Source organism: Thunnus thynnus, chromosome 17, assembly GCF_963924715.1.
Source record: "Thunnus thynnus chromosome 17, fThuThy2.1, whole genome shotgun sequence".
Lineage (NCBI taxonomy): Eukaryota > Metazoa > Chordata > Actinopteri > Scombriformes > Scombridae > Thunnus > Thunnus thynnus.
This window is the reverse complement of record NC_089533.1, coordinates 13,559,490-13,615,478: the sequence shown is the minus strand read 5'-3', so window position 1 is coordinate 13,615,478 and position 55,989 is coordinate 13,559,490. Positions and strand designations below refer to the sequence as shown.

The window sequence follows — 55,989 nt, the reverse complement described above, 5'->3', positions numbered from 1 at the left end:
TGGCAAGGAGAGAGATGAAATGAAGTTGAAAGTTTATTGTTTAAAGGGGATATTTCCATGATTAGGGTTTTTGAATTTTCCATCTCTTTACCTAAGAGATTGCAGAGGCCCGTGTGAGTGTTTCTGTGTATGTAAGACAGCAGGAGGGAGACTTCTTGCGGGCGTGTGTCTGTGTGTTAATCTACAAGGCACATGCACACTTTCTCCTGTTCCAATCAAGGGGAAAGAGTGTGTAGTGCGGTAACATGCTAATAATTTAGTCTGTTATGTTGTGGTTTAAATCATGAGATTCCTTCAGTTAAAAGCCAAGCGTAAGTAAACAAGCTCACACATGTGGCCACAATATTGCCGTTCCTCTGTCCAGAGATGTTTTCTCTGTGAGAAAAGGGGGTGTTATCCATCCTTTTCATTCAGCGTTTCTCGCTGATGTATGACAGAAACCACGAGAGTCTCGAGGTTTTGTCCATATAAAAGGAAATTTAGGTCAAAAAAGTGCCTTGAAAACATTCCTGTTAAACTGTTGCAAGTTCACTCATCATAATGAGTTTTTTTTTCCTCTCTTCTAGTGTTTTTTTTTAATCATGCAAAAGATGAAAATAAGATTGTTAAAAGGTTAACTGTGTTTCATTCCTTTGAACGGTTTATAATCATACTTTGGAAAACACTTTTTTAGCCACGTGTCCACTTAATTTTTAGTTTGTGAATTGTGAAATATTGCCCAATCTTTAGAGTTTAAAGAGAATAAAATATAAATTCTGACATGTGTGAATTAATCCATTCAATTTTATGCAAGCTTACATCTTTATATCTTACTTTATAACCTGCTGTCTTTTGCTACACTGAATTCAAGTCTGTAGCTCATCCTGCTCTCTTACTCAAAATGAGTTCCAAGTCCTTTGCAAATCTGTGATGTCTCTTATTTCCCTGTTTGTCTCAAGAGACAGACAGGCGGGTTAGTTTGGGCTGGTCCGCCTTCTGAACAACAGCATCTCCAGTCTGCGCCGCTCTGCACAGAAGAAGCATCTTGTTTTTCAACTGGTGGTTTTCTTAAGCCACAATGTTTGATGTGGGCTTCCCTTAATCACACAACATGCTCTCTAAACATGAACTACATTCATTTTCGCTCCACGACTTCTGGACTCTCCCCCCCTCCCCGGGTTTGTCATTGCTTTTGTTGAGTTATTGTGCAACAGTGTAGTGAGACAAGAGGAAGACAGTGACCTTGATCTCAATGAAGTGATTTTGATCTGTCCAATCCAGCAATTAGGCTACTGAGGGAAGAGTGAACCTCTAATCCTGGATGGGTCACATGTGTTCTTTGTAGTCCTAATGTCTCTCTTCCTCCTCTATCCACATCACTATCTGATGGGAAACAGAGTAAGTATTAAACCAATGCCTCAGATGGAAGCCTACCATTACGATGGAGATGCTGTGCTCTTTGAGGCTGAGGACTTTTAATTATAAGCTGTGGGCCCGATGTAGTTGTGTTTCCTCCATCTTGCTGAATAGAGGGTTTGCTCGGCGCTGGCTGGAGACCTGGTGCCAGGCTCTGGAGTCAGCATGTCACTGCCGGGTACTTTGTGGGTACGAGACAAGGCATGTCGCCACGCCGAGCGTGACTCTACAGGACTCCCATATGGGGGCAGAGATGAAAGGCTTTTATCTCCCGTTACCCCCCTCCCTCCCTCTGTCCCCTTCCCCTCGGAGCTTTGACTGGCAGGGCAGTAGGTGGAGGATAGAACTAGAATAACCAGACTGGTTGTTAACATATCAGCCCTTGTTGAAGCTTCAAGGGCATCCAATGAGATCAAAGCAAAGCATTCAGTCCAAAAGCATGACATTGTCTTGCATAACAATCCATCTAGCCTCCAATTCATCTGTCACTGAATGAGGAAGTGGTCATGAACAGCAATGGAAGGCTTTCACTGTCCCCTAATGGGCTTTGATGATCCAGTACAAAGAAAGTGTCATAATGGTCTCATACAAAGTCTAATGTCGGCTTTTTCATTTGTTTATTGTTGTCATTAAACCGAGAATGACCCAACCCACACCTTTGTGTATTCAGTAAATGATGATGAATGTCTGACAAACCACTGCTGCCTAGCAAGTTAGGGTGTGTTTCTTTCTTTTTTCTTTCTTCCTTCCTTTCTTTCTTTTTTCTTTCTTTCTGTGTTTTTGTCTTCCGTTCTCTTCCCCCTCTCCCTGTTTCTTTATTTCCTCCTGTACACAGTAGCTCTTTTTCCTCCCTCTCCGGGGTGCTGTTGTGAATATCTCCCATCCCCTCCAGGACTTCTTTATTTTTCAGTTTTGTTTTGTTTTTCAGGCACTCTGCATTTACACCCAGCAGCCCTTTGATGTTGTTGCCTGGGTGCTGGTGGACAAAAGAGCCTCCATCAGCTGGACTTAAGGATGGGGTGGCAGGGGTTAGGAGGAGGGGGGGGGGGGGGGGGGGGGGGGGGGGAGAGAAAGGGATGAATAAAGAATCAAAGTAACTGGAGTGGGGTTTGGAGGCGGAGGACTCCATGTGAAACTGTGAACCATGTACCCCTCTTAAATATGGGCCAGGAGTTCACAGTTGTCATTACTTTTCTTTTTGGCTCTGTTCTCCATTTTGTTACATGTCATTGTCTCCATATGTCTATTTGTGGCCATGCTTGTTCATGCCTTTGTTACCACTGTATATTCTCATTCTTCAAGTCAAGCAACAGGCCAGAAAGGTCCATATTTTACCCTTTGCAGTCAGGTGATGTGAAAGACCACCAGCTGCTGTTGGGCCCAGTAAAGGTTTCTTCTTCATCTGTGTGCCTGTCACAGCTGCTCAGCTTTTCAGTGTCACAATGCCACGCTGCTCTGTGGCACCGCAGTTACAACCTCTTCTTCTCTGTGTTTTCTGCCCGCCTAGCCATGCACAGCAAGGGCTACTGATGCCACTGCTACCCCTCACACTCCTACAGTGGGGGAGAGACAGTCTGTGCTCCCTCAGCCCATCAAATCCCCGCAGGACCACTCTGGTCCACTGGAGGTGAATTCAAGGAGCAGCCTTTGGTGGTGCCGACACAGCAGCCCTCTTTCACTGAGGGCCTCATTAAACCTGACAACATCCCCTCAGCCTGGGCTTTATTGTTCAGCCAGCTTAATGCTAAATGGCAATTAAAGGCATCACCAAGGTGCAGGTATTAATGCCTTTGAGGAGCACAAAGGCTTTGCGAGATAAAAATGACAGCTACACAGTAATTGAAAGTTTTCTTTGCCATTGGAGGATAGATACACTCCGTATAAGCTAGGTCACCCAACCTAACCTCCATTCAGAAGTTTAATGTGCAAAACAACAGCGTGAAACACTTGAGACTATTAAGGGATGTTTGGAATTCTCTTCAATTAACAAAGAGCCTCAACATTTCAACATTTATGTCTTGGACAGTTTTGTTGTTTGCAAGGTGGAAAATTCAGGTAATGTGGTCAAACTGATCGCAGCAGTTTCGATGCCAGGTTGTTTTCCACTATAATTAGCAGATCAAAGCATAACGTGTCTCTGTCACTTGTTTAACTCACTCCACATATACAGTCATCAGTCTGTTTAGATCCAGTACCCGCCAGGCTCGCTCCACTATAGATTACTTGCGGGCATACATCTTCACTTTTTATTTATTTGCTTATGTGCAGTCATGAAACAAGCAGAGGGTAAAGAGCATGGGCTCCACATGCCGGAGGGGCTCTGCTATGTAAACCACCAGACTTGGGTTGGCAAATGGATCCAATTGGGAATGGTCATAGCACAGATGAATGAAAACTGTGTAAACAGTCTGTGAACCATCAATATGTACTTCAGCGAGGTGGAGGGATGCAACTGTAACATCTGTCCCAGCAGTCCCACTGGAGAGTGATTAGGCCATATTTATAGGCGGCACAGGAAACAGTCCCACAGCTTATCTTATTGTGGACAGGTTTAACACAGCTGGTTTGAGAGGACAATAAGAGATTTCAAGGAAAGACAAGGCTCTGGCTGCCTGTGCAGTATTTAGTAGCCGTATAGTGTGTTGTCAAAGCGTACTCCTCTGTGAATCCTGTCCAGCAGATTTTATCGCCAGTTTTTTGATTCAGAGAAAGTGCGGAAATTGAAGACAGTTCGCTAAGATTTCACTCACTCTCTCAAGACTTCAAACACACAGTGAAATAACAAAAGGAAGTCTGGCAATCAAACATGGCTATGTTTGTCTATCTCTATCATTACCACATTTTGAGGTTTTTCCATTTCAAAAATCATGTCTGTAGCCATATAAGATGGACTTAAGTAGTTTACTCAGCTGTAGATGAACAAGCTCTGCTTCCCCTCTCAGCGTCAGAGATGCAGTGAAGAATAAAATTGCTCTGATGGCTGTGTTTTTACATTGTTGCTGAGTATCTGACCTTCCTTTTCATATTGTCACAATATTTCTTCAACTAAGAAAGGTGAAGGAAGGAGATAGGGCCGCTGTCAGCAAATACAAGGTTTCATAACTTCAAAAGTATAGTGCATGTCATGTCCTGTGCATTCTGTGCTTTCTCCACCTGGGTCAGCAGTTCAACACACATGGACACACATTCATAAAATAGCCTGTGTGTAAACTTTTTCCATGACCCCAGTGGGATGAAATTTGTACCTGCAATTGGGCCCGAAAAGCCTCTATTTGACATTTTGTATAATTTGTCTGTTCCTCATTGTAGCAGTTTTAACTTACAATACATACTTTCAATTTTGCTAAAATGGAGGGAAAAAGGGAAACACCATTATTAAAGAATGTATTTACAACCTATATTTTTTAAACAAGCTTCTTTATTTTTTATATATTTTGGTTTTGCTACGATATTCAATCATACAATTTTCAGCACTTTTTCGATGTTCAATTAATTGATTAGTCTGGTAAGATCAACCTATTAAATTTTAATACTCCATTCATCATTTAGAAAGTAAAAGTACTAGACATTTACTTCCCAAAGTTACTTCAGAACAGGCTCCTTTTCTCTGTTTTATATGATTGTGAATATTTTTAGGGTTTTTTTCTGGGGCTTGGGTTATAGCTATATGTGATGGGCTTTTCTGCAATTGTGGTGAGTAAATAATTAATTGAAAAAAAAAACAATGGATCCATTTCCAATTAAAGTAATTGTTAGTAGCATAGAAGTTTAACTTGCATCACACAGATGAGTGTATAAAGGCGTTCTTTCTATCAGTTTTGCACAGTGGTTTCTTTTGTAGTTGATACATTTCATGTCATCAACTGTGTCTCTGTTGAATGCTTTCCCTATTGGAAAGGTCTTAATCCAACCCAGAAAATAGAAACCAGCAGCTCACTTTAGAGACCTTAATCAAAAACACATTTCAGTAGAATTGTCACTCCTACCACTGCTACGCATTTCACTTCAGTTTTTATTTAATATGTAAGTGTCAAATGGCATGGGGCAGTGTGGTTAGATAAATCAAATGTTGTTAATATGGAACATAGATCCTGTTGTTTAAACTGAAATGCCACATTAAATTTCTTCGCCATAAAGTTGTGTTCCTCTGTCAGGGAGCAATTGTAAATCCTCAATCCCACACATCTCCATCTCCACAGCTCAGTGATCTGGGTTCCTGTGCCAGGGGTGGTAGCTCCCTGGTGCTATTAGTTAGCAGGATCTGTGCTGGGTCGGGGGAGGGAAGTGGAAGAGGGCTGGGGGACACCTGGCCTTTTCTCTTTGGGTGCTCAGACATGTCACGGCTGTGCCCCTTGACAGAATCAGGATGCAGGATATTGCTCTCCTATTGATGTGCGTCCTGGAGCTCCTCAGTCCGTGTAGTGTATCAATGCAAAATCCACCAGCGCCACTGAGGTATCTGGTCGCAGTAGATGGCCTTATTTCCAGTCCATCGATCATTCTGATGCTCTTAGATGATGGGTTTTGTATCATTTATTACCCTAACAAGACTCATTTAGAGTGTGGTGACAAATACATGGCTCTTTTGGCCACTTCTCTCTTTTGTGGGATAATATCACCATATTAAGGCTGACTGAAAACTCTTCACATAGAGAGACAGTCAAAGGAAAAAAGTGAGAGAAAGTGAAAAAGAAAGGAGATTGACTGTTTTGCCAACAGTACACCATAAAAGCCTGTGTACTGGAAGTGAAACTCAAGAGTCTCTCTCTTTTCTTTGTCTGCTACATCTCTCTCTCGGTCTCTGACTCAGTGTGTTGTTCATCGCAGGGTGATTGAGTGGTTTTAGAACATGCCAGTGCTTTGTTTTACGTACAGAAAAGTAAGAGCACCGGCGGTTCCTTTGAAGACCTTTCAAATTTATTGTTGTTTTTCCAGGAGAGGCGTTTTTTAAATTACAGCTCATTGTGAGTGGATCTGCTCCTTTGCTGTTTTTGGAAAGGGTTTACATTTTATGTCTGGAAAAGAGTATTTCCCTCTCCTCTTTGTCAGATGAAGGTAGAACAACTTTGGCGCAGAGTGGTGCAATGTACTGTACCTGCCATCAAAGGTCAGAGGTCATTTTACGTTAGTGGTCTCTCTTCTATATTCTTATTTATTAGAAGTTGTCACTAAGATCAAAAATCAATCCATGTGATTTGCAGACATGTTTCAGACCACAGATCTGTTCTCATTTATGTTGTGAGCCGACTGTCCCCTGCAGCAGTAACCATTCATCATCCAAGATCCAGTTGTGTGATGTGAAACCGTGTATTAACTCCGTCCTCCTCTTGCTCCTCCAGGCCAGCATGTTTCCAGCAGCTCTGGTTTATTTCCAGTCTGATGTCAAGACAGGCTGGTAAATCACCTCTCCTAGTCGCCCTTCTTTCATGCCAGAGAAACAAAAAGAGCCTGAATTGCTTCTTCTATTTCTCTTGCGCTCAAAGAAGAAAAGAGACACCTCATGGTGGAGCACCCTGCTGCGTTTCCTATTGACCCTGAAGTTTCACCTTCCCTCCAGCACTACTTTCTCTTGAACTGTATGACACATGTGCAGAAACAGGTGCACCTTCAAAGTCTGAAGGTGAGCAGAAGCATCAGCGCAATCTGTGTTTTATATTTTGAAATGAAACATTCATGTCAAAGATCAAATAAATTATTGAGGGTGGACCTTGAAATCTCAAAGGTTGTGGATACAGGATTTGTTCAATGTAAATCACTGTCTAATAAATTGTTATAGTGAACTTAGCCGGTCCAGATCCTACATATTTCAAGCAGATTTACTACAAGAACCACCTTATCTGACAATCATGTTTACTATCCCCCTCAGCCAGTGGATCAGCTTTGGGGACTGAAGGCAGGTAAGGTTATGTAGTCATTCATCAGTGCAAGTCAATTATATATGTATGTGTATATAATGTATGCCACCATAAAAAATCTATTGCTGTTCTTTTAACGTTATCTATCACTAGATGGAAATTTAAGGGATTGCCAATGTTGTTATAATTCATCCTGAGGAGATATGAATGACTAGTTCTCGAGATATTTCACTTAAAACCACAAGTATGAAACTCATGGTGGTGCTAGAGGAAAAGTTACCAAAGTCAACAGAATTCATCATCTGGGAACCATGAATGTCTGTATCAAAGTTTGTGCCAATCCATCCAATAGATGGAGATATTTCTCAGGATAAATTAAATCTTTGACCTGTGGTATTAGAGGGGCTCACCAAAGTCAGTAGGAAACATCCTCTGTGGATCATGAGTGTCTGTACAAAATCCACCCAATAGTTGTTGAAATATTTAAGTCTGAATCAAAGAGGTGGACTAATCCACCAAAAGATAGACATTGCCATCTATCAAGCTATGCCACTAGCATGGCTGATAAAGATAAACCAAAATCAAAGAGGATATGTTTAAACAGCCTTGGTTCCGCTCTCATTTAACTCGGCATTGCCTCAGTAATTACTGCAGCTGTGTGACCAAGTACAAGTGGAGTGATAAGACCCTTACCTGTACCGGAGAGTGAGGCAATCTCTTTGCTTTGAACCTGTAACACAAGGGATTACCGTTCAGGTTTGCACAACACAGCCGACAGGAAGCTGTTAAAGACAAGGACCAACACTGCATCGTGACCTCTGACCTCTACATCCTGACCTCTCCTGCAATCTGACATGAGCCCTTGTCTACATGAAAGCTGTCCTGTTGACTCACTAGGGCTAATTTAGAGTTCCGGTGCCCCCAACCACTGTGAGGACAGACAGTCAACATGTTGGCCTTTGGACTTGTGAAGGGAACTTTAGACAGGCTTGTTTGACCCAATACAAATAATGGGAACATAAACTTAACTCCTGACTGTTTCCACTGGGTTCCTTCAGGCTTGGGAAGCTAGTGCATACTGCACTTTTGCATTTTGGTAGATGATGCTATCTAAATCTAAAGCTCTCATATCAGCCCGGTGGTCTGATGTCCTTCAGTGTGCAAAGTTGACATTAAAATCAAGAAATAGTTATCTCCATTCACCACTTTTGTCCCCAATATGTAGGGTGTGATTGCAGTGAATATTAGCCTAAGCGCTGAGGTCTTCAAATGTCTGCCGATGAAGTCCTTTAACAAGTCTAACAAAGGGCAACTTCACACTGTGCCACCTGCCACCAGCTAAAGAGATTTCGGTCATTACTTGCTCCTTTTTAAATATCTTCAAACATCAGCCCTTTCATCATACCGAGTGTGTGACCTTCAGGTTCACAGCTTCTCTAAGCGTGACTGACAGATCTTGTGAGGGTCAGTGCTGCAGTATTTTTATATCACTGCTTTTGATGGGACCTAAAAATAGAGTGCTCTGCTGACCTCCGGTCCTGTCAGGTCTCAGTCCACCCCCCCCGACACACACTCACTCTTTTGACGTCACTTCAACCAAACTGCTTCTTTATTTTTAGACCCTCCCAAAATTAATTGAATGGTCTTGTTTCGTTGAGTTTGTGCAGTGTTATGTAAGGGGATTACTCGGTTGTTATTGCCTATGCCCTGACCATGTAGGCCACCACACAGAGGAGGGAGGAGGAGACGGAGAGTAGAGGGAACTTGGGGTGGAAGAGGAGGGTAATGTAGTTAAGGTAGTAGTACAAGGCTCCAGAAATAACCCAGCTCTGGGCCTAATTGTACATCTCTCTTGGTCCCTTTTCCCTCTTCAGCTGCATGCCAAGGTCTTTGACCTTATCATCCACCTCACTGGTTCCGGAAGAATCCTTTCCGCCCCCTATGGCTACCAAAGCCCCAGCCAATACACAGAGCACAGCAGCAGACCATCTCCAGCCTCCGACTAACAGCCAAGCGCCACAACCAGTTAGGAGTGATCCCAGCAGAGCACCCAAGTGGCTCAAACTGCCAGGTATGTTCTAATCATCCCCGGCGTGGGCCCCGTGGCTCCTTAACAAAGCTTAGCCTGAGGACCCCAGGCCCCTCAGAGAGGCCCGGGGCCTCCAGGAAACCCGCATGTCACAGCAGTATATACAGTCAACAGAGATGCTGCCTCTGTATTTGCATTCTCTCCACACACGCAAGCTTTCCCCCCTGAAACGCATGCGCACCAAACGCCCGCGATCATGTTTTGTTTGTGTTTTTTTGACAGCGCTGTAAATGTTTGTAACTTTTCATGTGTGTGTGACTTGCGTGTGAAGTATCTAAGAGGAATGCAGTTGCTCTGTGTCCCCTGCAGCATTCCTCCATGGTTAGACAGCTCCGTGCCCATGAGGGGGCCACAAGGGCCTCTTGTCTCCTGAGCACTAATGCATCACAGCCCCAGATCAAGCACAACATGCATGCAAGCACATACATGCACACAAACATCCGAGAATAAACGCACGCCATCACATATTTATTATATAAGCACTTGCAAACATGTGTAATTGAAGTGATTAGTGTAAAATGGTGCTTATAGCAAAGAACACCTGTAGCTTCTTTGTTGATTATTTCCTGTTTTGCAAAAATTAAGCTGAATGTGCTTTTTTCAAGTTGTCTTTTTTATAAAAATTTTATACTATCAATTGAATGTCTTAACCAGATTATAAAAAGTACAAGGCCAGTCAGTATAAAATTGGACAAAGACTTAGAGGCATACTAATGGAAATTATATATATGGTACAGTAAATGTTTTTTTATGCACACATTATTGGTAAAAGTGAATGTTTCATGGCATGTATGCCAGTAAACTAATGTAGCACATACATTTCAGACTTTGCCTGCTTGGATGTTTTTACAGCCATCCCTGAAAGGCCAGCAGTCAGGGAAATAACTGTTCTGGGTGTATTATGATCACTTGTCATATATGGGAACCTAGTTTGGGCCTGAGAAGAAAGGAGCTTCGAGATGACAGAAAGTTGGAGAGATGGAACAAGCTGTGTCATTTGAACAGAAAAAAAAACAACCAGACTAGTGAGTGGGGAATTAAGGAGTGAAATCTGACATAATCCTAACATACCCTCACAGGGACTCCCAAAACTGATGCAGACGACTCCACCCCAGACATTCTCTCTCTCTCTCTCTCTGTAAACCCACAAAGGACAGGTACTTCCAGATCTCAAAAATGGACAGTGTATCATTTCACTTTTTCATGATGGTATGTTTTAAAACAAATCAGTGGAGATACAAACTGTCAGAAGAGCATTAAGCTTTGTCATCCCCAACACAACCACACTGGTAAAAGGAGCCAAATTTAACTCCATGTACATAGAGAAGCTAAAAAATCAGCCTGGCAGTCACTGGTTTTTCTATAAAATCTGTATTGATATTGATGACTACAATCAGGCAGATAACTCCAAGCAATAATGAAGGCTGTATCCCATGTGCAGCACTGTCCAAAGACCAGCCAGAAGGCTGGAGACAGATCAGTCTCTGTCTCCTGGGAAAAGCTTATCACTCCGGAGCTTCTCCAAAGCGTCTGGACTGGCTGTCGACACTCCCTGCCTTTAATGTATGATCAAGAAAAGCTTTAACTCATTACTCTCTTCAACGCCCCTCCCCATTCTTGTCCTAACTGCTTTCGTATGTTTAATAATACTGCCTTCAGATGTAATTTGTTCCACTAAGATGCATAAGGAGAAAAGTTGTACAGTAGTGCACTACTTCACCAGTACAGACTTTCCAACAACTCTTATTGTGGGAATTAAAAAAATATGAGGGCTTCAAGAGAATAATTGTTTTTTATTACATTTGCAAGAATTGACAGTTGGGAAAGAACCATTTCACTTCAAGTAAACCTTTTACAATGTGTATATCACAGTCATGTGTAAATATTGAGGATGTATAACACTTTTTTTAACAGGATCATGAAAAAGGAGTCTGTTGAATGTTGCTTGCAGCTTTTCATCTGAATGAGCAGGTATTCAAAGTGGTGGTTCTGCAGTGTACAGTACTTCTCAAAACCAGAGGGCAAGACTTGCTGCTATTAATGTCAGTAATTATTAACCCAACAAATTATTTACGTGACATAAAATAATTTAATGCTCTATTGGTCCTCATGGCATCATTAAACTAAACATCACTTAACCAAACACACCTTCTCCTGCAGGCCTGCTGTTGGAAGTTTCTCCTGGGAAACACAAATCCAGTCTAGGCCCTACTAAAAAGGTGCTAGGTCAAATTCCAGGTGCTGTGTCCTTGAGCACCTATCAGAGACTGGACTCTTGACTTTACCCCAAGTTGTTTCCAGCTGTATTTGAGCAGCATTTGTAAGCGCAGTGAGTCACCCAAGAGCCACACAAATAAATTGTGTGAGGTGTTGTACAGCTATGCTGACTCATAGTAAAGTCACGTTGGTCAAATACACCACTGGTGGAAAACCATCAGAGGCACTTGGGTTAGAAAACCCCACATTACCCACTCTCTCGCAGTCCCAACTTCCCCCTCTGCTGTGATGAAAGGAGAGAAAGCACCTCTACTACTCGCCTCTTTTGTTTATTTACCTTCAGAATTACACCCTGCTCTTCTTGGACCATGTTCCAATGTGTTTTGTTATGTTTCCTTTCAAACAGAGTATCTATGCGTGTGGTCTCTGGCCATGTTTGGCTAACACATGCACACATTCGTGCACACACACTCCCATTCAACTTTCCCCCTGTGCAAGAGGTCCCCTTTGCCCTTCCCCCCACCTCTAACTAAACATCGCAGGACAGCAAAAGGGAACTTCAAAGTGGCCGGAGGGGGTACTTCTTTTTTTCCTGGCACTTGTCATCATCTAAGGGACTGGCTGCTCCCCTTATTACTCTAATTGCTTCCAACTGCTCCAGGAGGCTTTGATGAAGGGCGCCATGGAGCATGCTGGAAGCACCTGTTGTTGCACAGAGGAGCACAGGTGGGCCTTATTGGTGGTGGCATGGAGGCTTCTTTCTACTTAAAAATCACACAACTCAAATATATACATAGGGAGAATCTTAATGTAATCTCAGATTTGAGTGATTATGAAATTATATACAGAAAATATAAACATCAGTAAAAACTAAACGTGTAGTTGTTGTTGAAACTGAAGTTGTGGGGTTGAAGTAGGAACATGCATGTAGCACTCTGGCTCCATCTTGTGGCATCAGTGTGCTAGAAGTCCAGCAGCTGCAATGGAAAGGAGATGAAAGACAGAGAGATTCATATTGGAAATGGAACTTTTTGTCAAAATGGATTTAAATTGTGATATATAGCGACGAGCTACTTAATTTCATACTGATTGGTTGGAATTGAGCCAGAGTCACATTCACCAAGAACTAAAATTATGGCTTAAATTATAGAATAGTGATTTAAACACTAAATCATCAAAACCTTATAGACAATACAAAAAATATTGTCTCACATACAAATATTTGTTCTTATGGTCGGTTGTAATACAGGCAGCAGGTGAGATAATGTAAATAACAAATAGAGATCTAAATCTGAATGAATCCAGCAAATACAGATCAGTCATGCATTATATAATTTGCGGCCCTTAAATAATGATTAAAACCCTAGTTCTATCTCTGTTGAGCTACACACCAGCTGAGGTAGAATCTTTTCAAAGTGCTCGATGTCTACTTGGTCACAGTCCTCAGATTCAGCCTGTTTCTGTGATCTTACAGCCGCTTCTGGAAACGAGACAGACACATTAAGTCTATCATTAAGTAATTCAGTAATGGTGTATTACACTGTACACAACCGCAGCCATCAGATATCCTTACCTTGGACAAATATTTTTAGCATCTCTGCCATGAGCAGCACAGCATCACCACTTACTGTAACACAGTGAGATTTGTTGAGCCATAGAACAACAACAACAACAAAAAACAAGGTAACACTTTATAATACAGTCCGCGTTTTACGGTGTAACTTCCCATCACTTACCATGTAATTTCCCGGAACTTACGGTGTAACTTCATCGTATTAATGCGTATATATAAAATACTTTCCGGTTCTTACTGGTACTTAAATGTAGGTACAGCGGAAGAAAACAAAACAACGAGAAACAAGGGAGTAACAATTGGGGTTTTAAAGTGTAACTTCCCAACATTTACCATGTAACTTGTGTCCCAGGCCTTGAAACCATGGATCATGTGGACAGAACAACGATGGCTCTGACAAGCATCATTGCCGAGGTACAGTATGTGCACTGTATGTGAAAATGTTATATTTGTATTTGTGGTGCCATCATGCTTTTTATTTTAAACTGTTATTCACTACTACAAATTAGGCCTACGTAATATCAGAATAACTTGTAACTATCATTTTTAATTGTGAGTGTGGATTGGGGTGGTGGGGTTAGTGTAATGAATGCTGTTATGTAACAATTGTGTGCATGTGTGTTTTAGACTTCACTATACTGTAATACACTTCAATAATTGCGATTACAGGTGGATATAGCTTCAGGAGGGGAAAACTTTGGTGTCTCTACCCACACTGAAGGGACAACCCTAAAAGATTTCACATTGCAGTTTAAAGGATTTGTGGATTCCTGCCCTGAACTGGGAGTGATGAACTCCTCCCACTAAAGTGGCGATGTAGAACATAAGAACAAAGTACCTGAAAATTGTTTTTTGTTGTTGTTGTTGTTGGTATGTTGCATTTACAATTTAAACATAGTTTCCTGTTTTGTTCTTGTTGGTTTTTTTTTACTAAAATTAATAATTTTATAACTACATTTTGATAGATTAGTTAAGATAGATTAGTTAAGTTATTTTGTTGTTGTTTTTGTTGTAAGTTTTATATATGGTTTTATATATATTTTTTGTTAAGTTTTATATAGTACAATTTATATAGAATATTTATATTGTATAATAGTAGTTTATATAGTTAAGAAGTTATAAATGAAACATTTTCTATTTAATCATGTTCATTAATGTTTACTCATTGTCTGTTCAAAATGTTGGTCTGGTGTGTTGTTAATGACACGTTGCATGTTGTTAGATTGTGACATGAAAGGTAACAGAACCAAACAGCTTAGTAAGGACGGGAGAACATAATACAGCCTGCTCCCTGTTGTTACCATGTACTTATAGGGTAACTAGCCTGTACCTACAGAGTAAGGACTGGGGAACAGCATGTATGTTGTGGTTTATGTGTAATAAAAGAATAAAATCATTTTTCTTAACTTCCTGCGTGCTTTATTATTGTGTAATTACAGATATACTATGTATATTATTACATTACTGTATTGTTATTTTTTCATCCTCGGATGAAAATACAAGCCTTTCATAGCTGTGCACTGGAGAGAGGTAAGTTTGCCTGTTATGAGCTGCTGCAGTGCTGGACCAACATGGCTGCTAGGAGCTAATTTTCAAAAGTATAGACCCATTTCTCGATTTGTTCTATTCAAATTCATACAATGAAGTGGAAGACATAAGCATAATAAATCTCTTGAGTGTGGGTGAAGCTTGCCTGTCAAACACACATGCATAGAAAAATGATTGTCATAACTGCCATAAGCAAAAACATTTGATTTTAGTACACATATACACATGTAACGTACTGATTCATACGAGGAAGTTACACCATAAGTTCTGGGAAGTTTCATGGTAAATGTAGGGAAGTTACACTTTAAAACCCCAATTGTTACTCCCTTGTTTCTCGTTGTTTTGTTTTCTTCCGCTGTACCTACATTTAAGTACCAGTAAGAACCGGAAAGTATTTTAGGCAATATGTACGCATTCATACGAGGAAGTTACACCGTAAGTTCCAGGAAATTACATGGTAAGTGATGGGAAGTTACACCGTAAAACGCTGGCTGTATTATAAAGTGTTACCAAAAACAGTTTTGGGAAAGTTACTTTTATCAAAATATTTCTCCAACTCACGTTTGGTTTTATCCTCCTTAAAGAAACTTGATAAGAGTTTGTGTACTGTGTCCTGTAAGTGAGGTAAATACACCAGAACATTTAGTGAAGAGTGCACTGACAGTTTTTTTATATATACATACAGCTGCAAAACAAACAAACAAACAAACCGCATACCAAACTGCCTTTGAAAAAATGTCAATTTAAAGCATTTTAGTGTATCGGCGAGAACACTAAGAAAATACTGATACTGAGCCCTTTCTCATGAGTCATCATGAACATCTTTTCCATTCGGCGTACATTTAGTTACCGTAAATCCACTAAATTAAATTTTAACAAGATGTAAAGTTTTAGTCCGACATGCTGATTAGGAACAATTTGCATCCTGTGTCAGCAGGGTCGACGTGAATGCTTACTGGCAGTGAGCGACTGCAATTTGACGAAGAAGCAGAGGCAATATTGGTTTTTATTTAGCCACGCGGAAAACCAAATAAGTGTAAACAAATAAAAAAGATAGCGATATGCTTGCTCATACCTTCTTAAATATAATTTCTGCGTCCGTCTCCGCCATGTTTTCTGACGCTGTGAGAGAAACTTGGCGCTCTGCGTAGGGATTGGCTATTGATCTCTGACGTCAGGCGTACCGTCGTCTGTAGACGGTAGACGGTAAAAACAGTGTAGTTAGATATGCAATGCCTTGATTCATTAGGACCTCTTTCAATTCAAAAGCAACTAAAACTGTGTATTTCATATATATATAATACACAGTTTTAGTTGCATCATATCTATAATGTATGCCTTTTTTTTTATAGATAGATAGATAGATATAGATGAAGTAATCAAGTTAGTCGTGGTACATTTTCAATGTGACTCTAGCAAGAGGAAATAGTAGGGATAATATAAGATAGCCATTAGTCTATAAATAACAACATAAAGACAAAAAAGGGAGGTGTGGTGATAAGTAGAATAAGTAGAATATGATAAGCACAAGTATATTTATAGTCCATCAGTCTATATGTTTATGTCCTACTGGTTGTCTCTTTCATTGTGGCAGGAAGTGACATATTTAGCAGCCAGCACTGTGCATTCTGTCTTTTCCAAAAGAATGAGTGGTAATTTATCCCTTTCTGTCAGTATTTGGAATTCGGGGCAACTTCTGTCAAATTTTGAAAAGAATTCCTCCCTAATATTTCTGTAGTCTTGACATTCTGTTAGAAAGTGTAATTCTGTCTCTACAGCTCCCTCATCACAATGACAGCACAGCCTATCCTCTCTGGGCAGCCAGGTCTGTGTCTGCCCTTCTCTATTGCCAGACTACAGTCACTCAGTCTGTACATTGTCTTTCTCAGGTTCTTATCAGTTACTGTGGTTAGGTAGTCTGCCACAGTACACTGTCTGTTTAGGGCCAAATATCTGTCTAGTTTGTGTTGTAGGTCATGGCTTTTTCTTCTCTTGCACATGTGCCACCTGCAACAGTGGTTCACCAGCCTGCACTTGGATCCCAAGAGGCACTGCTTCCACAGCATATGTTAACAGGGACACCGCTGTGTCGAGTGACGTCCTACATAGCAGTGTTCACAGATGCATCCCTGATGGGGTTGGGGGCACATGTCTGGGGAGAGTGATAGGTGGTGTGTGACCTTCAGGGCAAACCAACACACCAACCTCCTTGAACTTCAGGCAGTGCTCTTGGTTCTCAAACACTTCCTAACCCTGGTTCAGGGAAGACACATGTTGGTGAGAGCAGACAACTGCATCACGGTTGCCTACATCAACACGCAGGGCCAAGTCCAGTCCGCAGCCCTGTTGAAGATGGCAGAGAACCTGTTGGTGTGGGCCTCAGAACACCTCCTGTCGATGCAGCTGAAATATCAGCTTGTCTAGTTAGGTGATAAAGGTAAACAAATACCAGAGACACAGTATTTTTCTTGTAGTCCAAGTGAATTTAACAAATCACTAAAGTGTATGCATATGGGATCCTCAAGCTCTGCAGCAAGAGGAGCACCTTGAACAGCTCACACAAACACTTACACTATACTTTCAGCCTCCGACCAATACAACCGTGAACACAAGCACCTTGTGCGTAGTCATACTTCTCTGTCTGCAAACACATGTTTCCTGTAAGAAAATCAATAACAGTTCCATATATGGTGTCATGCCTGTCTTGTGCAACTCCCAGTTTTTGCATTTAGTTCCCTTTTCCAACTATCACTTCTTAGAATCGGGGTCAACCATGTATCACACACTTAGATAACGTTAATTAAGATAACCTTTTCTTTTTCTTCTTTCGCTACAAACTAGACATTAATTTGCCTACACAAACAAGGTGCGTGACATCTTGGCAAGATTTCTTACTTAAAAAACAGAACAATGTGGTTACAACATATAAAGGTCAATAGACAGGGTCAAGAGTGCATCATGTTCTTTAAAGACAAAACTGATCAGGTGATCACACTTCTACACAGGATTAATGATCATCAAAGTATTAATACAACAATATAGTAATTTCTCCAAAAGTACACTTCTAACTACCATTTTTTCCTCCACACTCCTGTCTCTGAGAGCCCTTCACATTCCAGGTCCAGAGAACAGAGTCGCCAACTTCATGTAAAGAGGTGGCCCTCCGGTGGACAAGTGGGTGCTCCACCCCAAGGTGGCACAGCAGATTTGGAACTGGCTCGGGAGAGTGGAAGTGGACCTGTTCATCAGTCATTAGTGAGAGTGCAGTTCAGCCCACTTATATGTGATTTCTGATAGCCAGCAAAATAACAGACTACAGGACGTGACAAGATAATTGAGAGTGCCTGTAATTCTTGTGCATCATGGCGTTTTATGACATTTATGGCAAGTTCAGCATCTACTGTATGTACACAATTATTATATTCACTCATATTTGAGGCAGTTAAATATAGACTGACAGATTACTTGCCTCTGTCTTTGCCAGTCATAAAGCCTAGAATAGGTCTTTCATAACTTTTATATCAGCTCTAAGATTTTTATATTTTAGAAATGTGCAAAAGAAATGTATCTCTCTTAATGTTTCCATAATTAAACTTTCAAACAAATTTACTCTTTGTTTAGATTTTTGCTTTCATGTAAAGTTTTTATTTTCACACATTTTTTTCAGTTGGATTTCTAAGATGGGCATTTGCTGTCATCATACCTGCATACCTATCATCATACCTGCATACATGCAGTGCCCGTTCAAAACATGCCTGTTCGTAACAAGCGGATTTCTCAATACCTAGAGAGAGTTGTGCCCATCCCCTAAATGCCTCTCATGCAGACTATTGGTAGATGCTACAATTTACCAATGCTCACAGAAACACCTGTGATGCAGGCTATCTGTGGACACTACAATTTACTCATGTTCCCTCAATACCTCATACGTAGGCTTTCAGTAGATGCTACAATTTACCAGTGCTCCCTAACACCTCACATGCAGAATATCTGGAGACTACAATTTTGAGTTGAGCTGAAGTTGATCAGATGAACTGTTGTGCCCGTTCAAAATGTGCCTGAGACGTCCTGCACTGTCTTGAACATACATACAAAGTTCCTGCGTGTAAGGAACGGGAATAGAGCTTAACTCTAAACTTTTTCAATTCATTCTCTATGGTAGTTCTCATCACTACAGGTGTAATCCCACCTCCAATCACAATGTGGGTTGCAATGGCAGAGTGGCACTGTCTGTATTTCTGTTCATTGACTCCATGGGCAGAAGAAGAAGCAAATCAATGTTGTAGAAACAACATTGTTTATGGGGTATTTTTTATATATTTCTGAACGTGCCTGAGACATCAAGCACTAAGTCTTGCACATACATGCCAAGTTTCGTTCACAGTAATGTTACACAGTTCAATAGTAGAGCTCAAGTCTCTTAAACGTTTTCAAGTCATTATCATTACATATGTAATCCCACCTCCGACCACAATGCGTGTTGCAATGGCAGACTGGCGCTGTCTGTATGTCCAATCGTTGACTCCACGGGCAGAAGAAGAAGCAAATCAACATTATTTATGAGGTATTTTCTCGAGAACCACTCATCCAAACCAATTCACACATGGACATTGCACTTCCTCGTTTCCTCAGCAATCCACCTGCCAGGTATTAAGTAGATCAGATGAATGGTTCTCAAGATACACAAAGGACAAACCCACATATGTACAGACAAACAGACAGAGATCCCTTGCTTTAGAGATTATGCTGGTGAAATCATAGCTGCTTACATTTTTGCTGAGGTTTTAAACAGACAGCTTCCAGCAAATTCTTTAAGAAATAGAAAGTGTGAAATGTTTCTTCATAGGATGTGCTTAACTGTAAGTGGCCACTTCTGTTTCTTCATGAGTACAATAAACCAGATAGCTTTAAACATGTTGGACAGAAATCACCTAGCAGCCTAAATTAGCATGATTTGTGCTTAGTACATTTCTAAAGCTCTTTCTATACTCAAGAAGTGTCTCGTAAACACTCACTGACAGTGCTCTGACACAGCCTTTCTTAGAATTCACACCACCACATTAACTGAAAATGTATTTATTTTTATATTGAACATCAGTTATAGTTCCTGACCCAGCCCAGGCGCTTTAAGAAGACGTGGAAAAACTCCCCAAAATCCTGAGCCTGTATGGAAATTGGAGAGCTCTCCTCTACACAGACGGCTGGGTGGCTGGACGGCTACAGGATCCATTTTTGTTGTTGCTGTGTTTTTTCCAGTTTCCTCTCTAGTGTTAATGTTCCATTTCCAAGGACGCAGCAGGGCACACAGCAGACAGTGATGGAGGTCAGGTGGGCTCCAATGCATCCCAGCAGGAAGAGAAACAGTCACCAGGATTTCATGCAATAAACAGACATCACAGAGTATTGTTCAATGCTAACTGTTTCCTGGAATGAATGAATGGAGATTGTGTGTGGTGCTGTACTGACTTTGAGAATATGGGGTGATGGGAGGAACGCACCTGAAGATCTTTTATTGAAGAGGAGGCCTTAGGTGGGTGGAGGGCTGGGTTATTGGAGGGCAGGGCAACACTGTAGCTCCTGCAGAGTGGCACGCTTCGTTGGATCTCTGGCCAGACACATGTGCAACAAAGTCTTGCAGTCTAAAAAGTAAGAGTGAAAGCAGGAGATCAAGGTTTAAGGGGGCAGTTACAGTACTCTGTGAGGGGAAAAAAACATATTTGTTTTCCAGAACATGATACTGTTGGGTAAAAAACTGTGTCTTACCTTGGGACAGCGCACTGTTGATTTTAATGTGGTTATTGATGAAGTCTGTAGTTGAAAAATGCTCTCTTCCATCCAGCAACGAATAGAACAGTGCGCCCAGCTGCCAAACCGTGGTGGGACGGGCCCAGTATATGTGACAGTCAAACCACTGTGGAGGGGCATATGCAGGGGTACCTAGCACATGTAGCAACAGAGAAATAGAGGACGACAAAGACAGAAAGTGAGAGAGAATGAGAAGGGGGCTAAGCTTTCTTTAAAATGAAAGTCTTATTCTAAAAATTGGCTGATGGATATCATACCACAGAAGGAATAGTAAGACCTCTCCGTTGAAAAGCTGCCACAGCCAAAATCAATAAGCCGGAGTCTTGGGGCACCAGTTGAAGACCACTGAATCAGGGTGTTTTCTAACTTGATGTCCCGGTGAAAGACACCCTTGGTGTGCACATCAATGGCTGCGTCCACCAGCTGCTTCAGGATCATCTGAGATAGAGAGAGGAATAGACATACAGTAGTTGAGATTGGCTGTAAGGTAGTATTTTCTCCAGATTCTTGGCAGGGTGGAAAAGTGTCTAAAATAACATTATGGGGCAAAAACTTTCAGAATAGTTCCTCAAACTTTAAACACCGCTGAACTGTCAGTCTCAGTTGTCTTTCAGAAGAACTGAATTGAGAACTGATGAACTAGCTGTGAGTCCATGTGGCCTTTGTTTATAAACCATGATCTTCCAGTAACAATTATTAGCAGATTTGCTGGCAGGAAAGAAGTAAATCCATGTGAAGTTAAACCATAGACAATAGGAAGTTGTTGACAGTGACCTTTGTGAGAAGCCAGAGAGTCTAAAATGCCTCCTCTGTGGAATATAAACAGTTCCACAAAACAGCAATGGTTTGTAGACATGAGTTAATATTACAAATACCTCTTTTGAATAAAATGTGTGAACTTTGTGTTGGCAACTGAGCTAGTTAGCGTGGAGAGCTATTGTAACCATGATTGAGACTGACTAGCACTAGCATGTTCCTGGCTGCCAACTACAGTAGTTTACCAACTAGCCCTGTAAGTAGTCTCTACATCACTACTCTAGCACTGCCTATTCACAAGGACGTGTGGATGTGCAGTTTAAATCACACCAAATGTGATAAATGTAACTTTTCAGTTGTGGTTTGAACCAAATTAGTCAAGCTTTAAACTGCAGCCTAAAATGCTCTACTGAAAAATACAAATGAAATTCAATCAAGTGTGGCAGTTTTAGCCAGAGTGCCCTTCTCATCAGGTAAGCTCTGCCCTAAAGGATGCCAAGAACTGCTTTTCTACACACGAACACAGAAGCATCCTCCACATAGCCTCAGTACCTTGGCCTCATGTTCCGGCAGGGAGCCTCCACTGATTTTAAGGTACTTTTGGAGGTCCAGGGAGAAGGCTGGTCTCTCCAAGACCAGGATTAACTCATTTTCCAGAGTGTACCAGTCCAGAAGGGATATTGCAGCGGACTGTCCAACTGATCCTGGTAGACCTGCAGTCTTGAGCATGAAGGCCACCTCGAGAATGATGTCAAATACCTTCCCATTGCACACCTAAAGAATACAAATGTATACATGTTGAGTGGTAAATGAGGTTCAGTTGAGGTAATCCAGGCAGCATTTAGTTACTTATGAAATGTATTTGCAAATGCAAATTGATTACATATGAACGTGACTTTTAGGAGAAAAGGTTGAAATATAATCAGCTGCAGAACTGATAGCTTGTCTGTGCATGCGTTTTTCTCATCCACATTAGAGCGGTGAAAGAAATGTTTGACCTCAGATCAAATCACTCACCACTCGTTTGCGCCTCACAATATTTGTTGGAATGTGCTTGATCGCCACCTGCAAGACAGAAATACAAGTCCTTTGGTTGGCGCTTTCGGAGGCTGCAGTGAATGGTATAATGTGTGTTTGAGCCTGTGTTTGCAAGACTTACTGGTAAACAGTCTTCTTTACGGAAGCCGGCATACACTGAGCCAAAGCCTCCCGAACCAATTGGGGCATCCTGGAGATACTTGTCCTCAAATTCAGCTACACACAAACACACACAGGGAGATTTGTTTTACTTCTCATATCTTCACTTCAAACCCTTCTCCTAACCAATCCTGATTTTATTCTTTACCATAACCCTGAATACACAGGCCAGGCTAAAAGTAATCTCTTGTAGAAGGTGCAGACAGAGTGACTTCACTTAGTTTACACAGCAGCAGCAGCACACAAACTAAACTTTCTCTAACTCTCTTTCCCACTATCAGCCCACCTCTACTTGAGTTTCCGGAGGAGGCCATCTCAAAGATTTTTTCCTCTTGCGATGAGGAGTCTTCAAAGATATGACTGATGTCATCATACCTCCCGTTGTCTATCGCTTTCTCACAGGATTCACTAAAACTGGATCCAGTAGTGCTGGATCCAGTATTGCTGGATCCAGTAGCGCTGGATCCAGTAGAGCTGGATTCCATAGCACTGGATTCACTAGAACTAGACCCAGTAGCGCCAGATCCAGCAGAGCCGGGTTCATTAGCGCTCGATTCAGTGGGGCTGGACACAGTGATGCTGTTGCTGTCGCTACACCTCATCTTTTTTTCAGATGTCCCTGCGTCAACACTGGCCTTTCTTTTGCCCCACTGTTTTGTGAAATTCTCCACGGACCCTTCACTAGGCCTCATTTTTTTGCTGGGCATCTTTCCATCGTCACCAGCCCTCCTCTTTCTCACATTGACATCGTCCTGCACCGTGTTGCAGGGTTCAGTGGAAGGAGTGATGTTGCAACCCTTGATCTTTTTCATGGGTGCTCCTGCAACATCACTGTCCTTTCGTCCTCTCTTCTTCACATTGAGATCCTTCTCCATGTTGCTCTCTACAAATGAGAAAAACTCTGTGAACAACTTCCTGTACTGCACATGCTTCATATACATGATGACTCATTATGGTTGTGTACTTTGACATAAGAAACATATTATGAACTTGCACCTAGCTAAAGTGATGGAGGTGAATAATCATATCAGTACTGAACAAGAGGTGATGATAATAAGGGGAAGAGCAAAGTAAGTAAGCAAATACAAGACTTCATCCTCTCTCAGACATGCACCTTAATGTGTGGGCAAGTTTTACTGTCAGTCTCGTATTTGAATAAGCCCCTGCGTCACTTTTCCATCAAAATCTAGATTAGACTTAGCATTATTTTTAATTCACATAAATGTAAAAACTGCAGCAGCACAAAGTGAGAGGGATATTGATATTATTTTTTGTGACAAATTTAATGAAATCCATTTAGTAAACCACAAAATACAGAGCATTTTAAGTTAGCCTACCAAAATGTGTTTTCCCTCCTTTGTACATAAAAAGGGGTTAAACCTAAGCCATAACAATCATCAGACTGTCAGTCATTTTAAACATAGTTTGGTTGGTGAGGTGATGATAATGGTTGATGAGAAAATATGTTACAATAGGAGATCTACGGGTAGTTTGATTCGACTAGTGAGAAGCAGGGACTGTGTACCTCTATAAAAAAAAAATAAAAAAATTTAAAACCCATCTCTTTACATCATTATTTTCTGAACAGCAGTGTGTTATAAACCCTCCACTGAAGCTGGACCTAAATGTTGGATCATTACATGACAGAATTACCTTGTACATAGAATATTGTTTGGACCAAGTTTTTATTTGATAGTTATATCATTATATTCAGGTCAGTAAAGTAACTACAAGTTTTGAATTTCTATCAAGCTACAGCACAGATGTACATTACAAATAAGTTTTCAGCATTTGAAAAACACTCAACAACAGGACTCTTACCTACAACTCAAAGCACTAAATCAGAATTGGTACCCACACCTGATAAACCATATGGATTATCTCATGTCAGTAGAGATTGCAAGTTTTTTGCCACAACTTCACACTTACCTCGACCTTTTTCATAAGTTGGAGTCATCAAGTCTTGTGTAGACACTGAAGACATGACGTTGAAGTTTCGAACAAGATTAATTTAAGGATACAAGCACCTGCTTGCTGCACTTATCAGAGTGTGTCTATGTTCTCAGTATGAAAACAGAAATGGATTCAGAATGGAATGATGCCATGACTGTGACATCACACTGCTGAAGAATCTTAAGTAACAAGATATGCAAATAGCAGGCAAAAGTTCCATATTTTTATTTGAATTCAGGTGATTATTTTCATCCTGTGTGGAGTTTGTTTCCCCCCCTACCACAGTAGCTACAGTCCCAATTTGCCACTGATCTTCATATTTAGAATAAAGTTTTTGCGTAAGAAAACAAAATAATAATCACTTTGAGAGCAAATCCCTACATCTTAATGAAATGGGCTGTTAATTTGTCTTTTCTTGCCCTACTAACACATGTAATGTGTGTGTATTTAACATTATCAACTCACAGCTTGTAAGTAAACTTTAAAATGTTTTTAAAAGTGAATTTCTAAAATTTAAGCTAAATAAATTGTGAGTCAATTATAGATTTTGTTTCCATCAACTCCCTTTATGTGAATACGAACAAACGATGTGACAAGATTACACACTTAATCATCTGATACATCATAACATGTAACTGCTGCTTCCCAGCTAGGATGGATTAATGTTTTTAATGAATGAATGTGACCCTTCTGACCTATGTATACACTGTGGTTGTTTTTATCAACCACTATGGTGATACAGAGGAGGGCCTTGATCCACGGGCATTGCTATTGCGTACACCACTGACGCCCATGTTGTATTAAGTCTTTATTTTCGGGGCATTCTGGTAGAGTGGAGGCCTTTAAGGTTAAGCTTTGTGTACGATACAAAAAGTAACTTCTCCACCTCACCCAACTGTAAAACCTTTTTGCAGTATTACAGCCTTTTTCCAAATTTCTGAGGTATGCGCATGAAACCATGAAAATAGAAACATACCTATTTTCTTAATGTATTGTTCTGATAAAAGCCAGATATTTCAGTGACCTCTTGACCTTTACCCCATACAGTCAAGTCAGCAAGAGGGGCCGCAATCACCTCTCTTTAGTATATATAACAAACTGGGATAACAGATTTTAATTAGGAAGAAATACAAAATGAAAGGAATTCAAACATGAAAATGAATAATTTATTATCCAGGAGTTCACATTATAGACACTACCACTGACTAGGTGTTGACCTAGTCTTGTTTTCCTGACATCCTTCATGCCCTGAGGCCACCGTCTGCGTCCGCTCCTGCATACTGTCATGGAAATTTTTTGCATCATTCACTCAAGAACACACAAAGACTCAAAACAGAGCATTCAACATTGTTAATTGTTGAAGCAGTTGTAAACTCTGTACAATACATTATACAATCAGTTACTCTTATGTCATTTATATTTGTGGAGAGAAACCTTCCTTTGGCTCCATGGCACACACTGAAGCCAAATACAAAAACACAATTATCTTGTATTTTTGGAGAGAAAGCATGTTGTTCAGGCGGCCCTTTCTCTAAAGCATAATCAAGACAGCTTTATATCTCTCCAGAAGCAAGGTTAAAAACAATCAGGTCCCTAAATGGACATTTCCACAAACTGTTATGCCTTCTTACAAACAAGTACAGTCATACAGATGATGTCAGAGTTCAAGTTTAGCTCAGTCTAGGTACCTCATGATCCACACAGTTTCTAAGCCAGTAGGCCTATGTTGAAGATATCTGTAACTAACCCCAAAGGTCAGTGAACAACCCTCAGATAGAAATAAGTTCAAGAGTTCAGCTTGTCTAGGAATAGGATTTCTTCACAAACATTTCACAATAACACAGTGACATTACTGTCTTATTGAATTGACAACAAACAACACTGTCATCTAAAGGTTTGTCAGATCAACACATTAAAGAGACGTAGAAATATAAATAACTATGATTTGTTTTACCACTGGCTCAGACAAAAGTACAACAACATAAACTAACTGTTGAACAGAGTAGCTTGCCTACACAGAAGGTTGATATGTTAGAGCAGGTACTGACTGACAGACTAACATTTACCCCTTAATTTGAAAACATTTGTAAAATATATACAAGAAATACATCAAATGATAACCATTGTTTAGATCTCTCTCTCACAATACAGATATACAGATAGACTGCCAGACCAAAACACCACTACATTTCTAAAAGAATTCAGCTTCTTCCTATGCTCCTGGGTTTGTCCACTACAATGTACACATCAATTTGGAATTTTTAACTCAAAGAAAAAAGTTGCAGAGCTGCAATTTATTTATTCATCCATATCATCATCCAACCATTGAGCATCTTCGAGTATGTAGCCCAGACCCATTGAACGGCGTGGTTGAGGCAAAGCAGTGACTGCCGCGTTCTTCTCATCTGAATCCTCCACAATCTGAAAGAAAGCAGACACATTTTTAAAGTCAGCTGATGAAGGCAGCAAACGCTCACTTTTTAAACCAAATACTGCCATCAGCATTATTCCCATGATACAACTTTGCACTGACAGACCGAGAGACATACCGGTGAATACTCACTTTTGGACCAACAACTCGTTTCACCTCCACTTCGGAGCCTCCAAGAAAGTGAGGACCAGCCCAGTCTGCTCTGTCTGCTTCTTCCTCAGTAGAAAACCTCACATATGCTAGTGTCTTATTATTCCCTGAGTTCGGGTTCTTCTTAATCTAGAATCCAATCCAACAGACAAGGGGAATTCTTTAATTAGGTCTCCTAAATATTGATAATGTATACAGAAATACATTAACAAAGGCACTTATATTTTAAGCAGTAATTATTTTCGGACTTTACCTTACACGCTGTGATGGTTCCCCATTCTCTGAAGTAAGCCTGTACATATCCTTCATTTAAGTAAGGGTTCAGATCTTTTATAACCAATCCATGGTCCTATAAACAGTAGAAAATTATAAGATTAATGGCATATTATAGTTCAAAGTCAAAAAGATTAAATAAGTGATGCACCCTGTAAATATAATGTAGGAAAGAGAGAAATTGTTTACCAGTTCATAATGTTCAGCCAAACTAGCCATGTATTTCTTTGGAAGACTGATGTACATTCTTCTCTGAGGAGCTGTGTTCACTTCCATCTTATCTGGAGGAAAAGAGATGAGTTTGTAGATTTATAAACACTGTGCAGTGGGAAAGTATTATAATGTGGGAATGTTGTACCAAGGATTTGCAAACAAAATAAGTCAAATGATTTAATTGCTTCACATGAATGTAAAATTAGAAACACGATAATATGAAATCTTTCTTAGCAGATGAGGTGTGATGTCAAGAAAGCTGTTACTTACCAGAGGTCATTACTGAGATGCTCATCGACCGGCTCTTCCAAGTAGAGACTGACTCAAAATGCAAATGAAGGTGTTGTGGAGAGGCTTCATATAGTGTCCCTCTAAGTCACAATGACGAAATCTCCTCCTTCCTATCACGTTTTTCTCGTGAAGTTCACAGAAACAAGTTTGAGTGACTGGTGAAAGAGTTGCTTAATGTCAAAATATGCTATTCAGGATTGTTGACATTGTTGAGCACTTGCTAATGGAACTGCTCCAGACTAAGTTTACACTTGTCCTGCATGTGAAGCAGCAACAAGTATATCTTGTTTTCAGTTGTGATTTTAAATTTAAAAGTTCAACTGATTCAAGGGGTCATATGAGTCTCACAAGAGTTCCAACATCCAAGTACTCTCCCTATTTTTCATAATATGTGGAAAATATTGAATATACTGCACTTATCTTTGCAAGTTACTGCACATATAGCAAACTGCCAGAGGTTGACACAACATGCAATAGGACACTACCATCCGCATTTTGACCTCTAAATCTCTTTTAAAAATATTATTAGCTAAATAATAATTTGTCACAAAAACATTCAAACTACACAAAGAGACATAGATAAAGTAGATGTAATAGATTTTTTTCTCCCTGCATAGATTTTACATAATGTCACATGGAATGTCTTCTTAAGAAATTCAATGTTCTTTGGAGTGTAACTGAAAACAAATCAGCCTCAGCCATATATATATATATATATATATATATATATATATATATATATATATATATATATATATAAAAATTACAAAATCTCAGTAAAGCACTGCAAAATTAATTCTTACATGTTTAGAGAAGAGAGAAAGATTCCTTTTTCAGTGATAGACACATTCACAAAAAAATTTATTTTATCTTTCAATACAACACATTCAAGATCCTTATACATAAACTTACACATTTGCTTTTACATTCAACATAGATTCCAAAAAATAACTGCAAAATTTAAAAAAAACTAACATCCTGACATACAATAAGAGCTCTATGTATAAATAAGGATAAATGACTCCATTATGGCGCTAAGAGTCCAGTGATTTAGTTTTGTGTTCATCCAGCACATTAAGGACTCACAAACATCATAGAATGTATTTGAACACTTTTTTTTTTTTTTTTTTTTTTAAACTGTAACTGTTTTTTCTTCCACTTTCATTCTCTTTGTACCTTGTGCATGACATTCCTGATGGTGCTGATAGCTATCTTGGCATTGATGATTATATCAACACTAAGATATGTGTTGTTGATGAGATGATATCTTGCCATTTCTTCAGTGTGTTGCTGTTAAAAGCAGGAAAACATTTTATATGGAAGACAGTGCTCACGCAAATGCAGATCATTAAGTGAACTCATGAAAACGGTGAGGAAAAATAAAGATGATATGTTGTACATGATATGTTATACAATGAGGATATACAGCACTCAGACTACGCACCTTATTGGTGAGGAGAAACCGGACTATGTTCATTTATGTCTTGCAGTTTGGTGATGAGGAACTTTTTGTCCTTACCCTCCTGTATACAAGAAATAAAAAAATCACTATCCACATACTGTACACATACCAGTGATTAGAAAAAAAAAAAAAGTTTGATTATGCATACATTTTCAATTTGCTTCTCTAACAGACTGATGATTCTCCTTTGGCCATCGACAACTTGAGAGTGAATGTATATCACCATTCTGAAAAATAAAAAAGCATGAGGGATCAATTCAAATTTAAAGCGCCTAAACAACATTCACACAGGTAGCTCACAACTCCAAAAGATTTAAATGAGGTAAACAATTTGTTAATAAAATAACTGCCAAAATACATTCTACATCTTAGATACAATGATATAATGGTGACTCTTAATGGCAAGCTCTTGATAAGGAGAAGCTGATTGTGAAATATTGTGAAAATTAGGCAGGTTGTTTAAAAATTTTGGGTGATCATGTCACCACTCACAGAAAAACTCCACTGGCGAGGAATAACAAAAGTGGGTTATCCACTAGATATCTGTAAATCCAGTTGAGCCACGTCAGGACTGGATGAGCGTTCTGCATCTGTTCGGCCCACACCCCCACCGACTCAAACATGGTATTATTCCTGAAAGGGCCACAATCTGATGAGGGTTTAATCCTATGGACGACAAACAGATGGAGTGCAGTCTGTAAGAATTTGTGACACCTTTTCTGCTGTTCAGGCTCCAAGCTCCAGCACATTGGATTTCAGAATGGAAAAAAAAGGCTGATGTTGGCAAACATTATATATTTTTCATAGTGTCAACAAATCCCATAAAAGAAGTCAGACTTGCAATATTTTCCGACTTCCCTGCCCTATTTATGGCACTCAGGCTCATTTGTTTCTAGTGAAGACATCTTTAAAGGAATAGTTTGACATTTCGGGAGATACACTTATTTGTTTTCTTATGAGAGTTAGTTTAGAGGATTGACACTGCTCACGTCTGTATAGTAAATATGAAGCTACTGTGCACAGACTGTTAGCTTAGAACAAAAACTGGAAACTGGGGGAAACAGCTGGACTAGCTCTGTCCAAAAGCTACAGAATCCTCCTAACAGCATCTCTAAAGCTTACAATTACATCTCATTTGTTTAATCCGGCTCTGAAATATATATAATTTCATTTTTAAAGAGACAAAGTAATTTTCTTAAACAACTTGGCACTGCTGTTTGAAGAAAATATTATTCTAAGAGGAACAGATACTGCATTTGTTGAGGAATACTTTCAGCTGTGTACAGAGCCCAGGAGGGGCCACTGAGGTAAAAAAAAAAAAAAAAAAAACCTAATTCATGCTCTCAATTTAATACTGGTAATTCATTCACACAGATTACTTAAAGTCCCCCTTCACTCAAAAATATGTATGTGCAGAGTTCGACACCAGAGGGCTTTTTTCACATTCATCTGCTCAAAGTAGAATGTTTCTCTGTGCTCATTAAAGATCTGATTTTTAGGGGTGTCTCCATGAGCATGATTTGTGATATCACAACTCATTTGGAGCCTATCATGATCCAGTATGCAACTTACACAAGTGTGATGGGGAAACTTGAAGCTTCCAGTGCACATACACTGAGAATTGGTGTTACACTAAAGAAAGAGACATCTTGTGTCCAGAAGTTAAACTTCTGAAATGAAACATATTTGAATATTCATAGATTCTGCAATTTTTAATGACTTGGCATGAGTAGATGCCATTTTAAGCATTTTAACATGGTAGTTATACTTTTTTTTGTGGAAAAACTATATCAGACACGCACTATTGTCTCAATACAAGTCTGGAGGGGGTCTTAAATTATTGCTCTCGATTTATCTATTTTGCCTGTTCCCCTCTTGTAGAGGGCACCAAATGCTTTCAGTTAGCTTGGAGTTTGAAGAAAGCAATGAAGAAGACGTTTCCCTTTAAGGCATGTCACTTGCACACCTCTTCATTGCTTTTTTCAAACTTCTGGCTGACTGAATGCATTTGGTACCCTCTACAAGAGGAGAACAAGCAAAATAGATAAATCAAGAGCACTAATTAAGTAATCCGTGGGCACAAATTATTAAATCGAAGGCCCAAATTATTGAAACAAGAGCACAAATTAGTTTTTTTTTTTCCTCCATGGCCCCTCCTAGGCTCCATAGCTGTGGATTGATACAGATATGTGAATATTTACAGCACCAAAACGGTGGGCTACAACTCCTACACCCTTCACAATATTGATGCAAACACCCTCAAATTAAACTGAATTTGACACTTTTAACCTCACAGTCATTGTTGTAATTTAAATTCTACATTCTAGGTTACAAAATGGTAAATATGCTTGGAATGCAACGAGAGACTGTCAGCATGTTTTTAGAAGTCTATTCATGTGTCTTGGGATGTGGATGCCTTTTGGTGTAGAAAATGCTTGTGAGCATCAGTCAGTCAGAGTCAAGTCAGTCAGCAAGAGAGAGGCTGTTTGTTCCACTCACTTCCAAATTGTATATGTGACAACCGTGGCAGCACCAAGAAATGAGGGGAAGAACAAAAGAGAGATGAATAATGTTGTCATTTGACTGGCCCTCCAGGGCTTACTTGAGGCCTGACAGTTGAGCAACAGACTGTCCTGAGGAAGAAACCAGAGAAAGAACATTCAGTTTGTCATGCAATCCAGACACACTTTATGAAAGTAGAAGTTGAAAAGTAGTGGAAACATCTGCTGTACCAACCTTCCTCATGTAAAACAGCACAAACAGTTTTATGATCTGGATGGCAGGAAGCAATGGTGCGAACAGAACCCCAATCCTAGGAAAAACAGAAAACCATTAATGTTTAATTCACTTTTTTTTGTGTGTGTGTGTGTGTGTTAACTAAGTGATGGTATTCAAAGATGTGATGTAATGCTGTGTAATTACCAAGTGAGGGTCTGCCCATATATGAGCTCCAGCACATTACGAGCAATGTCAAACACTGGCTTCCTGTTCCTTTTCAACACGTGCTTGGAAAAGAGCCTGAATGGAAGATGCCACGTCGGTATTCAGTATTGTGGCTTAACAGTCAGTTTTATCAACAGTAAACAGCAGAATCAAGTTACATGATCTGACAACTTGCCTCCACAGGAACTCTCCCAAAAAAGTGTAAAGCACCGTGAAGATGAAGTCCATCAGAAGCAAGCGATATAGCTCTCGCCCCACAAAGCTCTCCCAACACTGTGGACAACATAAGCACAATAAGTGGACTTAGGGTTGTGTCACATCCCCAATAAGGTTAGATAAATAGGTCACATCCAAACATCCAGTTACTTATTCTGTCCTAAAGGTATTATTTTAGTAATGATGGACATTACACAATGTCAGTGTCGTGCCACCACTAATTATGACTTTCAAATATGTGGATGCTTGTAACCTGTAGGCCATGATTTTCTGGTTCCACCGCAATTCTCCCGAGCCAGTGGTAACACAGCACTCCAATTACACTGACTTTCAACAACAGGTTCCTGAGAAAATAAGGAGGAAATTTTCCATTTTATGACAACAGCTCTAACAAGAAGATAAAACCAATATTTCAAAAAAAAAAAAAAAAAGGAAATAAATTATGTGGAATTGCACAGCTTTCCAACTTAAAGTCCATTTTCACTCCAAAATGTGTTTTGCTTATTGTCACTTAATTGGATAATTTAAAAATTTTTGGTGAAAAAGACCATTGTTAATAAAAAGGAGATTATTTTTATGTCTTAAAGTGTGTCTAGAGGGGATCTTCAACAAATCCACTGGCAATTTTATAGGTAATGATTATAAAACATTACAAATCTTGTCACACAACATTAAGACTTAACAGAATTAAGCTGGTGAAAGATAATTTGTGCTGAAAGCACAATATAAAGTGGGAGATTTTCAAACATTATAAATGGGAATGTGTTTCAATCAGACCGTTCTGGGTCAAGGTTTTGGAAACCGTGGGTAAACTCCTGATTTATGTTTAGAGGACAGATCTAAAATGCCATATATATCAAAACTGTGCATTTGCTTTAGTTATTATGCATTAACATCTTATGAGTCTGTGCTGTTGGGATCTTTTTTGGAATATGTCTCATTTCATTGTTGACTGGGTCTTCCACTTTTGTATGTGCTCCTTATTTTTATTTGTTTATTTTCATATGTCCACTGAAATGAAGTGAAAATCTACTTGTTGCCATGTACCAAACTTTTCTTAAAAACAAAATCTATAAAAATTAAAATGCCTACATAATAACTGAGGAAAACATTTACATGGTACATATACAAGAAAACATAGTTTTTAGTGCAGTTTAAAAGTTCACAGAATGTTTTCGGTATTAGCGTGAAGTTATATATCAGTAAATAACAAAGTTTTATTCTAAAATATGCCCTTAGTCTAATACCACGAGTCATCTATGAATTCCCAGACCTTTTGTTCGATAATGGTTTAGAAATGACTGAAGCTGAACTATTACTGATAAAATATGACAAAATGTTGTTGTTTTGTTTTTTGTAGTTCTTTTTGTAGTTTTGTAGTTCTAAATTAAGTGGAATTACACAGCTTTGCAATTTAAAGTCCACTTTCACTTCAAAATGTGTTTTGCTTATTATCATTTTGCATGTTTGAACTTCATCATGTTTTTTGTACTTCTTCTTCCTCACCTGAAGATGGAGACATAGACACGAACACTGGGTGAGTCATATTTCTCTAGCCAAGCACATAGGTTGAAGAGTCCAGGGAGTAACAGGTTAATGGCCGACACTACTGCAGACACTGGCAGCAGTTCAGTTTCTGTGGAAGACGTGTCAGTCGGCTGTAATGCAAAATTATTAATATTATTAGTCTCACCAGCAGGTCTAAATGTCTGCTGTGAAAAAAGTTGAAGACTCTACAGCAGAAGAACCTTATGTACGTTGTGTCTAAAAGCTCTTATTGATAATGTTATTTAATTTAAATACATCTTGGCACCATTTGTTACTAGTTTTCCCAGCAGTGTTACCAGTTGAAAAAAAATTAAGTGTCAGGAGAGTGGTATGAAACACTGAAAGGGTGTTTCAGATTCTCACACATAGTGATTCTTTTGAGCTGACAAGCAAATGTAAAACTTCTGCCAGGAAATGAAAAAGGAGAAGTAAACAAACTCAGGGGGAAGGTACTTCTTCCGAGTTATTTTCGTGGTATGCTTGAGAAAAGTAAATAGCTGCTTAAATACGTATGAAATCTACCATGTGTGGTTGCACAACAGTTGTTGCACATTTTTCTCTAACCTTTTTTTTTTCTGACAGATGATAGACTGTCAGGGTGCCCAGGGCGATGCTGGCCAGACAGGCAACCCATGCTGACAGATGCACAAAGATGCGGCAGAGTCGCTCCATGTTGCTCTCTTCATCTTCTCCACTCATCATCTCTGAGAGCAGCTCCTGTTGCAAGAGCAGTATTTGTAATCTTGCACAAGAAGCATTTAAATGACCTACACAATAAGTTGAAACACAACACAAATGTGCATATTGTTTGTCGACCCTGTCAAGGCTGACATCTGCTATCACCTGCTGTATATTTGGAATATACATTTAAATCCTTCCTTGATAAGAAAATGGCCTTCATTAGTCTTAATGTGCATTTGAGGACCATGTTTTATTGTGTGAAAAGGCATCATTAAAAACTTCCTGTGTAAACACCACTGCACAAGAACTGAGATAGTGTGACAATGTAACCAAGCATGTAGCATATTGAGGTTAATGTGTGAAACATCTATGGTATATTATTATCTGCTTTAAAATACATTTGTCTACACCCTCACATGGATGCTAATGTTTCACATATCAGTGAGTCTAATTGAATACTTAAATGGTTGCGTACTTTGAGCTGAGTACTGATTTTCTCACACTGCAGTCTAACAGATGTCTTCTTGCTGACTTTAAAGTCCCAGGAGCAGAACACCTTGACCGCCAGATTCCCATTAGACTTGAGGACATGAAAACTTCTCCCAAAGGACTTGGATATGCTGCAAGAGAATAAAAAAGTTACAAAACACATAGCATATGGACTAAAATAGCATGAATGCATATAAAAAAATGAATTTATTGTCTGACCTGTGCACCAGGATGATGCAGATAATGAAGAAGGCGATGGTGATGGTAAAGAAATAGGCTGCAGGTATGATTGTGCTGTTGGTGTTGCTGTAGTAGCCGTAAAACATCAGACTCTGAGAGAAGTAACCCTGACAGGAGAGCAGATGGAGGGGAGATCTTGTTCAAGAAAGTGCCACAGACAGAAGGACAAGAAGTACACATCGACCACATCTCACCTTGCCTGTGAGAAGCTCAAGACCAGTGAAATTGTTGTAACGGCGGTCATTTAGAGGAGGGTTGATGGCTTGAGGGAACACCAGAAATAGGCCGGTGATGAAGAAGAGGAGGAGGTTAAACAGCATGAGGGTTCGGAGAAACAGGAAGTAGGAGAGCACTCCGGTTCCAAAACGCCCACTCAGTCGCTTCATGGGCGAGTGCCACAATCGGAGGGACGCAAGGATGGGGAGGCAGTTGTAGACGCATTGGCGCCAAGTCTGAGGGAAGCGAAACATGTGACTGATGACACAGCAAACACTGATGACACAGCAAACACTGATATACACTTTTTCCTGTTTGTACTTACCCTTGAAATGTACATTCTGAAACTGCTGTAGTATGGAATCTTTCTGGTGATGAATGAACTTTCAGCTACATCATTGAGAGCGAGTTGCCTAATAAAACAAGAGGTGAGGTAGTTTAAACACCTTGCAGAGATGGTGAGAGCACATCAGGTTCATCATCGCTATAAGTTACCAAAATTTCGATAGCTTTTATTCTGAGGTCATTTCTTGTTGTCAGTGCCATGTGTACCTGAGCTCCTTCTTGTCTGCGAGGCTAAGTGGCATGGCTCGCAGCTTACGCATGCTATCAGCCACTGAGAGACCTTGAAGCCTGGATAGCAACTGCTCCTTCTCGTTTTCTGTAAAACCACATTCTAGAAATTGACTCATTGACGCTCAGTGTAGAGAGAAGAACAGGAAGACTCACTTGAACAACAGTAATAATTGTCTAATGTTTGGAGCTATTTTACCTTCACCACTTATTTCTTCCACATCTGTAAGGACAAAGTCATCCTGGATTGGTCTGGAGTGGTGGGAAGTATCCTGGGATGTGGTCTGGTGTCTGTGTAGCTGAGAGGAGCGTGTTGCACACCTGGAAGTGCCTGTAGTGCTAGTTTGCCCTGTCAACAGACAGTCAAGCTTATTTTATTCTCTGGACATTTGTCTTATTTTTAACAGCCACAGAAAGATTGTATCGCCTGGTGACAACTTTTTCGAAAGTAGCGAGAAACATTTCATCTCACCAACAGTGCGACTGGGCATTGAAGAAAGGATCTTTACTGTGGCAGCTGACCATCGGTACCTCTGCAGAGGGTTGATCTCCTCTCCGTCATCTGTCATGTGGCTGGCTGTTGGCCAGCTGTCTGAAAGATGATGAATTGAAAGTAAATCTTGTGCATTTGTAGATAATTGGAATTAGACACCTCACTGTAAATGATGAGAAGACTTTGTTTCCAGTAAAGGGGCAGCCGTGTAATTGTACCTGTGCATTCCCTAAACACTTCCATCTGTAGGGTTTCAGACCACCTCTGGGTGCTGGCTGCTGGTTCTCTGACCATCTCGCAGAGAGACAACTGGCCTGGTTCACCATCATTCAGGTTCCTGCAGGAGAGTAACCAATACAGTAAACCATGACCAAGACTCCCAAAAGCTTTAGCCCTTACAACTCTGCACCATCTGGAAAGCAGTATGTATGAAGAGAACTTGTGTCTCAACTTTATTTATTTTAATCATTGCTGTCCATGGTAGGTTAAATTCCAGAGCTTTTTCTTTTCACAGAATTATTCTACATTTCCCACAGCGATTTGGATCCTTGAGAATCTCTAAATGTTCTCCATTTCCAAATACCAAAGTGCAAGAAGTTGCAAAAACTACACTAATACATGTAGAGCTGCAATCATTAGTCGATTAATCAATTAGTTGCCAACTATTAAATCAATTGCCAACTATTTTGATTATTGACTAATCCTTTGCAGTCATTCTTTATGAAAAAAATGTGAATATTTTCTGGTTCTTATGATAGTAAACTGAATATCTTTAAGTTGTGGACCATTGATCAGGACAAAAGACGACATTTGAGCTTGTGTTTTGGGAAACATTTTTCACCATTTTCTGACATTTTATAGACCAAACAACTAATTGATTAATTGAGAAAATTATTCGATAATGAAAAATAATCATTGGTTGCAGCACTAAAACACATGTAAAGATAGATTAATCTCAAATCACTGAAAATTGCAGCTACAAACGCACTGGTCCTTCCGCACACTAGCTGTAGGCAAGGGGGATTTTCAGTGTTCACAAGACGATGCATGTAAATTGTAAAAAGAATATCATAGAAAAATACAATTTTGTTTATTGGTAACACAATATAGCAATAGCATTTGCCTTCCAATGTCATGGTAAACAACTACAATATGTTGTAAAGACAAAATTACAATAAAATTCACCAGGACACCCAGCAGACAGATACACAGCACATGACAGGCAGGCACAGGTAGAACCAAAAGTAAAGCATCTCTTAAAGAAAACAACCAATAGAAAATTGAAATAATAACTTACTCATAGTCTGATTCAGTCTGGCAAATGTTGACATCGAAGCTCACACTGTGTGCCATGTTCCTTAATGATCTCTGAGTACTGCAAACACAAATCTCCAAGAGGATCAGTCTTCATTAGCCACATAGTGGGCCACTCTCAGTGGGTCATTTCTGACTTTGAACACTGACTTCTTTTATTCATCCTTCTACAATATGAAGCCGCTGCTCAATGAAACTCTGACAAAATGATGTTTTTCTTCCTGTGAAATTCACCCTCTGACCTGTATCACAGTGCTTCTGGGAAAGCAACAACTTCCTCACCAATGAACTATGTGACAGAAATAAAACAGGCAATGCAAATGAAAGACAAAGAGATTGACAAACTATGAAAAGACACCATACACACTTCCTGTCTCTCTCTCTCTCTCTCTCTCTCTTTCTCTCTGTCTGTCTGTCTCTCTCTCTCTCTCTCTCTCTCTGTCTATCTCAACACAGCTGTGCCTTATTTGTAATTAGCACAAAGTAATATCTGCCTGCATCTCAACTGAGCTTGCAATTATTTAAGCATCTCTGACATGCCTGGTAGACCCATTTGGTACTATGAGTAAATAAATAAATAAATAAATAAATAATACATCATGTATATTTTTCCAAAAAATATGTAAATAATTGAGCAGCTGCTGTTTCAATCTATTCAGTCATTTTTAACCAAACATAAAAGTCATATATATTGTGTCTGCAAGTTGGAGTTATAGTGTCCACTGCCCTCCATGGTCACAGTGAGAAACTGCAACACTGCATTAAATTTGTCAAAACAGTGTATAAAACTAGCATCAGTGTTGGATCAATTTGCTGAACCAGATCTCACCTGTCTCCTACAGCAAAGTCTTAACAAACAATAACTAACAAATTCTGTCAGTGCACACACAAGACATCACAACAACAAAAAAAACCCTAGATCCTGGGGAAATAAACCAAAACATGACAAATATAACTGTACTCTGGGAGTCACTAAAAGAATTTGAATATGCAGAGATTGAAAATAACCCGAAAAGAAACTCCCTGGTTACACTTATTATGCTATATGGAATAAACAAATATGGATTTGATCAAACGCCTACAGCTTGAATTCTGTATGTATAATCATGGGTGTTCACTCCCCTCCAGTGGTCACAGTGAGGAACTGCAAAATTAAATTTACAAACTTGCGTCAATGCAGATATACTAGCATACTTAAACTTCCAGTAAATACTTTTAGAATAGCGACCAAACAAAAGCAATTGGAAAGCGTATTGTTAATGACACAGTGTGAGACTACATCTTCACATTCTTTATTGGGAACAATACAGATGGGGGGGATTGTATTGTTTTTAATGTATAAAATACTTTGTGTTACAATGTATTTGTATGAAAAGTGCTATGCAAATAAAGTCTGATTTATACTCATTATTATTATTATTATTAGTAGTAGTAGTAGTAGTAGTAGTAGTAGTAGTAGTAGTAGTAGTAGTAGTAGTAGTATTCTTTGGATGTATCATTAAAGGACAGGTTCACAATTGTTAAAGTATGTCTTAAAACAACAGTCAGGTGCCCAAACAAACACTGAAACAGGTTTTTCTTGCTGTAAACATTCCTCCTGTTCATACTGATCATTAGAAGAACCCTCATAATGCACTTATGACTCAAGTGATGGGGGCTCTCTTCTATGCAAAAAATGTATTTAAAAGTTTATCTGAAGTTAATATAAAACTTCAGTCGTCCAAATGAGTCAAATCTAGTCAATATCTTTTAACATTAGTCTTTTTAGTGCCAAAGTTCCTCTTTTTGTCGGTATACTTCCACTGCAGCTTAACAAGGAAATACTGTATGAGGAAACACAAAGAGGGAATTTGATGCTAAAAAAGACTGTAAATGTGGCAAATATCCACTTGATATGACTAACTCAGACTGCTGAAGCCTCATATAAGCTTCAGATAAACTTCTGAAAGCATTTCTGTACAAAACAACTGTGTGTACACCATCACTTACATTGAAAGCACATTTGAAGGGGATCTTTTAATAGCCAGTATGAACAGCAGGAATGATTGCAGCGAGGAAAACCTCTTTCAGTGTTCATATGGGCACCTGACTGTTGCTTTAAGACAGACCGGAAAAAATGTGAACGTGTCCTTTAACTGGGAAGCCGCAGTTTACTAGGAGCTCCTGAACGCATCACGGTGGGGGCGGTGTTTGAAAAGTTTTCAGGAAGTTTTAAGACAAACCGAAACTGTGTCAACTCTGACAGGAAGAGTTATACAGCTCGTTTTTTAACTGTTTTGACTGTGTTGAAACAAAAAGAAAAAAATGCAGAGCAGTGCTTACGGGGCCTCGTTGGCCGGCGGTGCTTTTGACTTAGAGAACTTTGTAAAACAGCCTCAAACCATTTTGCGCTGCCTGAGTTGGGTGAGTGACTCCACGGAAACGTTAACGTTAGCATCACTGTTAGCCAGCTGTCACAACACCGACTTTATGTGAACAGATGTGAGCTGCCAGGCTCGACACACATCAGCCAGTGATACGTCCTACTAGCTTAATGAACTGCCAGCATCGGACATAAACTGCGGTTTAGCTTGAAATCTGTGACAAATATTTAATCAAGCGCCAATAAGATGCATTTTCTTGAGCACTTGTTGACATAAGCTAATGTTAGCTAGCGTGGCCAGTGCTGTGTCACCGCAGTAACTGCCAGTTTCCCCACCTGATGATAGACGATATGTTTGGCTTTAACTTTATTTGTGTTGGTTAGTCTGGTGTTAAAACTGGACCAGGACCTTTTAAAACTCAGAGAGGACGCTGTTCTGTTTTTCTGAAGTGTTTGAACTGTTAGAAACGATCGGGAATTTAACCTTTTCTGGTTTGACAGTCGTTCTAAAATGCATGTAGGTCAGTTAGATTAAGTTGTTGTGTTGTAAACGTTCTTGCAAAGTGAATTATATAGTAATAATAATGACAATATGCTTCATTTATGTAGCACTTTTCAAAAAACACTTTCTTTGAAATAGGACAAAAACTCAAAACTAAGTTAAAACATTAAACCTATATATATTTTAAGTGATTTAATAGAAATTACAGTTTGCATCTTTGATCTCCTCTGGCAAGTCTTTTCAAAATCTAGGAGCCCTGACAGCAAAATGTCTGTCACCTTTATTTGTGTTTGAGATATTAAAAAAAACAAGAATAGAAGCATCTGAGTTAGGCACCAAAAGGTCAGAAATGGAAGTCTAGGTCCCTCAGGGATTGAAAAGAAATTAGTATGATTAGCCTATGTAATTAAGTTGAGATAATCAGTGCAGAGATGCCAGTATCAGTGAAATGTGAATGTAAAGCTGCTTTTAACTATTTTTTTCATTATTGATTAATCTGTCAAATATTATCTTGATTAATCATATGGTCCATGAAATGTCAAAAAACCAATAACCAAAAACAAGGACATTACAAGTCTTTAGGAGCCCAAGTTACCGTTTTATGTCTTGTTTTATCTGACGAGCTTTAGAGAGTAAAGGCAAATCTGCACATCTGAGTAGCTGGAACCAGACAATATTTGCCTTTTTTTTTTTCTTGTGCAAACTGTAACAATCATTTAAATAGTTTCAGCTCCGCTGTAGTGTGAAAAGTGGATCAGAAACAAGGATCCTTCACAAAAAGATGTTGCTGTATTTTACAGTGTTAAAACAAATCAGGAATTGAAACTTTTCTAACGTCATCTGTCAGGTTCCACTTGTCTGAACTGGTTTGAGAGATGTTTTAATATGAATTCAAATTTTTATTTTTTTTTTAAATAGTGAAAGCTTTCCTCTAATGTGAATCATGTGATAAGAATCACGCTGCCTCACAGCTGCTCGACTTAAAACATGCACATACACCCCCCCCCCCCTTTTTTTTTTCCTTTCATGCAGCTATTTTCCATCGTGGTCTTTGCAACCATCACAGCAGAGGGCTACATTAACCCGACAACCACGAAAGAGGCCAAGTGCATGTTCAACGAAAATGACAGCGCCTGCAACTACGGGGTGGGAATCGGTGTCCTGGCCTTCTTGGCTTGTGTTATCTTCCTCATGCTGGACGCCTACTTCCCACAGATCAGCAACGCCAAGGATAGAAAATACATTGTTATAGGAGATTTGGTCTTCTCAGGTGAGAGTCAGGTTTCACTGTAGTCTTTTCATACTAAAATAACAGAGATGTGCCCAAAAACAGGAAGTGTAACCTAGTTGAGGTTAAAGCTGCCATCATATTTCATGTTAATCCTGACTGTTCATTTCTCTGCTTTGAAACGACGCGGGGCAGCGGCTTGGACGTTCCTGTGGTTCATCTGCTTCTGTGTCCTGGCCAACCAGTGGTCCAAAACCACTGACTCCTCCGCTGTTGCTGCTGACGCCGCCCGGGCTGTCGTGGCATTTTCTTTCTTCTCAATCATCACCTGGGTGAGTGTCGTGTGGCAGGCATTTGACTAACAGTCATTTGATAACACACAGCTCAGCTCAACAATTCAGACAAGATATCTGCAGGTGTTAAAGTACTGAATCCAGCTTCCTCAAAATAGGCTTTAGAAGGTATTTAAAAGTCTTGCATTTCATTTAGTTTTAAGAATATTTACTTGAATGTTTTTCTTGTCTGCTGTAGGAAGTAATTTATTTATTTAATTATTTATTTTTTTGCATGTGTTTGGGGGCTATCAGGAGACATCTATAAATTACAAGTGAGACTGGTGTGACAGTGGTTTGTGCATGGAGGAAGATGTTCAGTCCTTTTTTTAATTAATTTTGTTTAATTAATTGTATTATTAGAAATCATTTAAAAAATGTGTTTATTATATTAACAAATAATTGTAGGCCATATTGGTCCTGGTGGTTTTCCATCATACTTTTGTGAAACGGGTATTAAATTGCATTATATATGGCTGCTGAATCTCTGTTCTTCTCTCAACAGGGTCTGTTGTCCTTCTTTGCTTATGGACGATATCGCCAAGGTGTGAGTGACTTTGACCAGGAGTACAGAGACCCGGCCAACGACCACACCACCCCGTACCCACCAGCTCCGTACGCCAGCAGCGGCCCCACGGGCTACCAGCAGTCACCTTTCTCCCACAGTCAGGAGCAGCCCGGAGAGTACCAGCCGCCAGCTTACTGAAGGACTGAGATTCAAAACTCATGAATCTGACAGGGGAGTTTTCTTTTTTAAATAAAAGACGTGTGCCAATGGTTCATTTGCAACTCGGGACTGTTCCCTGCACTCCAAATTTTCTTCCTGCAGAACATGTTTGCATATTTTTGGGTGCACTGATATGTTTTTAGTGTGTCTCATTGTTGTAAGTAGTTTGGTGGATGTTTGCTGCATTGTTGAGAATGCCACACACAGCAGGCTGATTCTGAAGATATTTTTGTGTTGGAAATTGGAGGATGACTGTGCAATTGTTATCTTTGTACCAAAAAAAAGTGTAGTTATTTCAGTGCCTCTTTTGTTTCAGTTCAATTTGAGAGCAGTTTAATATCAAAGCACTAATCAACAAACAGGTTAGGATTACTTTGCTGCTGGGAAATCTGCTTTGCATTGCTTAAATGGACAGTTGAGTTTTGATTTTCATTTTTTTTTGTTCTTTTTCATGAATGTGTTACTGTCTAGTACATTTTTTCATATAGAGCAGTTCAACAACTGTAATTTCGCAATACAGTTCCTCAGAAATGATTAACGTTCTTTGTTTTTTGCGACACAAGAAACCCATGTTTTTTTAATCAGTGGGTGCTTCGAAAATGTTCCTTCAGTAACTACTGTAATCCTCTTATTTTTGTTTTTTTTAATAATCAACCACTGAAAATGGATTTTGTGCACTGAAAAACACAATGTTAATTTCCATCATCTGATCTAAGATTGTTAATTTCATGTTTTAAATCTTCTACTACTACAACTTAGTTTAGTATTTAAGGGTGTCTTTTTTGTTAAGGTAGCAAAACCATACATTTATATCAGCTACCTCTGTAGAAGTTGAATGTGCCTTTTCTTGAGTTTAGTTCAATTCAGCAAATATTTCAGCCACGGTTTGATTTCAAGAATTCAAGAGTGATATTGTGGTAAATTGACATATTTATTATCTTACTTAATCCTCTCAGCCCTGTTATATGACAATCACATAATAATTTTACTTTTTTTCCTCTTGCTTCTCCTTGTTTTTCTCACGGTGTTGGACCTTTTTTACACATGTTGCAGTCTTACTGTTATACACAATGGCTTCACAATAATTCTCCACTCGAGTGCCTTGTACAGTATTCTGTATCACACAGGGTTTGCCAATAAAAACTGTTCCCATTTTGAACCTCTGGGTCAGCCCATGATTTATATCCTCCTTTGAAGAAAGAACAGGACTCTGCCTACGTTCTGCTCCCTTGGCAAATATTTGAGTAGTGATTGTGTTGATGAATGTGTAAGAACTTTGCAAACTGTGGAGACAGCACTGAAATGCTTTAAAGACATCATTATATGCACACTTTACAGAACTGCACCAAAACAGAGATGACTGATGTGCATAGTTTCACATTATAACCAACATTGCATGAATTAATTGCACCAGAGTTATTGAGAGTTCATACAGTAAGTGTCGGGTTATGTGTACAGCAATGAAAATGACTGCAGAATAACTGGATAAAAATGGAAAAGGAATAATATTCACCATAACCTTTAGTGTCATGTATTTGGTTTTACTTTTAACCAAAACGTTTTAAGGTTTTATTGTCATTCCAACACATTGTACATATAAAGGAATTAAATTCACCTTACTTGGGTCCCAATTCAATCAAGTGAAATCACAAAATATGGGAATGAAATGCTGAAAGTGCCTAGTTGTAGTAGTAGTAATAATAATAATAATAATAATAATAATAAGTACTATACATAATAAAAAATAAGTATAACATTTAAAAAGCCCTCAAAGATTGAGTGAGTTTTGCTTAAGTTATATGAAGCATTTATTTGAATTAGTAGTGCTAGCAATAATGAATATCTGACATTTTGACAAATACAAATGCAGTGTGTGTTAAGTTTGCGTTGTGATTGTTAAACCTTTAACACAGTTTCCTCTTTTTGCCTCTTATATAGCCGCAGTATAACATTAAGTAAATAAGATACGTTATATTTTCACCTAGAAATATCTGTTAAAATTGAATTAATGCTGGACTAATATTTCTTCTGTATTGTAATGGGCTGAGTAAGCTTGGTTAAAGGAAGGCAGATTCAGACCACGCAGTGTGCCGTGTTGCCACGTACTACTCATATTTCCGAGGGCACGTGAAGGCAGCGTTTGACAAACTCTCTCGCATCCACTCTGCGCGATCTGTCGTCATCAGCAGATACAGGAAGTAATGATCGGCTGTCTGGTAAACGGAGAACGGTGGAAAAAGAAGCCGAGGAAGGATTCAGGAAGCGATACAATAATGACATCTGACTTACAAACCTTCAGCAAACTGTGAGCTGAAGATCTGACATTTGCGGTGAGTGCGAAGACAACAGAGGGACAGCAGGGTCCGGGAATAAGTCGGGTAGCTAGTTTCTGAACGCGCATTTGTGATGGCATCTTGGTTAACCTCTGCGCTGCTGGCAAGACAGGGACATGAACTAACACACACACACTCACACACACACACACACACACACACACACACACACACACACATATACACAGATACACAGATACACAGATGCAGATTGTGTGTGTGTGTGTGTGTGTGTGTGTGTGTGTGTGTGATCTAAAATCATCGCGATTAATAATATAAACAATGCAAATATTAAGTTTTCCAACAGTGTGATCTGCTTAACCATTCACTTCAGTTAAAGGCCTGGAAACAGCAACGTGTGGATGCTCTCTCCTAATCATGCCCTGCAGCAGCACTTGCCTCAGAGGGCTCCAATGTAAAGACCACAGCAATTGGTTCTCAAAGGTCTGCATTTAAATAAGAAACACCTGAACATCGACATTGTGCATCCATGTATAATTCAGGCTCTTCTCATTGGACAAAGCCACTTAAAATCAGCTCTTTGCACATCTGTTAGGGGGTTCCTTGACATGCTGAAGTTTAAGAATCTGCCTTACAGCACCAAGTGAGCTATTTATGGGCCTTACACATATCTGGCTCCTTGATCTGTTTCCTTTGAAGCGTACTCCCCCCACCCCCCAGGGTGTCACCCTTTATGGTGTCACCGAAGGGCTCAGCAGATAATCTTCTCACAATTTTCACATGAGGGACCCACAGACTTGCATGCAACAAGATTTGTCTGGTTGGTCTCTAAATGGATAGGACAATATGACTGAGAAGATGAGACGTGGCATGTTAACTAATTCATAATTCATTAGCTTTAAAACTTTGTTGATTAATCGTTTTGGTGATCGACAGGAAGTCAATTGGCAACAGTTTGGCTCATCAAAAACTAAGTGCTAAAAGTTGTGAGGATTTGCTGCTTTTCTTTTTCTCGTGTGATAGTAAAGTGAATCTCTTTGGGGTTTTGTGCCGTTGGTCTGACAAAACAAGACAAATGATGATGTCACCTTGGACTTTAGGAACTTGTGATGGGTATTTTCACTTTTTTCTGACATCTCATAGACCAAACTAGCAATTGTTTAATCAATCAAATTAAAAACCTGAAGTGAATTTAGCTTTGCGCAGGGCTAAAATGGGATAAAATGTTCTGTCAAGAGTATGTATAATTGTAGTTGCTATGTTGATCCTGCTCATTGACATGCATGGACTACAGTGCAACCAGAAATATTAAACTGATTGCTACCTCGGTACAAACTGCATTGTAATATCTCTGATGGTTGGCAGATTTCGAATGTCTCATGTTATATATCATCATATCACCTTTTTATATTACATCCTCTCATTGTGTGAACTTGTCAAATTGAACTCTTTCAATCAGAACCACTCTGAGAGGCTCAGGCGTTGTTTACTGATTCATAATTCATGCAAATAGTTTCTGCACTTTTCATCTTCTTGGACTCAAGCCCAGACAGACTGACAGTTAAATCATTTATTAACAAATAGTACGTTGGGGTCCCTATAGCTTCCCTGTTGAGTGTGTAACTGCTCTGCTGTTGTAATCAGGCTTATCTCTGTCCTCAGACTAATTGCATCACAGCAGCACTTCTGCTGTGGATCTAAGTTATTGTTGTCACTATAGGTTTGTTTTTAACTTCTATTCAGCTTGCCAGATTTGTAGATTTTCACATTCACATAGATAGTGTAATTGTGCAGGTAATAAATGTTTTCCTAACCTCTGGTACCTGGCCATTCAAAGGTTACTATGTAACTGTTTTGGCCTCCTGCAAGGGTTTGCCCCTTTGGACTGGATCATAATCCTCCAAGTGTAGTCAAAGTTCACCACCATTGTAACAACCCTTAGTCATGGTTGCAAGCGAGCAGAAATAAAGTTTAGAGCTCAGGACAAAGTGTGGAGGTCTGCTGTAGGACAGCGAGGTAAATTTGATGACGCAAGTTCAGCGCTCTGGCAGGAGGAGACGGAGGGGTAAGATGTTCAACTCCTTTGTTTCAGTGAAGGTGATCTGGACAAAATCAAAATCTGTTGCATAAAAAAACAGTGTTTTAAGTTAATTAGCGTCAGCCACTTGTTGGTGTGTTTCAGAGAGCAAACAGTAGTTTTCTTGCCTCAGAGTGCAGCCCTGATGTTGCTGCCATAATGGACTGCTGTTTGGCTCAGGGCCCTCTTATGAAAGAGTCTTTCAGCTCCTGCTCTCCTTTTCAGAGAAATGCAGCCATGTTTAGGCTCCTGAGGCTGAGTTTAGAGGTCCCTGGAATTTGGTTTATAGTAGATTACACAAAATTTCTACTCCAGTGAGCCTGGTGGTGTCCCTCCGAGCGTAGAGAACAACAGACGGCTCACAACACATTTGCTTTGCAGTGCTTCAAGGTTTTGTTGATTTCCTTGATTTAACTCAGAGGTCACATGAGTTTGTAGGGCTGCAAGCATCAGTAAACTGTCTTACTAGTTTTGCTGTGTTTGGAATATGTTGTCATTGTGAGACTTTTCTGCTTGTGGCATCACATTTTCTGTATTATGTGCTTGTGAAGTGTGTTTGTTGTTCACCTCTTCATTTGCTAAACTTAAGTATCTACTTCTTAGCTTGCCTTTTGTCAGTTATATAAAGTTAAATATAAATTTAACTGAATAGATTAGATGAGAGAGCAACAGAGGATTATTTTCATTATCCATTAATCTGCTGATTATTTTCTTGATTGATATCTAAATCATTTGGTCTATTAAGCATTGGAAATTGTGAAAAATGTGCATCACAATTTCCTAGAGCCCAGAGTAACATCTTCAGATGTCTTATTTTGTCCGACTCACAGTCCAAAACTCAAATATATTCAATTTACTGTAATGTAAACCAGCAACTTTGTACATTTAAGAAGCTGGAAACATCAAATGTTTGACATTCTTGTTTTAAAATGCTTCAAAATTGTCATTAATTTAATTTTGTCTCAGCTCTTGACTAAACAGGCCATCAAGTGAAAAAGTGTTATATATGACGTTAATCTGTTGATTTTAAAATATATATATATTTTAAATGAGCTAATTGTTTAGTTTAAAGTACAAGATGAGGTCTTCAAATATCTTGTTATGTTTGAACAACAGTCCAAACCCAAAGATATTTAATTAAAACAGACAAAAGAAGCAAATCTTCATATTGGAGAAGCTGGAACTAGTGAGTGTATGTTATTTTTGCTTAATTGATTAACAGAATTGTTGGTTATTAATTTTCTGCCCACGGACTAATCGATTAATTGAAAAATTGTTTCAGCACTAGCATCAGCAGCTAATCAGGGGTGTGATTTGTGACTGTCAGCTGGCTGGTTTTGTATTTCAGATTTACCTGTTCACAGCAGCCGTCCCTTTATTGTCACTGAACGGGCCCCTCCCAGTCTCCACGTTGACAAGGCACACTTGTGGCCACCTGATATTCATTCAATCTGGTAGAGTCGGACTACTTCCTGCTTCTTGTCACATAATGCTTAACTGGGCATACACTCACAGTGTCTCATGTGAGCTCTTTGCCACATTTAAAATAATATTTCAACTATAGGCTGGAATGAAGGACCTGCCTGCATCCGGGACCAAATATTTGATTTAGAGGCCAAGAGATTCGACTTATGGACAGTATGTGAGTAGGTTATAGTTGAGATGTATTGCGTAAATGTCATTAGTAATGTCATGTTCTAGGTTGGGTTGTAGGCCTTTGTCTTTAGATAACTTGTATTGTTCCAAGATTTGTTTGCAAATTAAATTAAATATATCATTATGGTAAATAATTTTCTTACAGATAGGCCCAGGTATCTGCCTAATTATGTGTCTTACTCAGGTGTTATTTTAAGTGGATCCTTCTAATGCACAGGTTTTAGGATTTAGGAACATTTAGACCAAGCCCTTCAGTCTACTTTTGGTATTTGCTCACAGGAAAAGCAGGTGTAACAACTCTTTTCTTCCAACTGAAACGGTATCTTTCCACTCCAGCCTTTCCCTACACCTCAACTTTACATGGAATATTCTGCTAAAACATGATCATATATTACCTGAATTGTTACCCGCATTCGAGGAACAGTAATCATACTAAAACAGTTCAATATTGATTCTTAAAGAGGATTTTCAGGGAACCTTATGAATCTTATGACAATATAGCCTAAGTCTTTTACTGTTGAAATTTGAGGCCAAAATGTACTAGAACTTCAACAAACGATTATTTTTATTATCGATTAATCCGCTGATTATTTTCACGATTAATTGATTAATCATTTGGCCAATAAAACATCAGGAAATGGCGAAAAACACCTGTCCAAACAGTCCAAAACCCTGAAATATTAAATTTACAGTAATGTAAGACCAAGAAAAGCAACAAATTCTCAAATTTGAGAGCCTTGAAGCAAGCATTTGCTTGAAAAATGACTAAAAGATTATTTGATTATCAAAATAGTTGCTTAATTGTTGATCAACTAAGTATTGCAGCTCCGTATTGTACCTGCCTTTAGTGTTATGGTGGGACCTTGATTATTGGCTATTATAGACTACTAAAAACTGAAATTTATCAACTAGTCACTCAATCAATTATAGAATGAAAGAGGGCAGCACAAAACATGAGCCATCCTTTTTTGATCTATGTACAGACATGACTTACAGTCTCTCTCGATTTTTCTCTAGGTCACTCCAGTCCTCCGTCCTCCATGCCTGCTCCCCCAGGCTTCACTCGACTGGAGCAGAATGAGCCTATGAACACTCTACGTATCTCTGTCGGAGGCCTCCCCATGTTGGCTTCCATGGCCAACACCACTGACCCTCGTTTCCGCCTGAAGCGGAAGCCCATTGTGGTGGTGGCCGTCTCACTGGCCTTTCTTCTGCTGCTCTTCATGCACTGGGGCTCAGGCTTCCGATCCCGCTCCTATGGCTCACAGAGCTGGAAAGCCAGCCGAGGTGACACCCAGCAGTCTGATTCCCATTACAATGACACTTACCCCCTCAGTCCACCGGAGCGCACGCAGCAGGGCACCCGCTATCGCATTGGGGTCATTGCCGACCTGGACACAAGCTCTCGTAGTGACAAGAAGCTGACATGGTTCAGCTACATGCGGCGTGGGTACCTGTTGGTGTCCCAGAGTGGTGACAAGGTAGCGGTTGAATGGGATGTGGACAGGGTGGTGCTGGAAAGCCATCTAGCGGAGAAGGGCAGGGGTATGGAGCTGTCTGAGCTTTTGGTGTTCAACGGGAAGCTTTACAGCGTCGATGACAGGACGGGCATCATCTACCACATTGACGGTGACAAGGCTGTGCCCTGGGTCATCTTACCTGACGGTGATGGCAGTGTTGCCAAAGGTTGGTGTTACCCTAGTCTCATATATGCCTGATTCACAGGTTCCTGAGCACCAGATTGAAACAGTGCTTTCTAAAATTTCTCCTGACAGGGTTCAAAGCAGAGTGGCTTGCAGTGAAGGATGAGCACCTGTATGTCGGTGGACTGGGGAAGGAGTGGACCACCACTGAAGGCGAGTTTGTCAACAACAACCCAGAGTGGGTGAAAGTAGTAGGCTTCAGAGGGGATGTGCACCATGAGAACTGGGTTCCAAAGTACAAATCACTGAAGTCTGCCGCAGGAATAGAGCCTCCAGGTGAGGATGTAAATCTGGTCTCACTAACGACTGCTGTTGGTACCATTTTTTTCTCTTTGCTTTACTCTTCACCATATTCCTTTGGATTTCCGCAGGTTATCTCATTCATGAGTCAGCAGCGTGGAGCGACACACTGCAGCGCTGGTTTTTCCTCCCTCGCCGCGCCAGCAAGGAGCGTTATGAGGAGACGGCAGACGAGCGGCGTGGCACGAACCTCGTTCTCAGCTGCTCACCAGATTTCAAAGACATCACCGTGAGTCAAGTGGGTTCGCTCAACCCCACTCACGGTTTCTCCTCCTTCAAGTTTGTCCCCAACACGGACGACCAGATCATTCTGGCACTCAAGTCAGAAGAAGATGCGGGAAAGATTGCCACATACATCATGGCGTTTACACTTGATGGACGCATCCTTCTACCTGAAACCAAGATTGGTGATGTGAAATATGAGGGCTTGGAGTTCATTTAGAGGGCTTGTTCTTGAGGCCACTGCACTGTGGTTCTATTTTGTTTACAATCCACTCACTGTTGAAGTTACTCTACTTGCTGCTTCCTTATTGAGTTTATGAAAGACATAACTCCAGCCCTCAAAGGATCATCTTCACTACAAAGAGAAGAACTATGGTCTGAGACTGTAAAATATGGTCCTGTTTTGGGTGTTGAGAAAGTGCCAGTCAAACAATGCCAGCATGTCTTGAGATGGATCTTCTTCTTCTCAGACCAAGTGTGGCCCTCAACAGTACTGTAGCCTTTCTTATAATGAATGTACAAAAGATAGATTTATAAGACTGTGATTTCCATGCACATACTATACACTCTCAACAGGTCAAAGGTTTGTTTTTATCCTCTGCTCCATAGTAAAGCAACATCACTCTGTACAAGCCAAACCTGCAATTTTCAGTAAGATAACTAAAAGTTTGTTTTTATTCTTCATAAAACATTATTTGAAGGACATTTTGGTGAAAATTGAATTTTACTGTATGTAATTTTTTTAGGGGGCCGTCTGAGTAAAATTTTGATCACTATTTGCTGAGTCTTGTCATGTAGCTCATATGTGCATGTCTCTACAAAACCAGTTAAACATAATATTGACATTGTCCTCAAACAAGTTTCGAGCGGACCAAAAACAGTTGCGCAACGACCAGGTTCTCTGCTTTATTGTGAAAAGAAACTCAGGGAAAGCAGCAGGAATACAGAAGTGAACCCCACTGTGTTTAGCATAAAAGCAGTGAGATTCGTGTTGCAGACTTCAAAAGGGAGAGGCACATTTGAGGACAACAGGACTTAATAGCCAGAGGGAGGAAGGTAATGTGGCTTCATTACAGTATATGTAAATTTTGCTTTTTAACTTTGACCTTCAATTTTTAATGCACAGATTCAGCAAAGTCAGTTTCAAGTTTAGAGGATTGCATCAGTTAAAAAAAAACTGCAATCCATCTTGATGAAAACAATAATGTAAAGGCAAAAGCTATGGTGGTTTTGTATTCACTCTTAAAATCAATAAATGGACTGATTTTTATTCAAAAAGCAAAAGTACTTTGTTTCTTTGTTTCTTTGTTACTCTTGATTAAGATCAAATATCTCTCTCGTCTGCTTTTTGTCATTATCTGTGTCAGAGTCCTAAACTGGTGGTTGGAAATGCTGATACATCGAAACATACACACTCTGTGGCTTCTGCTACTTCTTCATGTCTCTGGAAGTGCACTCAAATTTAACCTGTTCAGTAAGTCAACAAAAGTACATCTTATTTATGTGACAACTAATAAAATGTTAATGACATTGCCATGAAAGTAATTCATGGGGAGGAAAACAGTCTCAATTATTATTATTATTAACGTATAACTGTATACTGTGCAGTGTCTGTATTATATGCTTTTGCAAATATGATTTGACCCTGCTCATTCAACACAGAATGTAGATTACCTGGACGTCTGGATGACCTCTGTACTATCATAGTCTAATATCCTACACCTGTGATCACATACAGAGAGGACATCTGATGCACAGGAAGGTGATGTGAGGCTGTTTGGCTCTCAGAGCGCTTCAGAGGGCCGTGTGGAGATCTACCATGATGGGAAATGGGGAACAGTGTGTGATGATGGCTGGGACATGGCTGAGGCCCAGGTGGTGTGTCGTCAGCTCCACTTCCCTGGAGCCAAATCTGTTGTCGTAGGGAAGGAGTACGGACAAGGTGCCTGCTACTTCCATTTATCCCCCACCAGAGGGCAGTGAAACATTTGTAATGACTGAAGAGTTGTGATTTGAGGTTTAACATACTAATGCCACAAATTCAGCCCTCTGAATGGGCTCTGTTTAATGTGTTATTGCCACAAAAATTAACACACCCTTTAATTTTACATCATAGCATCTGGACCTATTTGGCTGGATGATATCACATGTAAAGGCACAGAGAACCATCTGATTACTTGTGATTTCAAAGGCTGGGGAGTGACTGACTGCACCCACAAAGAGGATGTTGGAGTTATTTGTGACTCAGGTAGGTATTTAAACTCTTACAAGACAAACAGAGCCTTTATACAGAACACATAACTCCATCTGATTCAGTAGAAATAAAGTTGATGATCACTGCTTACCACCCTTCATGCACATTTTCTATCAAGTGCTTATCCCAATGATGATTTGTGATTCCAGGCACAAATGTGACCATCAATAATTCTACACACTCTCTGGACCACAGTATCAGTCTGTCTGGTGACCTCGGCCAAATCTTTGACAGTGGGGATGGCTGCGACTTCCAGATCACAGTCCAGAGTACCACTGGAAACAAACAGGAGGATGGAACCTCAGAGATGCTTGGGACAACGATCTGTGCACACAAAATGATTCTCTCACAATTCCCACTCTTCAATACTTCAAAGGGGATGACTAGTGTCACGGTCAACGTCGACCAGTCTTGCCAACCACATTTCACCTCCTTCATTAGGTACACATAGGATTGTAGTCCTGCCACTGTGGGAGATTGTGCAGCACCACATTATTTTATATAATTTATTGAAACAGCTATGACATGTATTGCTTCAAGATACTGAATTCAATTTGATTTTAGGTGTTTTGTGAGTATGTAAATAGAAATACTTGGTGACCACAGATAATATATTAATTACAGTTTTTGTCAGCAAAATAACTGGAAAACATCTTCTTCATATTCTACAATTTGGTTCTTGACAGGTACCTTTACACCCACAAGATAGATGTGACCTTCTCCTCTGTGCAGTGCATCCATTCAATGGCCTCAAAGTTTGGGGTGAAGCAGCTGATGGAGGACACAGGCCGGCTGTTCACCAAAATCCTCCCAGAGGACACCTCATTTCATACCCAGCTATCCCTTCACAAATATGCAGTGGAAACTGGGGACTTGGTCCTCCAGGAGAACTGTATCCAGTACCTGGCCTGGAACTACCAAAACCTGACCAGGTCCCCTGCTTGGCCACACCTCCCTGTGGAGGTCATTGGAGCCCTTTTAGCACGCTCAGACCTGGTGGTGCCAAATGAATATTTTCTGCTTCAGACTGTGGAGAGCTGGATTCTGGAGAAGGACAACTCAACCAGTTTGGAAACCCAGGCTGACCTGTTGAGCCACATTCGTTTCCCTATGATCCCTGCTGAGACACTGTATGAGTTGGAGTCCAACTCGTCACTCTACAGCACCCATAAGAATATGTATCGTGAGAACATGTTGAAAGCACTTCAGTTTAATGTTCTGCTCTTCAACAATCTTCAGACCAACCCAAATTTCAACAAAGAAGATGATGATTACCAGCCTAGGATCTACACTTCTGACCCATGGAGCACTACAGTGGAACGTCCCAAGGACACAGAACCAGTCCGTACCCATTATCCATCTTCATACAACCGTAGGAGGCAGCATGGCTATGGTTATGGCTATGACTATGGTTATATTTATCCCACCGCCAGTCCATATAGTCAAGCCGCAACCAAGTCATTCAGCACACCTGTCCACAACAGCATGATCTTTAAGGACAAAAAGATTCGGTGGGAGGCAAATGTCTTCAAGAACAAACGTGAGTGTTCAAACAAAGGTCTGACATGCGAGTCATTCCCTGTGGCAAGGCTGGCTCCCCAAAACCACCTTTCCCAGAACAACATCCTCTTTCGTAACCGGCTCCTGATGATGTGCCAAGGCAAGTACATCTGTCAGGTTCAGGACTTCAAAGTCAACCTGGCTCATATCGCTGTGAACAGTACCCAGGTTCTGGCCTATCCTTGTCCTGATGACCAGTACACCTACCGCTTTGTTGTGAGACCAGCGTATGTTTGATCCAGCAGCATTGCCAGGCTGAATATTTCTCATACCTGATCAATTTGACAGCTTATTATTCAATATATTGCAATCAAATACTTACAATATGATCTTTGTGAATGATTTTTTTTCTCTGTTGATTAGCTACAAATATATAACCTGACTGTGCTTTAATTTGTGTCAAGTATCCTTTCCTAAACCTTTTTTTTCATTCAATTAAAAATCAATGGATATCAAGATCCTTTTCTGTGTGTGTCGTCACTTTCATGTTAAAAGACCTAATTTCTCCCTCACAAGAGCAACAGGAAATATAAATCTTAATCTGGAGTTTATCCAGATATGAGACACATTAAATGACAAGTATAAACGGGCCCAAGCTATAATCATCAGACATTCATAGCTTCACTTTCTTGGACATTGTGAACCTTTCAGTTCTAGGAGAGCCAAATTAACACTATAATATATGAGTGTGCTCACTCAAGATGTTTTAGCCCAGTACTGTCCAAAATTTTAACTGCACTGACTCTAACATGAACCCTGCTGCTTAAAATAACTGCCATCATGATCTCAGCCATTTTGCTGTGGTCCAGCTCACTGAAGGGTTCATATGCACACATCATTAGGCCTACTAT

At 39.8% G+C, this 55,989-nt stretch overlaps 7 protein-coding genes and 1 long non-coding RNA gene across 12 annotated transcripts; 4 read left to right on the top strand and 4 right to left on the bottom strand.

The window, feature by feature from the left end:
* Positions 1 to 11,112: 11,112 nt before the first annotated feature.
* On the bottom strand, positions 11,113 to 15,857 carry cenpx (centromere protein X). Its single transcript, XM_067570381.1, has 5 exons — positions 15,753 to 15,857; positions 15,239 to 15,290; positions 13,130 to 13,183; positions 12,948 to 13,036; positions 11,113 to 12,533 (listed from the first exon to the last, which is right to left on the bottom strand). The coding sequence occupies exons 1-5, from the start codon at positions 15,786 to 15,788 to the stop codon at positions 12,519 to 12,521; spliced, it is 246 nt and encodes an 81-aa protein (XP_067426482.1). The 5' UTR covers positions 15,789 to 15,857; the 3' UTR covers positions 11,113 to 12,518.
* LOC137167991 (uncharacterized) lies at positions 13,196 to 13,912 on the top strand. Its single transcript, XR_010924215.1, has 2 exons — positions 13,196 to 13,543; positions 13,799 to 13,912. It is a non-coding gene; the product is annotated as an uncharacterized lncRNA (long non-coding RNA).
* Positions 15,858 to 18,654: 2,797 nt separating the features above from the next.
* On the bottom strand, positions 18,655 to 24,484 carry LOC137201165 (serine/threonine-protein kinase pim-2-like). Its single transcript, XM_067616079.1, has 8 exons — positions 24,365 to 24,484; positions 22,722 to 23,318; positions 22,398 to 22,492; positions 22,256 to 22,303; positions 21,791 to 22,012; positions 20,740 to 20,920; positions 20,441 to 20,614; positions 18,655 to 20,316 (listed from the first exon to the last, which is right to left on the bottom strand). Exons 1-8 carry the CDS (start codon positions 24,417 to 24,419, stop codon positions 20,225 to 20,227), a joined length of 1,464 nt encoding a protein of 487 aa, XP_067472180.1. The 5' UTR covers positions 24,420 to 24,484; the 3' UTR covers positions 18,655 to 20,224.
* Positions 24,485 to 25,532: 1,048 nt separating this feature from the next.
* LOC137201393 (heterogeneous nuclear ribonucleoprotein A1-like 3) lies at positions 25,533 to 27,924 on the bottom strand. The gene is made up of 5 exons (XM_067616429.1): positions 27,726 to 27,924; positions 27,432 to 27,523; positions 27,223 to 27,318; positions 26,952 to 27,098; positions 25,533 to 26,809 (listed from the first exon to the last, which is right to left on the bottom strand). The coding sequence occupies exons 1-5, from the start codon at positions 27,748 to 27,750 to the stop codon at positions 26,687 to 26,689; spliced, it is 483 nt and encodes a 160-aa protein (XP_067472530.1). The 5' UTR covers positions 27,751 to 27,924; the 3' UTR covers positions 25,533 to 26,686.
* Positions 27,925 to 28,856: 932 nt separating this feature from the next.
* Positions 28,857 to 38,334, bottom strand: LOC137201061 (transmembrane channel-like protein 6). 2 transcript variants are annotated; one of them, XM_067615914.1, is made up of 20 exons: positions 37,905 to 38,334; positions 36,826 to 36,944; positions 36,587 to 36,706; positions 36,314 to 36,463; positions 36,094 to 36,217; positions 35,867 to 35,954; positions 35,520 to 35,777; positions 35,305 to 35,432; positions 35,072 to 35,216; positions 34,480 to 34,632; positions 33,874 to 34,025; positions 32,621 to 32,711; positions 32,327 to 32,424; positions 32,131 to 32,226; positions 31,945 to 32,020; positions 31,708 to 31,841; positions 29,701 to 29,874; positions 29,357 to 29,435; positions 29,191 to 29,269; positions 28,857 to 29,036 (listed from the first exon to the last, which is right to left on the bottom strand). In XM_067615914.1, the coding sequence occupies exons 1-19, from the start codon at positions 37,958 to 37,960 to the stop codon at positions 29,192 to 29,194; spliced, it is 2,319 nt and encodes a 772-aa protein (XP_067472015.1). In that variant the 5' UTR covers positions 37,961 to 38,334; the 3' UTR covers positions 28,857 to 29,036; position 29,191. The 2 variants fall into 2 exon arrangements, with proteins under 2 accessions (XP_067472015.1, XP_067472016.1); XM_067615915.1 differs by having other exon boundaries at positions 36,094 to 36,202; positions 37,905 to 38,333.
* Positions 38,335 to 40,109: 1,775 nt separating this feature from the next.
* Positions 40,110 to 44,231, top strand: syngr2a (synaptogyrin 2a). Its single transcript, XM_067615916.1, has 4 exons — positions 40,110 to 40,324; positions 41,818 to 42,055; positions 42,209 to 42,345; positions 42,851 to 44,231. Exons 1-4 carry the CDS (start codon positions 40,226 to 40,228, stop codon positions 43,049 to 43,051), a joined length of 675 nt encoding a protein of 224 aa, XP_067472017.1. The 5' UTR covers positions 40,110 to 40,225; the 3' UTR covers positions 43,052 to 44,231.
* Positions 44,232 to 45,244: 1,013 nt separating this feature from the next.
* cant1a (calcium activated nucleotidase 1a) lies at positions 45,245 to 52,611 on the top strand. 4 transcript variants are annotated; one of them, XM_067616320.1, is made up of 5 exons: positions 48,805 to 48,897; positions 49,008 to 49,085; positions 50,117 to 50,785; positions 50,875 to 51,078; positions 51,174 to 52,611. In XM_067616320.1, exons 3-5 carry the CDS (start codon positions 50,140 to 50,142, stop codon positions 51,542 to 51,544), a joined length of 1,221 nt encoding a protein of 406 aa, XP_067472421.1. In that variant the 5' UTR covers positions 48,805 to 48,897; positions 49,008 to 49,085; positions 50,117 to 50,139; the 3' UTR covers positions 51,545 to 52,611. The 4 variants fall into 4 exon arrangements, with proteins under 4 accessions (XP_067472420.1, XP_067472418.1, XP_067472419.1 ...); XM_067616319.1 differs by lacking the exons at positions 48,805 to 48,897; positions 49,008 to 49,085 and adding an exon at positions 45,245 to 45,402; XM_067616317.1 differs by lacking the exons at positions 48,805 to 48,897; positions 49,008 to 49,085 and adding an exon at positions 46,246 to 47,431.
* LOC137201327 (galectin-3-binding protein A-like) lies at positions 52,247 to 55,594 on the top strand. Its single transcript, XM_067616316.1, has 6 exons — positions 52,247 to 52,380; positions 52,692 to 52,798; positions 53,063 to 53,266; positions 53,441 to 53,572; positions 53,728 to 54,019; positions 54,265 to 55,594. The coding sequence occupies exons 2-6, from the start codon at positions 52,714 to 52,716 to the stop codon at positions 55,373 to 55,375; spliced, it is 1,824 nt and encodes a 607-aa protein (XP_067472417.1). The 5' UTR covers positions 52,247 to 52,380; positions 52,692 to 52,713; the 3' UTR covers positions 55,376 to 55,594.
* Positions 55,595 to 55,989: the final 395 nt, after the last annotated feature.

What these genes read in the sequence shown, in the direction of transcription:
- cenpx (XM_067570381.1), bottom strand. Translation starts at nt 15,788, where the DNA reads ATGGCGGAGACGGACGCAGAAATTATATTTAAGAAG. An exon ending in TAAGGAGGATAAAACCAAAC is followed by an intron (nt 13,184 to 15,238) that starts GTGAGTTGGAGA and finishes ACTGTGTTACAG; the next exon opens with TAAGTGGTGATGCTGTGCTG. An exon ending in GCTAAAAATATTTGTCCAAG is followed by an intron (nt 13,037 to 13,129) that starts GTAAGGATATCT and finishes TCTCGTTTCCAG; the next exon opens with AAGCGGCTGTAAGATCACAG.
- LOC137201165 (XM_067616079.1), bottom strand. Translation starts at nt 24,419, where the DNA reads ATGTCTTCAGTGTCTACACAAGACTTGATGACTCCAACTTATGAAAAA. An exon ending in CTCCGGAAACTCAAGTAGAG is followed by an intron (nt 22,493 to 22,721) that starts GTGGGCTGATAG and finishes GTTTGTGTGTAG; the next exon opens with CTGAATTTGAGGACAAGTAT. An exon ending in CAACAGTGCGCTGTCCCAAG is followed by an intron (nt 20,317 to 20,440) that starts GTAAGACACAGT and finishes CTTACTTTTTAG; the next exon opens with ACTGCAAGACTTTGTTGCAC.
- LOC137201393 (XM_067616429.1), bottom strand. Translation starts at nt 27,750, where the DNA reads ATGAGCATCTCAGTAATGACCTCTG. An exon ending in GAACCATCACAGCGTGTAAG is followed by an intron (nt 27,099 to 27,222) that starts GTAAAGTCCGAA and finishes ATTGGATTCTAG; the next exon opens with ATTAAGAAGAACCCGAACTC. An exon ending in AACGAGTTGTTGGTCCAAAA is followed by an intron (nt 26,810 to 26,951) that starts GTGAGTATTCAC and finishes GCTTTCTTTCAG; the next exon opens with ATTGTGGAGGATTCAGATGA.
- LOC137201061 (XM_067615914.1), bottom strand. Translation starts at nt 37,960, where the DNA reads ATGGCACACAGTGTGAGCTTCGATGTCAACATTTGCCAGACTGAATCA. An exon ending in AAATCAGTACTCAGCTCAAA is followed by an intron (nt 34,633 to 35,071) that starts GTACGCAACCAT and finishes CTCTTGCAACAG; the next exon opens with GAGCTGCTCTCAGAGATGAT. An exon ending in TTGGGAGAGTTCCTGTGGAG is followed by an intron (nt 32,227 to 32,326) that starts GCAAGTTGTCAG and finishes TCTTCCATTCAG; the next exon opens with GCTCTTTTCCAAGCACGTGT.
- syngr2a (XM_067615916.1), top strand. Translation starts at nt 40,226, where the DNA reads ATGCAGAGCAGTGCTTACGGGGCCTCGTTGGCCGGCGGTGCTTTTGAC. An exon ending in TTTTGCGCTGCCTGAGTTGG is followed by an intron (nt 40,325 to 41,817) that starts GTGAGTGACTCC and finishes CCTTTCATGCAG; the next exon opens with CTATTTTCCATCGTGGTCTT. An exon ending in AGGAGATTTGGTCTTCTCAG is followed by an intron (nt 42,056 to 42,208) that starts GTGAGAGTCAGG and finishes GACGCGGGGCAG; the next exon opens with CGGCTTGGACGTTCCTGTGG.
- cant1a (XM_067616317.1), top strand. Translation starts at nt 47,392, where the DNA reads ATGACGCAAGTTCAGCGCTCTGGCAGGAGGAGACGGAGGG. An exon ending in TGATGGCAGTGTTGCCAAAG is followed by an intron (nt 50,786 to 50,874) that starts GTTGGTGTTACC and finishes TTCTCCTGACAG; the next exon opens with GGTTCAAAGCAGAGTGGCTT. An exon ending in CGCAGGAATAGAGCCTCCAG is followed by an intron (nt 51,079 to 51,173) that starts GTGAGGATGTAA and finishes GGATTTCCGCAG; the next exon opens with GTTATCTCATTCATGAGTCA.
- LOC137201327 (XM_067616316.1), top strand. Translation starts at nt 52,714, where the DNA reads ATGCTGATACATCGAAACATACACACTCTGTGGCTTCTGCTACTTCTT. An exon ending in ACTCAAATTTAACCTGTTCA is followed by an intron (nt 52,799 to 53,062) that starts GTAAGTCAACAA and finishes GATCACATACAG; the next exon opens with AGAGGACATCTGATGCACAG. An exon ending in CATTTCACCTCCTTCATTAG is followed by an intron (nt 54,020 to 54,264) that starts GTACACATAGGA and finishes GGTTCTTGACAG; the next exon opens with GTACCTTTACACCCACAAGA.